The sequence below is a fragment of the Coturnix japonica genome, chromosome 2, assembly GCF_001577835.2.
Source record: "Coturnix japonica isolate 7356 chromosome 2, Coturnix japonica 2.1, whole genome shotgun sequence".
NCBI lineage: Eukaryota > Metazoa > Chordata > Aves > Galliformes > Phasianidae > Coturnix > Coturnix japonica.
In genome coordinates, this window is record NC_029517.1 from 107,285,129 (window position 1) to 107,357,217 (window position 72,089).

Here is a 72,089-nt window from a genome sequence, read left to right on the forward strand (position 1 = left end):
AGTTTCCTACAGTGTCAACAGTTAGTAATCCCTTTATAAGCTAGATAATTGAAACTACTGTTAGTATTGCTATTTTCTTTCTTCAGACTGCCTATTCTAGAAATGGTGAAATGAATTTTCCCTTTTCTATATACTAATATGTTGATCTAATATGTTGATTTTATTCTGTCCCTTTCGTAAAACATAATGTATGTTTCGTAAATCCCTCCACATATCTGCTCTGATTGTAAAGAGTTTTTATTTGCCACAAGTTCAATTCAGAAAAAGCTCTATCCACATACCCTAAGAAATTTCCTTTTCCTTCCTCCAGCTTTTTTTTCTCTTTCATTCTTTCCCTTCAGCTAAGCACCTTTCCTGTCTCCTGTATCTGTATATACTAATTTTTCTGACACGTATTTCTTATCCTGCAGTCCATTTCTCTAAATCCCTCACTCCCTTTCTCAAACGTATGGAAACGATTATATGTTTGTTACAGACCTGTTCCAAGTTCCCCCACCTAAAGCTCCTGAATTTTCCTTACTGTCTTTTTGAATATTCAAACTCTGGTTCTTTGGTCTAAATATGGAAGTTTATGTCATTTTGGCAGTTCTTCTGGATATTCTCATGCCTATGTCCTTGTAACTCCTGGCATTAGTATCACTGGGCTTAGAAGTTCCTCCAAAATGTCAGAGCAGGCAGATGTAATATAAAGCCTATAGGACAAATATAACCCAGGCAGCTACTCATTTGGCTTTCCAGAACTAAAAGACAGGATGAGCAGCTTTTTCCTCATGAATTTGTCTCTTGAAGGCAATGACTGCATAGTCAAAATATTCAGTTTTCTTAAGTAATCATGATCCACTAGAAGACAAATGCAGATCAACTGGAAAGTACTTTGTTCCTCCCCATCACCATTCAGAGCAGCACCAGTAAAAACACTCCAGTCATGTTTTGTACTGAATTTGCAGGTGTCTTCCAAAAGAATCCATATGGCTCTCCATCCCAAAAACTGTTGCATAAAGCGTGGACCAGAATGTCAGAAACTGTCTCAAACAATACTTGTTTGTTTAGGGAAGTTTCCTTCTTGAAAATTTTTTTTTCCACAAAGGAGGATGATGTGCATTTTTATAAACTACCAAAAGATGAATTCTCAAACTACATTTTCAATAAAAATAGTTTACTTTGGACTGATCTGGCATTCATGTTTTTTAGATTATTAACAAAGTTATCTAGCATTTCTGAGTCCATGCACATTCACTCGTTATTTTTTTTCAGTGTGGAAAACATTGTATAAGACCATAAAATAAGCCATCTAAGTGACCCGAAAGTGAGAAAAATTCAGTACCGTGCCCTTATTCCCACTCACAACTCCTGTTTCTTTCTCTTTTTTGGAACAAACCCCTGAACCTATGTACAGGCTGATCCACTAACCCATCTCATAATCCCATACTTACTCCCTGCTGGTCCTCTTCTCTAGTCCCTAGCGAATGTGTAAGTCAGGCAATGGTTGGCTTCCTAATGGCCCCAGAGTGCAGGAAGTGTCACCAGCATATGCACCAGCATATAAGCAGCGTAACATATCTGAGACCTACTGTTGCTGCAGCACACACAGGTTTGAAATATTTTATACTTTCTTTGTGGCAAGTGTATACCATAGCTTGAGATCCTCTGGTGTGAAAGCACAGCTATGTTGTCTACTTTAGACATGGTATTACAAGCTACACTTTGAGGAAATAAGAATGTGAGTGAAACAGATGATGAACATATACAGAAGACAAGGAGACTGGGGCACTTCTCCAAAGAAAGGCTGTGTTCAGTGGTGCTTAGCGACAGATCAAAATGTAATGGGCACAATCTGGAACTCAGGAGGTTTTGTCTAGACATCAGGAGGAACTGATTGTGTGGATGACTGAGCACTAACATAGGTCGTTCAGAGAGGATGTGGGATCTCCTTGGAGATCTTCAGGAACATCTGGACATGGTCCAAATCTGACCTGGCACCTTGCTCTGGATGTTCCGGCTTGAGCAGGGGTTTGGGATGGCCTTCAGAGGTACCTTCCAAACTCAACCACTCTATTATCCCGTGATTCTGCGATGGTTGCTCTTACATTGTAAAGGAAATTATTTTCTTCCAGAGTATTTCCTAAAAAGAAAATTAAGCTCTGTTACAGCAAGCATATTTCTGTAATCTATTTTTATCATTGTAGACACAGGAGAAACAGCAAAACTGTCTAACACTCCCTGCTGTATTGACTCAGCCTGAGCCTTTTGGAAACACTTTACAGACCCATGCAATGGGTGATGCTTGATTTGATGCAATGTTTATTTTGACCAAGAAATCAGGGATCTAAAGTCTGGCCACAGAAAACAACACAAGCTGTTACTTTGTAGATCTCAGATATTGAGCAACAAGAGATGAATGTTGCTTTCTGTGTAACTGAGAGCAGACTAATATGTGAAGGGCACTGTCTGTATATAAACCTATAGTTTAGTTCTTTTTGCTAGCTGAAAAGAGATTTACTTAGTTAATTCTCAGAGGTAGTGTATGACTTATGGAATAAAACATTTCAAAACCGTCACATAAGATTCATGCACATTTACAATATTTTATATAGAGTTGCAATAATTAATTACCAAGTAGAATGTCACATTTCAGATCTGACTTCTCACACAATTTATCAGTTAATACACTGCAAATATTTCAGCAATAAGTAGAAAATGGAACCCAATGCTTTTTACTTGTATCCTAAACTGCATTTTATTAGCTTTTATTAAGCTACTCGAATAAAATATGCCACTATTTTAAAATATCAACAACAAAAAAGATCCTTCCCCCCAAAACACACACGCACGCACACACAAACAAACCAAAAGTAACAAAGAAATAAAACCTATCTTACTTTTTATATAAAAATAATTGTGAAGTATACAAGTATTAAGGGAGTGTTTATTTAGTAGCCTACTGCTCCTGGGCCTGGTAATGCTGAGAAATGTTCTTATCCTTAGATCCTCTCTCTTCCTGTTGCTTTGCTTTGAAACATGACTGGAACAAAATGGCAGTGTGTGCCAATTGTATAGACTTTATTTCATGAAGATAAGAAGTCATATATATGAATTCAAAGAAATAAGAAAGCGTCTCTCTTTCCCAGTGTTGTATGCTTTCATAAGCACAACTTTGTGAGATGTAATAAAATAAACAGATTGTTTTTAAACAGATGTTATTGTGCTGGTCTGCATGGGAACAGCTGATATATGAGGGAATAGTCTTAGAGTACAAAAATAATATTTAAATTGGAACAAGTGCTCTTGTGATTTACACCTAACATTGCTCTCAGTTTGACAGACAGCCAAATGTTACAGAGAAAACATCCAATATGTGTTCCCATTCTGAAGCAGCACAGAAAATTTGTAGAGAGAAAAGTGTGATGAGTGAAAGACACCTTACAAAGTTAGCTTCCGGATGCACTTCAGTGAGTTGTACTGGCTTTGTTTGATACTGTCTGTACAAATAGATAACCCTACTGACTTTTAAAAAACACCTATTTTTAGCAATTAGCTTGCCTTTAAGAATGGAAGTTTAAAAGGTGTCTAAAAAAGGTAAATATTAATTTTCTTCTTAGTTTGACTCCTGTGCTGTCAGTCAAAGAACAAGATCCAACAGGATCTCTGGAAGCTAAAAGCACACAGCACTTTTCTAGGTCAGATTTTGTGTCACCTTATAAATCTCTCCCATACTGTTCTCACAGGTAAGGCTGCACTTCATAGACAGGCCTCCTTTGCTAAAAGCTCTCTTTCTGTGCTCAAACTGAAGAATGAGAATGTACAAGATGGAAGATCAGCATGGGAGACATCCTTTGCAGTGCTGAATCAGAGGTAGGAGATGTACTCTACCTGAGAAAAGTTTCTCTTACAGAGGAAAGAAGTGATGGTGAATGTTGGGTGTGTTTGAGATTTTAAAGGGGAGATAAGGTATCTGTTGCTGTGTCTAAAACTGGAGGAAGAAAATATGTCCCAGCTTGGACTATGCTCAATAGAGGGAGAGACCAGATCCCAGTTCCCAACTTGGTCCAGCCTTACCACTGTGGGACTGCAAACAAGTGTTCAAAAATACAAGTCTGGAAACACGATGCTCAGATCTGGGATAGCCTTTGAATTAAATGTGCTATGTGAGTTGGCAGAATTATTTAGTCTGGTACCCAATGCAGGATACTTGAGAGCCGTTAAATCCTCTCAGACAGAGAGCCTCTGTAAAAGGCAATCTATAAAACCAAATCTTACATTTGCTCATCATTAATATGCTGGAAAATAAAGGAAGGTATAACTATGCTCTGCAAATTTTCTTTCTTTTAGGAAGACCATGCCACATGGCATACATGCTCTGTCTGTGCTGCACATGATGTGAGAAATGGTGGCACGACGGCTTAGAATGGAAGAAGAAAGGCAAAGTCCACATTAATGCAAAACAGAAAATAATTTAGCTTTATTTTATGAACTCATACATTTCTTAGAGGTCTGCATGGAGCTTTCATAGAGATTAATTTAGAGATCAGGCCTGGTGGCAAGTCCCAGGTTAATTCTGTAGCAGCTGCCAAATCCCTCAGTAAGGCATACTGTACAACAATGGCTACTCTAGACTCCAAAGAAATATTTTAGTAGCGCTTCTGGAGTGGCTAGTGTAGTGTATGAAAATGCCCATGTACCTGCCAGTATGGATCCAAATGCAACTCACATAAGCCCAGGTTACCCTAGAACAGATCTTATGACCAAATTTCCAAATAAAATGCAGAATATCACCAATTCTTCTTTCCTTACTTTTTAAAAATGAAATGAAGTTTTTAGAAGAGAGAGGGGAAAATTACAAGTGAAGTGATAATGTTGCATGATCCCTTAGCTAGACATCTGGAAATGTCAGCCCTTGAGACAATCTTGGAAGAGATATGTGATTCCTTTATCTTCTTTATCCACTAGTCTAGTTTGTGTAAATAGAGATGAAAACACAAACTCTGTCTTCGAAGACCCAGAAATATATCCAAACATTTTCAGTTGTCTTTCTTGTTTGGCAAGAGATGATAATATTGCATAAAATTGTCTTTCCAATCTGTGCTATTTGCAATGGAACTGATTTGTTTTTCCTTTTATTTTTAAAGCAGGGATTATTGAGGAACATTTTGATTTAGATGGTAAAATATTGGGACCCATTTTGTTTCCTCCTTTTCACTCCATAGCCTACAATTCCATAAAATTGTCACCAAATGGCCAAACCATCCAAGTAGTCTGTGGATACAACTCTCCAAAATGCTCACGATTGAGATAAAGGGTAGAATTTTCCATTTCAGCTCTGTATAATAGATTTTATCATAACTTAGGTTGTAGTACAGTAGGCTTTTCATACTTCTAAAGCTCAGGGTTTAACTAATGATCCTTACTATGCACAGCGAGGGCAAAAATTTTATTAAAGAACAGTATGCCTTTCATACCAAAATAATCTTTCTATGACATGAACTCAGAGAACAAAAATAAAATGCTACCAAATTATTTTACTAATTCACACTTCTATCCCTAGCTTGATACCCCAAGTGTTGCATGTCGTCTCGGATCAATAATTCTGTGTTATTTAACAGTAGGTGTCAAAGAGATATTAAATAATGGCAGTACTTTAATGCATAATGTGAGATAACACATCACAGTTATGGCTTAGTCCTTTTGGTATAGTTATGAAATCCAAAACAAACAGTGTCCAAAGCTTAATTTTGTTTGTGCATGCAAATATCTTACCTTACCTGGCACTGGCTAAAATAAGGTCTCAAATGTGACTTCAGTAAGATCCATTTTTGATCAAATTTGCCAATGCAGGATTCAGCTCTATTCATATTCCCAGATTGTCTTCATTCAGCATTGTGATATGAAGGAGTAAGAATATATGCCACAGTTCATACCGGGTCCTAGCTCTTGTGTTCACCACTCTAGAGACTTGTGCACTGCGTGCGGCAAGTTAGTTCTAGATCACTTCACTCAGGTTGTTGTGGAAAGAGACACAAAAGCAAGGGAAGGCTGGAGACTCACTGCTACCCCTAACCAGGAGAAGGAGGGAGCATGACTACGGTTAAAAAACTTTCTTTTATTGAAAGAACTTAAGAAATTGGTGAATTTCACAAAGGTTCCCTTCAAAATCAGTGGGGATGTACTCTATTCCTCTTAGGAAACACTGTTTTTTCTCCACTGAGCAGCAAGGGAAGCCAGAGGGAGGCATGTGACCAGATGATCCTACCTTATGTAAATCTTTTAATAAGCTTCTAGTAGAGATATGTAAAGTAAACATTAAAATTAGGTCATAATACTACCCCATGTTGACATATTCTATGATATTCTTTCCCACTTTTCCCTTCTTTAAGGTAAAACAATATTTAGATCACTGTGTTTTCAAGGTCAAATAAATGTATCATTCTCCTGACAGAATTTACCGTGATTTAAAAATAAACAAACAAACAAACAACAACAACAAAAAAACCCAGTGATGATAATATTAGTCTCAGGGGGTGTTATTCTTCATGTTTTTGGACCAGTCCCCAGGAAAACACTGCATCCAGTGCAGATGACAAATAGTGAAAAAGTAATGGAGTTTAAATTAAAAGAATGTCTTTCTTTGAGTTTAAAAATGGCGTCTTAGTCACAGGTCTGGTTCCTGTATTTGCATTTTGAATCATTTCTACTTGGTTTATTGACAAAAATAATATTTTGCTACATTTTATTTTCTCCAAAATTGGAAAAATATGAAAGATAGAGTTGTACATAAATTCTAGCTTTCCTTCTCAAATTTGGGATCTCATGGATTCTATTTTGTGTCATTATAATAAACAATAGCTGTGGAATTTTTTAAAGAAAATATAAGATTTATTCCTTCCCTGATTTTTATTCCCTGCCACATGTACAAGTGAGTAGCAGAACAGCAACAAAATTCACTTGAGATGCAAGCTTTGACAGTGGTAGTAGCATCCAGTAGTTTTCACAAAACTGATGTTACTTCAGTGGGATGCTGCAATTTCTTTAACATTATAGTAAATAAATAACTGAAAAAAAAATAATCCATGAAACACGCATGGAAGTTGATATGAAATGCTTGTTCTATAATAATGGCCTGCTTTTCAGAGGATTATTTAAAATAAAGAACTTTAGTATTATGAGATAAAATTAAATGTCATTTATATCTCAGTAATACTCAGCTTTGGAAATCTCTGTGTTTAACTTTAGCCACTCAGTTTCTCATTGTGAATGGAGTCTTATCATAGGTACTATGTTTCTTCCAGTTGTTCCTTCATAATGATAATGTATACAATTTTCGTTTTAAATTCTACTTATGCTGCTGCAATGTACATCTTAATATGGCCTTGAGTGCCAGCATTAGTATGTGACAACTGTTTTTTTTTCAGATCGCAGTAAATGCATGTGTTAAGCTCATTACGGAGTGCATCTGAACTACCTTCTGAAGTATTGTTTAGCTTTTGAAGCAGTAAAGTTTCAGTTAAGTGTCAAAACAACAGCAGAAGTATGTATTTCTTAGAGATGTTAATCTAGGTCTGTGAGTGACAGCCCTGAACTCCAATAAGGTAAACCTTGGTTAAGGGCTCAAATTTCACCCACTTCAAAGAGAGATGAAAACATGAAAGAACAGAAGAAAGAATTTTGAGAGCAAAATTTGCTATACAATAAAGGACATTTATTCCTTACTCAGCTTGATAATGATTTTTATTTTTTAAAATTACTTATTTAAAAACATTTTAGGATGAAATGACAAGTGATATTTCCAGTTAAAAGGTTGGTACTTCTCCTTAAGCCATTTCATGCGTCATCCTGCTTTCATTTGCCCAGCCGCTAATATAAATGATGATCTGCTGAAGTGCATCTCTCTTGGCAATATCTGAAGCTGGCAAGGATTTCTGGACAGTCACGTACATTTACTTTATGAACAAGTACATTATTCTGTGCACCAGCACTTACTGCATTGCATTAAACAGTATTGCAGTGGAGTGACCTTCGGAGAGATTTAAGTAACAAATCTTTTGTTTCAGGAATTTAAGATTTGCAGTGACTGTTGCTTTTGTTTCATCAGGCCTGATAAGGTTCTTTAAAAGGTTTGAGATGAATTAAACTGATTGGAGAATGAGCAAGGGAATGAACAGTCTTCTGTTTTCTTTGCCCTGCACCATATCCAGGTTTACTAAAAATATCTGGAATTAAACTACACTCTCACTTAACAACAGAAATCCTTTGTCTTCAGTGTATCCAAGACATCACCAACACAAACTTCTCTGTTTTTAGAGCAAAATTTCGCTACTACCAATGGCATCAAGATAGGAACAAATTTCAGAATAATGTCTTGTAAGTATGGTAGGGGGACAAAAACAGTATTTTATCTAGAAAGTCTTTTAGTGGATAATTTACTAATGATCAGCTCTATTGTGCAGGCAGATGGCATAGTCAGATCCTGACTGGATTAAACAAGAAAGACACTTTTTGTATGTAGGTTGGAAAACCATTTTTTCACTCTTAATATTTGTGTCAATTAAGGACTGTTCTGTGAGAATTGAACCTTTCTCATGTCTTGAAGGTTAGCTGCACCTTGAGTACTGTGTTCAGTTTTGGGCCCCTCACTACAAGAAAACAGTGAGGCACTGTTTACAACTTCCTGAAGGGAGGCTGTGATGAGGAGGGGTTTGGCCTCTTCTCCTAGGCCACAAACAGGACCTGAGGAACAAGTTGTGATGGGGAGATTTACATTAGACATAAGGAAAAACATTTTCTCTCAAAGAGTGGTCAGGTAAATTGAATGGCCTGCTCAGAGAGTTGGTGAAGTCATGAGGCATCCGGACGAGATCCTACGAGATATGGTTTATATAACTATTGGTTATAGGTGGATGTTTAGACTAGATGATCTTGTAGGTCCTTTCCAACTTTGTGATTCTATGATTCTATCATGCTATGTTAAGGTATATGCTGGAGCAGTCTGTGTTTGCACATAAACTATAAACAAAGGTAATACAAAGTATTGTTTTGAATTCTTTTTACAGGTTTCCCTAGCTGCAAGTCCATCCTGTTCTGCTCTTACATGGTCACATGTTTATCCCTATAATCTCGCAGAATTCTACTGAAAATTTGGAAATTTATTTTTAAAATATGAACATTGCTTGAAGCATTGTTTTGGAATGGACAAGGCTGCAAGAAAGATGCCCATAAAGTCTCATTTTCTATGTCACTATTCTTCCAACACCACAATTCCCTGATGACACAGTACAGTGATTATAAACACAGCAGTCAGAGCTTAATCATTCCCATCAACAGTGATTTTAACCATCCACAGACACCTTAAATGTACCATCTTTGAGCTTACACAGTGCAACTGAAAAGTGTTATGAGTGTTTTTTGCGAGATAAGGTCTTTGTCTCTAAAACAGGTTGATCAGCAACTTGTACCCTAGAATTTTAATATAGGAACCTGCATAGTCACTTTATAACTTCTGGCGTAATGCTTTTTCACTGCTGGAGAAAGTGCACAGGCATTAAAATAACAGTTAAAAGTAGATTAAGTAGTACATGAGTTGGCAGCTTAGCTAGCTGTATTTATTCACGTAAGCCCACAATGAATTATTGACCTAGCTTCATTTTGGAGGATGATTTTCTTGTAGAATTTGAAACAGAGTACAGTTATTAAAGATCATGCTGAGCTCTGCAGAAGAGTAGGGGTATTTTCATGAATATTTTGGCTGTATGTTAACTTGGATGCTTCTGCCTTCTTATATTTCTGCTGCTGATTGATAGGAAATGTTCTAGCTTTTAATCTTTTTTTTTCTTTTTCTTTTCTTTTTTTTTTCTTTCTTCCTTTTATTTATTTTATTTCTATTGTGTTCTGTTGAAAGTATTTTATGTTGGCATAGACACAGCTGGCTTTGGCACAAAAAGCTGAAAATCAGTTCACAGTAACAGTGGTGGATCGTCAGGTTTGTGTTTGAGGCAAGTGGTCTACAGAAAATAAAGTGCTCATCTTCCTATTTATATCTGGAATTTGGACCTTGAAATAACTACCAACTAATATCTGGCTTTTTGACAGATACTTCTGCTATGATTTCTATGAGAATTGCTCCAAAAGTAATGCCTCCTATGTTTTTGGTCCATGGTGCCAGAGGCAGATGCTGGTGATATGGCAGTAAAGGTTGAAGCCTCCCACCAATATTCTGTTACATTTTGTTGTTGTGCAACAGATGGCAGCAGAGGGGCAGTCTGACAGAATGGTTTCTGACATGGAAGTGCGTATAAAGCAGATGCATTTTACTAAATTCCTTCATGCAGAAAAAAAAATTGCATCCACTGACATTCATCAATGCTTGCTGAATATTTACGGAGACCAAATAGCAAGTGTGAGCACAGTGAGGTGGTGGCTGGTGTGTTTCAGCAGTAGCGATAGAAATGTAAAAGGCAAGTCATCTCCTGGATGGGATTGCAGGAATTTATGAGTATGTTAAGCAAGTTGTTCATTGCTGGCTAAAATGCATAGCTAATGGTTCATCTGTTGAAAAGTAGTGCTTTTACCTGAGAATTTGCTCTAACATATAGTGTTACTGTGCACTTTGTATCAATTGTAATTTCCAAGGAAATAAATAGGGGGCCTTACTTTCAGAGGGACCTGCATACTAGTATCTGACTTATGTGATTTAGTCTCATTGATTTTCAGTGTGAAACAATTGATTTAGACGTTTATTGTCAGATAATTGAAATTGCAAACAAAACTGAAAAAAAAAAAAAAAAAAGAATAAATGTTAAAATATTTGGAACACATATTGAGATTACTCTTTTAAGACTGAAAAAGATATATTACCCCTTTTCCTCTGGAAACTTTCCACCACTCCCGTTGCCCAGAACTGTTTTGCACTTTTATGGTAAGGCAACACAATTCTGTTAGAAATATCTGCTTTATTACTGAAAGTTCCTCTCAGTTGACGTATAGTATGAACTTTGCTTGAATAAAGTTTCTGTCTTTAGAGCTAGTATATTGATGCAGAATGTGATCCATCATTTTTGTACATGTTGAAGAACTGGCAAAGTTGTCGTTCCAAGATGTAAAACATTTTTAAGATCAAATTTTCTGATTGGAGGTTATCTTTCCTGAAGACATCCGTTGAAATAGTTTGTAGTTCTTTACAATCTGGGATAAATCATAGCAACCTGATTTCTGTGCTGCCTAGTCTAAAATATCTCCTTAAGTATAAACACGTGAGAGTACTTCTACATTTGCCAATGACATATGTTTTATAATGGCACAAAATGAGTTATCTATCTATCTAGCCTTGGAGCTATGTTACATTTGGGAAACATGAATGGCTTTATCTTTCTTCACAAGAACAAGATAAGCAAATGGTATCTCAGCAGATTCACAGCATCACTGATTCTTTAAATTCGTCATAAGCAATTATCTTTTCTTTTTTTAGATCCAGGAAATTCTTACTCTATTATTTTTTATCAGAACAGAAAAGATGTTCAGTAAGACATAAGAAATGTGAAGTAGTAGTTTTGACTGTTGTAATCAAGGAAAATCAAACATAGCACCATGTACAAATTGAATCCATTGCTATGTGGGGATTAAACTACTTTGGTTGCTTAGTACGCCAATATACGTCTACACTTTCAGACTTAGGACCCCACGTATTGTTTTGGTTTAACCCAAGCAGGCTACACTGCAGCTCACACTGCACAGCTGCTCAGTCACTCTCTCCAGGTGGAATGAGTGAGAGAACTGGAAAAGTAAAAGCTAGAGAATGCACAGTTTGAGATGAAGACAGTTTACCAAGTAAAGCAAAAGGTATACAAGCAAGCAAAGCAAAACAATATGTTCATCCATTACTTTCCATTGGCTAGCAGATGTTTAGCCAGTTACAGGAAAACAGGATTCGTTGCATCTGTTTTGCAGGAAGATAAATATTGTCACCATGAATGTTTCCCCTTTCCTCCTTCTTTACCCCAGCTTTTATTGCTGAGCATTATGTCACACTGTATGGGATATACTTTTGGTTTTGGTTAGTCTGGCTCATCTGTTCTGGCTGTGTTCCCTCCCAGTTACTTGTGCAGCCTAGGTTCCTCACTGACAGAGCAGTGTCAGAAGCTGGAAAGTCTCACTGTCTAAGCAACAACTAAAACATCACAGTGCTATCAGTGTTATTTTCATAAAAAATTCAAAATGTGGCATTCTACACACCTCTGTAAAGAAAATAAACTCTAGCAGAGCCACAGTCCTGACAGATGTGCCCTTTCATGTTTCTTTACATCACTGTTTTCTTCCGCACATGCTGTTTAGGCTATTGGAAGCTTAGGGCTTCACAACCTGATTTCAGGGGCCAAAAATCCCAACAGGAGATGAAATAAGGCTAGGAGGTTTTCAGTGCAGAAAGAAGCTATTCTCCACTTAGATTAATAATCATCTCAGATTAGGGTCATTAAGCAGTGTAAAACAGGTATTAGAAAATTAATTAGAAGAATTCATACAGTAGCCTTGCAAACACAGATGCCAAATGAAACCCTGATGTAATCAGTAGAACACGACTGCTTTCATATGAGTTGTGCCTTACCTTTATTGCAGTTGAACTTATCCACTTACGTGAGGGCTTAGAGTAATTTTATGAAATCATTCTCATTAACACAATCTCAAATTTTGATAAAACAGTAGCTTTAATTTTACTAAATTAAATAAATTCAACACCTGAATTGGTTATATTTTGTGAACTTTAACTCTGATCAAGAAAGGAATGTCATTTTCTTACCAAAGATCAGCATTGCTGTATACACAACATGAAAAAACCATTGAGAAGGGCATCAAAGAATAATATTGTGCTCTGTCTCTTGTTAATACAGTATGTGGAATTCCAATTTGCATTTGCATCACTTGGCAAACCCACTGTAAAAACAAACTCAATACCACCATTCCCCTATTTTAAAATATTTTGTCTAGTTGTATTACCAGAGATCTTTGTTAGAGATCTTAGCTTGAGGTCAAAGAGGCCATTGTATTGCCTATATTCATAAGACTGCAAATAATCTAACAGGACATAGAAGATTGACATGAGTTGAAGGTATCTCCTTTAGTCTTTGCCAGTTTTTTTCTAAATTGAATGCAGATGTGTTTAGAGGAATACTACTGACGACAGGGAGATCTGAAAATAAAGTACTAAGAATTACCTTTCCAGTGACTATTTTTAATGCAAAGAGTGAGATAAGCAATCAAAATGCATATCTCTTTAAACCTTTTGGCCTCAAGGAACAAATCATGCATCATACAGTATAATTTTCCCAGAGTCTTCCTAGCCAGTGATTTACTGATTTCTCAGAAGTGCCATTGATCCTTCTGTCCTAATGAATGTTCACATCAAGATGTTGTGAACTTTCTAAGAGCTAGTGCGCCTCACATGCCTTGTGTAAAGTGGAACTAGGTTGTTCCTATTTTCCAAGCTGATCATGAGCCTGAGTCTCATTTCTCCTATCACTTTTAATACAAAACATGGAAACAGATGTGAAAGGTCTTAAATATGAAAGAACTCTTAGTTTGAAAGCACTATTACATGTTGCTTGCTTTCCATATGGTACTTTCTACTTTTCTGTTGAAAGTAAGGACTTTTCTCTATTGTTTTAGAAAACACTTTGTGAACCACGTTTGGTCCACTGACTGCATGTTTCAGCTTATATAGAAAATATGAAACAAATGAAAAATGTTGATTTACCCCGGACCAAAAGCAATTGGGGTTTCTGCACCAAAAATATCAATACTTCAGAATGATTTCCTGTGAGGCACAAAAATTCCAGATGTAACCAATATCAAAAGTAGGTGTGATGCTAATGGCCTTCTCCTTCTTTTCATACCACTAAGTTTCAACTTGCTTAAAATGCCTGTAACAGCATATTTTAGCAGCAGACAAGATATAACCATACACGAGAAGAAAAATATGAAACTTTTTGTTTCTTCTGATGTAAAACTTTTGCATTAATTAGTATTATTATTATTTTCTTTTTTAACTTCGGAATGGCTGTTGAACTGTAGGGAAGCAAATGAAAGGAAATTGGAAGAGTACATAGAGCACAAGCTGTAGATGGCTACTTTTCAAACATCCACCTAGTGGGATTTCTCTTCTGAAAGGCTTTTAATTCTTTATTTTATCCTTATGCAAGAATGACTGAAATAGGGACTGTATCTCCTTATAAATGGACAAAAAATTAAAACATTTCTTTACTACTTTACTTTCTTTCCTTGGAAATTGATCAGATTCACTTTCAGAGTGAAGGAAAAACACTCAATTTACTTGACTCTGTTCTTTACTGTTGTATAACGTATTCTGTGAAATGTTAACTTTTCACATTTTTCATTGTATTTGTTGCATGCACACCAGGCTAAATTATAGTCACTGGAATCAGATGAAACCTGCAGAGTTGCTTTTTCTTCTGTGCTGTGAAAGCTGATGGCAAACTCATCAATCATAATTGTAGCCAGCTATTTTCTCACTGCAACTAGCAAATGCTATTCATGTTTTAAATTTAGAATAGTTCAAATAAATGGCTTTTAACATAATTTGTCTACTTACAAAGTAAACTGTACCACAGTATGAAGAAAGAATTTTCACCAGGCTCTACTATAGCACTTGAAACACTTCTGGGAACCTTCAAAAGTCCAAATTTTCTGGGGGCCAAAACATGAAATCATGTTAGAAATCAGAGTAGATTCAAACAAGTACAAAGAGTTGACAAGTTTTTCCTGAAATGGGAAGAAGCATTCTATAGATACATAAATCTTTCCCCAGGGTTCTAGTGTTATATATCACAGGGTTGAGATGAAGTTCAAAGTCAGACAAAGTCAATGTCTCTGACCTTCTTTTATCAAAACAAACACTAATGGTGAGTGTTGGTAACAGCTCAATAACAATGAATGTTTTTCTTAGAGAAGAGCAGAGTTTGGGACCCTGCTCTCCCTTCTCTTCTGAGATTGAGATTGTTTCATTTCTGGAAGAGTGCACTTAAAAGCATCTCTGAAACTCAACTATGCTATTATATTAGGATGGTGATAGTAGCTCTGTGGACAAAAAAGACAAAGAAAAAACGATCTGGATCTCATCAGTCTTGCAGTTACTGAACACAAAAAACAAATTCTTGACTTGTTCTTCTACATCATGATGAATAACTACTAAGAAGCAATCATTTAAGAGTGATTCCCAATCTATATTTTCTTTACCATGTGTTAAAAAAATGTATTCCTTTATTGTGATATTTTTCTTCCAAGTTTGTATAAAATTTTAAAGAAAGAATGTCAAAGAGTTTATCTAGTCCAACCTTATGCTGAAAGCATGGTTAGTTCTAAGCTCAGACCAGGTCGCTCAGAGTATTGCCTACCTGGATCTTGAGAGTTTATAAGGACAAAGATTATCTAAAAACTTCCATGCCGATCTGTCCTGTTGTTGGAATGTCCACTTGGGGGAAATGCTTTTTCATAGGGAAATGCTTTTTCATACATTCAGACTGTGCCTCACAATGCCAACTTTCTGCCTGGGTCATGGATGTCCACATCCTATCTCCAGTGCTCTTGCCTGGATTAAGACCTCTGCTGTGCCAGAGGTAACTGGCCTAAATGGTGCTGGGGACTATGCCCTGTGGCTTTTACCAGTGCCACAAAGTTTTCAGTAAGCAACCTCCTTCTGCTCAGCTGTCTGCAAAAACCACTGTTGTAGGAGATGCACCAGAGGATCTGACAGTTAGAACCAGCACTAACTGAATGGCTGCTTGATGCTGTTGAATCAGGAAACATTTGAAGATGTGGACAACTTTTTGACCAGGTATAGCTGAGAGGTATTTAGAAACTGCTAGAGTTAACAGAAGGAAATCTGGATTTCCTTTTTTTCACCAGTTTTCACCAGAATTGCTACCCATTCCCAGCAACATGAGTCACTCCACTGTTCCCAGGAAACTTCACAGAAGTCCCTAAAAATCTTAGAAAATTTCCAGAAGATCTAAAGAATGAACATAGAAAGTATCTTGCAAACTATCATGTCTGTTAGCCTGTTTGTCATTATTTAGTTTCTTTCTTTTAAGTTAAAGTCACATTCTCCTACTAATGTTATTCTCCATATTGGGTCTCTGATCCTTATTTCAATTCAGTCTTGAATTAGGGATTCTACAAAACCTCAAAATTACATGTTTAACATAATATTTGAAGTTTCATCCCGTCTCTGAATTTTCATAAGAAACTGGTATCTTTTAAAAGACCATTTCACTTTTATTGTCTCCTAAGTACTTCTCATATCTTTGGTTCAACTCTTATCAAAATACAAAAAGAAAAACTAAAGAAACAAAGCAACAAGAACACCAAAACACAACAAAAGCAACCACAAAATTAACTTACCACATAATCCAAACTAATAAAACCATATTTTCTGATTAACTTATTATTATTATTATTTTAATTTGAAAGCTAATTTGTTAATCCATATGAAGAGATGAAATTATGCTCAAATTTTCTGCTGTTTTCTAGGGATTTTTTACTGCATTTCTGGGGAGTTCTTACTGCACTGAAATACTTAGTTTATTAGCTACTAGACACTTAATAACTCACCGCTTCATTTCATTTTTTGAGAAACATGTTCTTCCTTCATTTCCTTAGATGGTGGTCTGTGGGAAGCTCATGTTAGAATGTTTTCCCTGTAATACTGAACAAGTTAGCAACAGAGAAGGGTCATGTAGGTGAGAAGTACCCTGATCTAAGCAGATCGCTGTCAAAACAATCAGTTAAAAATCTCAGTATTCACAAAATGCAACATTATTGAATTAAAATGTTTTCTGTTTAGTAAAAATAAATGAGGGAAAAAAAAAAAAAAAAAAAGAAGGGCATTCAAAGTAACAGATTTAGACTCCTGCTTGAAGCTACAAGAAGTAAATTACATTGCCAGGAGTCACAAAAGAGGTCAGTAACTGATCCAGAAATTGATGTTATATTTTCTTCTTCCAGTACAGTGACCTGGTCATTAGACCATATTTCCTTCAAAGTAAATATTTAGAAACTCTTTCAGGTTTAAATTTAATTTCCTTAAGCAAAGTTCATTTGGGGGTATTCAGGTCAAACATCACTTAGAAGGTTCTTTTACTCACAGAAATCTCACATGGAGATAGATGAATGTTCTAAATGTCAGAAAAAAAGACTGCAGGATGTACACAGCAGTAATGCAAAACTGGTGCCAAGTTACTACACATCTTTTATTTAAAAAGGAAATATGAACAGTTGATAATTACATGGTTCTAAGGTTAGAACTTGGTTTGCAGTTGACAGATGTTGAACACCTATCCAAAATTTTATTTTTCTGGCTTTCCTGTTCTTCAAAGTTCTAAAAAGGATCCTTGAGTCCAGAAGTGGAACATAAGCCTCTGCAGTTGGTGTGTGAATTTTTGCCTTTTTTAGTACTGGTATACACTGGAATTTTCAACTGAATTTTCAATTATAACAATGTTTAACTGACCATATAAAGGACTATATTGTCAAGAAGATGTAAGAGAACACACACAAAGAATGCTTTCATCTAATCACAATGAATCCATAAGGCAAGCATTGCAATCACTGCACTGATGGCTTGAGAGGTTTTGTTTTATAATTTATCTACTGAAACAACTAAATCATTGATACACTCATTTGTTTTCATTATGCTGGCTATGATAAGAAGAACACTATAGCAATGTCCAGAGTAGTGAAATGTGGCACAATAACCAGAAGAATTTCTGGAAAATGTATGCCTAATATGACAAGTACACATAGCCTAGTAAATTCTTAACCCCTTTGCTTCTTGTCTCTATAGACAGAAGTTCCTGCTGATGTGCTAGTGAGAATACTGATTTTATCAGTGCATCACTGTGCTAATTACCTCATTTCCAAGAAATGTTATATTATGCCTGGCACAGCACTTCATCATTCATTCTACTCAGCAGTAATTTCTTGGCAAAGCAAAGTTTGTGATACATGTAATAAACATTTCCTCCTATTACATGCAATTGCTCATCATTTTCTACTAATTATTTTCTAGACTGTTGACATATTTCCCTAATTAGCAGACTAACCTGGGCTGTGTAAATTGTTTCATGATCCTTCCATGTACCATTTCTTTTAGTCTTTTCTGCCATAGACTCCAGAACATATTAAATATATTAATACTTGTGCTTGAAAGAAGATATATTTTAAACTTGTTTGGAAATTCAGGAAAAATGTTTAATACATAGTATCATAGAATCATAGAATCACAAGGCTGGAAAGAACCAACAAAATCATCTGGTCTAACCATCCTCCCATTACCGTTGCTACCACAAGCCACTAAACCATATCTTGTAGCTCCTCATCCAGATGCTGAAGCTGAGGTTTCCAGTCGTTTGTAGTACTGCAGAATTAACTTGTAAAATATATTTGGCCTCTTGAATGCTGCCAGGGACGGCAACTCCACCATCTCCATGGGCAGCCATGGCCTTGCTGAACCTCATCCCATACACCTCAGCCCAGCGATCTAGCTTATCTGGATCCTTCTGAAGGGCATACCCTCAATGACACCACCTCCCAGACTGATGTCATCAGCAAACTTACTGAGGGTTGTCCATAATGTCGTCCATACTGTTGTTATTGTCTGTACAGTTGTCCATACTGTTTTTATTCTATATTCTTCCTCTAAAGCCTCTTTTTCTAGGTTGAATTTGGACCTAATAATTGTTGATATGTTGGATGGAATTCAGTTCAAGATGAAGGCAATAACATTAGTGCTTACAGAATATCTGAGTGTTTAACTTTCCAATGTAGTCAAGAAGGATTTGGTCAATGCAGTCAGTAATGTTGACAGAGTTACTCGAGTAACCTGACAAGTTACTTGTCTGGTACAATATGAATGTCCTCATCTGTATTTCAGGAAGGCACAGCTAACCAGGGTGTCTGAAATGAAACTGGAAGTCTGTGTTTGCGCAACAGAATATCAGCCTTTGTATGCCAAGTAAGTTTCTAGGCTTCACAGACAGGCTATCATCATTTTTCTAGGAGCTTAGATAGTTCTCTGGATGCATATAGCTATTGTTAGAATCTTAAACTGAGAACTACTATATAGGCCTGACTGTCTTCTGATATCACAAGACAACTGATCTCTCTGCCATCCTTTATTTTATTTTATTTTATTTTATTTTATTTTATTTTATTTTATTTTATTTTATTTTATTTTATTTTATTTTATTTTTTCCTTTTTAGTTTGAGAAACAGTATGAAACTTGCCTTCTTTCTCAGGATGATTCAGAGCTCAGATCAAAGTAAAACTGCAGAGCAGCCATTGTTTCAGAGTCATTATTTTGTTGAGGAATAAGGATAAAGACAGCGTGTTTCATAAACTTGAATTTTGTTCCCTTTGACTCATGCTTCTATACAGCCTGTATCCCAGGTGAAATCCAGATCTTATCCTAATATTTTTGTATTATATTTTTATTTTAATACATATGGATCAGAATCAGTGAAAAAGTACATATTTCCTAGTCAGCGCTTAAAATCTAGTCCATTTCCCTGAACTGAAAGAAAATTTTAGAAATTGACTTTTTGTATGTTTTTCACTTTCTTCTAAATTCATTCACATTCTCTATGAGAATGAGAATTCTCTCATTAAGTACAAGAATATTTCCCTGTCTGTTACTCAGACTGCTCATTAACCCTGATGTGGCTGCTTCTGCTGGCACATTCTGTTCTCAATTACGTTTAGAGGTATTTTGATATGTTTCATGGTCTCAGTAATTCTGTCTGGACTATAATAATCCTTTATCACTTGTTTGATTGTTCTCTGTGTTTTTTTTTTTTGTTTTTTTGTTTTTTTGTTTTTTTTTTTTTGGAGAACAATGTATTAAAACAGGTCTTTTCACATATGTTGCAGATGGTTCCATCCACATTTCATTTTTCCTTTTACAAGCTTGCAGACAACTTAAATCCTTCTTCTTCCTTACTTTATCCATTTTTCTTCTTGCTGTGGAACTTCTTGAAGATTTGACTTAGTAAGGCTTCATTATTTTTTGCTAATTTTTGCTACATGATAGTTCATTGATTCATCTCCTTCACAGGAAACCTGAATGCACACACATGTGGTTGTCTTAGTTATCATGTGTGAGAGTCACCATTGCTCTTGCTCTATTTGTCACTGTTTCTTATTTGAGATCTTGTTACTATGACAGGCTTGGGTTAATGCATTCTCACATACTTTCATATTTGCAACAGTTTTGTTTTTTTTTTTTGCTACTGTGCTTGTTAGTACTGCTCATAACATTTCTACATTTAGATAAGTAGTTGTACTGATTATCTGTTAGACATGGAAACAAATAATTAGGCAATAACCACAAGCAATGGAAATAAAAGAAATCTCATAAGCTGGCCTGCTTTTAGGGAAGTACAGCTCAGTTTTACATCTGTGAATGTTAGGGCTGTTTTACAACGTTTGCTGGCACATCCTAATCATTCTGTGGCTAACACTGTACAGCCCTGTGTCATAACAACCTTTAAATTCTGCCATGGGGTGAGTATGAGGAAATAATGATAGCAATCAAAAAAGGGACTAATTAGTAAAATTTACCCTCTGAGCTTTCTGAGGCGCTAACTTGAAGTCTTCCCTTTGATAATTGCAGCTCACTGAAATCAAAGGACCTGTGGCAATTCAAAGAAGATGAGAATTGTTCCCATTGTTCTCAAACAATGGGATGAGAGTTCTTGACACTAGCAAAAGCAAATATGCGCTTCATTTCAGAAGAAAGAAAATTGCATGAAGTTAGTTGTCCAACATCTACTCTTGCAAAGACAGAAAATGTGTTAAAACTTCTTGTATAATCATGTAAATCATGCTACAGAGTAAGCAGCAGTTTTGAACAGCCTAAGTATACTATAGTAATATAACTAATGATGATACTTTGTACTGATTTAACGCCTTTCATCACAAAGTACATTACCAAACACTAGTTACTTGAGGCTTAAAACATGTCTGTAAAAGGCTGTTATACCATTGTACAGATTGCACACAGAGATTAAATGGCTTGGGTTAGGCCACACAGTGAGCAAGCAGCAGAGCCAAAAGGAGAGCGTGAGTGCTGGCTCCCAGCCCTGTGCTCCAACTACTGGACTCCACTTCCTTCATACTGAATTCCCATATTGCTTCTCTGAAAGAGCTACTGAAATTTTCAAGCACATGATAATTTTTTGTGTAATACCGAACCAGTTCTCTTTTTCTCTCCTAGTTCTTGTATGACACTGCATTAACAGTATGATTATATTTTTACCTGTCTAGAAGTTGCCTGGGTCTCCTGGCTCTGGTGGCAGGTGACATCATGGTGCTCCTATTCCCTGTCTCCAGTACAAAAATCACTGCTTCATTCTGCTAGCTTCCGTTGTGGCCTCAGCGTTACACCCTGAGCTCTGCTGTGTGAGTGGCTATACTATTCCGTGCTTAAATAATTCCAGCTATATGCTAGATAATGTGAAACACATGTCTCCCAGGCAATGGAGGAAGCTGTCAGTCCTGCTGCTGCTGCTGGTTTCCCACAGGCAGGCGGTCAGGTAACAAGGCACAACCTCCCGATTGCTTTGTGCTGCCACGAGTGCACATGTGTGCTCAGCGATGGATGGATGCAGCTGCCCTGTTGCACGCTGCCACCGCCGGGCCCGGCTCAATAAGGGACAGGGCAGGACAGGCATTGGTGTGGCATTCGTTCCCTTCCCTGGAAGCGGGACAACAGCACACTCTGCGCTGCAGGCTGCTCCTCATTTGCTTACAGAGCAGTAGAAAACAGAGTCGGCCAAAGCAGCTTTATGTTCATAAAACGAGGAAAAACTGAGAGAATCAAATTATTATTTTTTAAAACAGTCAGAAGTGCCGGAAGAAAACGCAGCCTTGCAAGTTGCCTCTGTACTATAGAAACGGGGGTGTGACTGAATATCTAAACCACCTACACTAGGGAGATGCCACCCAATCACTCTGTGCATGCTCTGCAGAACTCCTCCCCTCTGCCTCTGGCTCAGCGCAGACCTTCAGAGGAGCTGCCTGTTGTGGAGCATGCACTGTAACATATAAAAGCTGTTAGCAGTTCCTGTGGCCAGAAAGCTTCACAACTAGTAGAGTTTTGTTCTTTGGGAGTTTGTAATAAGAGACACTCCTTCACAAAGGTCCATATCATCCCATAGGAGAGTGTTATATATACTGGGAGAACAATAGACTGTATTCATTGTGGTATTATCCAAAGGTAAGCCATTCAGTTCAGTAAGCTTGCTTTGCATGCAGTTTTATTAATGCTCACCACACTTTGCTGTAGTTAAGATATGAATGCTGTTTCAATGCTTTTTGTTTGTTCTTTTGCCTCGTGGTTTATCTGTGTGACACTATGTCAGAACAATCCATCAGTACAGTACAGGCACAACCTGGATGGATGTTTTATTTTCAGTGCATAACATTTGTTAAGTTTTCTTGTAGTCTCCCTATTAAGGATTTATACTGTGGTTTATGGACTGTCATGATTTCAGGAACTGATTAGCTCTGATCATGTAATTCAGGGTATAATAATGTTTAATTTGCTGTTTGTAGCAGGAGGATATTATCATTTAATGATAATATGTTAGTGAAATTTGCTCAGTAGCACATATTCTGACTGGATTGTTTTTATGGCTGAGCTGACAGACAGAATCTTCTGACCACAGCCTGCCAGTTTGCTTTGTCCCACTATCCAGATGTATAGAATCACATCTTTGACATCTTCTCTTCTACAGATCTGTTTTCTGCTGCCCTGACTTAAAGCAGAGTACATCTGTGGCCTATCTTTCCCCTTTGGCCCCAAGATGACAGTAATAGCTGCAATCAGTTGTGCTTTTTTATTTTCCATTCTCTGTGAAACAAGTGCATTAGTGTTACCCAACTCCACTGACCTACTCCTGTCAAACAATAATTTCACTGACATTGAGACGGCTTTGGCAGCTCATCTGGACTCAGCAAAAATTCCCAAAGCCAGACGGAAGCGCTACATTTCACAGAATGACATGATTGCTATTCTTGATTATCATAATCAAGTCAGAGGCAAAGTCTTCCCACCTGCTTCCAACATGGAATATATGGTAAGTGAACTTTGCTAACTTCAGAATAAAACCAACTCTAAGACAGCAATTTCATTTTATTAAATTAATTAGGGAGATTGAATTAGGCAGACTAATGATTTTTAACTCTTACTGCTTACTGAATTGTTCTTTCCTTGCATCTTTTGAAGTTGAACTTACTTCAGCATTTAGGAAAAGCTAAGTACTGAACTCTGAACCTCTCCCTAGCCCTGCTGAATTTTCATTTCCATAAGTAGTTTACTTGAAGCTTCTGAGACTTCAAGCAATGAAGTTGTAAATTAACTGCTTGTTAGCTTCAAGAGTGGTATATGTTCATAACATATACATGGTCCAACATTGTCATGATGTGACATCACATGTGTTAAAAGTGGTAATCATTATCTGCTCCACTGCTTTGGTAGAGCACACTGGAAGTCACTGCCCTGATGTATGTGTAAAGGTACCTAATGAACGCTCCTAGTTTCTATCACAAACAGTACTTTCAGACACAACATGGTGAAACTACTCTTGCAATGCAATTCATCTTATGCAGTGTTTTTATCATGCTCTTGTATTTTACCTACTACATGTTGTTTGCATGAACCCAAGACTGATATTTTTCCATCAGATATAATGCTTATTTTAAATGTGTTTCTTCCACGTAGAATTCAGTGTGTTTGAAATGTTATGTTTGTGACAGGCACCTTTTCCCCTTATTGGCAAATAATACATTATGTGAAATATCTGTTCCTTCAGTTATGCTGGAAGTTACTCATCCACTGTGATTTCATACATGGCAGTAATAAATGAAGCATCATGTTTGCCATTTCATTTTCCAGCATTCAATGTATGCATACTCTGGAGCTCTAATGTTAAACATAGGTTGGCTAAGCAAAAGGTATTTTGCCTTCTAAGGTATTCACGCTGTCTTGAAAGCACAGACAAGCTGTGTCAGCACCATATCTGCCTAAAGCCATAGAGCACCTCAGATGACAACAGATGGTTAACAGGTTTGAGAAAATATAACACTATTGGCATGACATAATGACAGAATAGTAATAATAACAACTTCTTTTTAGCAGCTACTGACTAACAGTTTGAGCATATGTCTATCACAAATGTTACCTAAATCTGAATTTGTTCATATAATCTTTGCACATAATCCAAACAGCACCTTAAAATGCTGAACACACTCAAAACACTGCAGGATGAAGTTCTGCAACCGTATCATACTCTGAGTTTGAAGTTTTTTAAGTAGAAAGATTAGAGACAGAAAAAGTAGAGAGGTCAGAAGTCAAGCTCAGTCATCATTTTTATTGCTGAGCCCTCAGTTGACATTTCCTTTGATTCTGAATAAATAAACTTTGTTGTAATGTCTGAGGGAATGGCAGCCTACCATACCCTTCCTTGGCTTGTGTGTCTTAGAAGTCTGCTCCTTCAGTTTGCTTAAGTGAAGACAGCACCCTGTTATACTCCCAAGAGTTTTATAAGTTCAGTGTTCTTAGCACACACAGTGAAAAAGAAATTTAAGCAGAAAGAAAGCTTCCTTGATTAAATCTATAGTTAATGCACACAAATGCAGAAAACTGCCAAGGTTTCACCCATTTTGGTTGGGTATTCTGTTGCAGCTCTGCTATGGTACTGTGCAAAGTTAGATACAGAATTGAGGCTGAGTTTGTGCCACTTAGGTGTTATTCTTTTCCTTGCCCTTTTTACTATTGCTTTCGCTGGTACCAGATATCCATGGGACGTTCTTGTGTTCCTGACACCATCAGCCCCACTGATGGTCACAAAGGAAAATTCAAAGGCTTTCTTTCATCTTTGGTTTCCCAGTAGTAGTTTGTTACTTCATGGAGCATCCTTCAGAGAACACAATCAATTTACCTAGGTAACGATCTAGAATACAATTCCAATGTGGATCCCCAGGTGGCAGATAATCTTGGCCAGATTCTCTTTCAGAATGTGATCAGTATTTGTCTGCATCTTGTTACTTTACAGATTAAAAAGCCCAGTGACTGATATTATATGTAAGTGTCTCTGCCATCTGGTTTGTAATGACAGCAGCTTTTGGCTGCTGGCTTTGTGGCTGCAAAAAAGTTTTGGTGGGTAGATCTTGGAGATGAAATCACAGAATCACAGAATTGTAGGGGTTGGAAGGGACCTCTAGAGATCATCGAGTCCAACCCCCCTGCCAAAGCAGGCTCCCTACACCATGTCACACAGGTAGGTGTCCAGGCGGGTCTTAAATATCTCCAGAGAAGGAGACTCCACCACCTCCCTGGGCAGCCTGTTCCAGTGCTTCGTCACCCTCACTGTAAAGAAGTTCTTGCACACATTCGTGCGGAATTTCCTATGCTGTACTTTCATCCCATTACCCCTAGTCCTATCCCCACGCACAGCATTATAAGACTACCAAGCCTGGTGTGCCTTCTTAGTAAAGCCCGCTAGAACATGCTAACGTCATTCTCTAGTCTCCTATTTCAGTGTATGGCGCAGTTTCTGTTTTGTCTTATGAGAACATAAGATTTGTTCTGTTCAATTAAAACAGACTGTGTAACTCGGTACTAATTTCTATAATAAGCATATTATCATTACGCAGACAACATGTGCTGTGCTGAATGATCGTCACAGTGTGTGTTCTTGTCCTGAACACTACAGAAAAGTGAAGTGACAGTGATGAAAGTGGCCCTTCCCATTCAACTAACAGTGATGAAAAAGGATGTCATGTTTTAGAGGGCTGAAAGTACCTGTAAATGCAGTAGATTCTGGAAACTTCTTTTAAGTATACTGAAGTTGAGATGGACTATGCAGTCCAGAAACACATACAGAGATGTTTTCTGTACTTTTCTTTGATCAAAGTCATAGCATATTTTGGTTTCTTCAGTTTTCTTAATTGTTAGGAACTCTTCTTTCTGATTGATTCACATTCCCACTTTTATATATCTCTGTTTTCTTTTTCTCTTCAGAGATAAGAGCATAGGATTTAGCAGCATAGTTATAGATAGTTTGAAGTCCTTGGGCATTATTCTGTCTGCCCATATTGTGTTGAATGTTTGTGTGCTATGGGAAATTTGATGAGAGGCCACAAAAAGTGGCTTTAAGTGCACCCATTAGACAAGACAAGTTTGGGTGAACATGGCAGTAACAGAAGTGAGGGAGCGTTTCACCTCTCTGTGGGAGAGATGGATGTGAATGCTGTTCCAGCATGCTCCTGTATGCAGTTACTGACGTAAGTAACCAACTGGAGAGTCAAAAGTAATTATGGGAAACATTCTTCAATTGTTGGTCCCTAGTGAAAGAAGCAGGCGTGTTTTAAGTCTGGATGTTCAAGCAGCCTGGTCTAGTGGTTGGTGGCCCTGCCCCTGACAGGTGGGTTGAAACCAGATGATCTTTGAGGTCCTTTACAACCCAAGATGCCAAGATGTTGTATGATTCTATGGTTTTAGGCACTATGGGTCAATAAAATTTTGGGTAATATTTCTCTTGGGATGTTACCACTCATTGAGTCATATTTTTATGTAAGTCCTCCTTTTATTTCTGATACAGGTAGTGCTGTGTCTTCAGTTTGAAGTTTTTCAGCAAGAGCAAGACTAGGTGTATGGGGAAAATAAAGAAAGCAAAGAAGGAAACATGGACTTCCAAACCAATAATGTTAATTACATCTGATTTTTAGTATTATTCTTTCTATATTCTTCATTTCTCATCATCCTGAGTATGTAATTCCGCAGTCTTTTCTTGGGCTCTTAAGGCTGATGCCACACATGCAGAAAGAAGGCCAACACAATCCTTTTGATCAGGCATATGTCAGAGAACAGTCATCCACTCAGTTTTACATAGTTTTTCTGGAGGAAGAAGAAACATTCCATAAAAACCATGGTTCAGAAAAGCAAGGTATAGAATTGTCTCCAGTTCTTTTGTGTGAATGGTATGTCAATTATGAAATCCAGGGGAAGTCTGTGGACAAGCGATCACTTTCTCTGAATGCCGGCTCTATGGTATAGAGACCTGTGTTGCCTTCCTGGAACATTTCTGGTGCTTAGTAGGCCAGTGAAGATTTACAGTATGTTGTCAGATGAAATTTGAGTTTTATAAAATGTATCATTTAATATGCATTGCTACTATCTGTAGACTCAGTAGACATACAGTAAAGAAATATTTGTGCCTCTGAGAATCAAATAGTATTTGATTCTTTACATTCATTCCCACTTGAGACCAGTATTTTGATGTAACCCAAGTCCCTGTATGCATACAAAACCAGCTGTGAATGGATACTTGTACATATGCATGCTTCTTTCGCATGCACCATGCAGGAACAGTGATTCTGATAAAACTCCCCTTAAGATGGGAAAATCTAGTCTATGAAAGAGTAATTTAAGGTGAGCTGAAAGCCATACTGAAAGACAAGCTGAGAGTAGTTCACTGCTCACTTGGAGAGCCTTCATCTGAGATTCTGCAGGGATGAGTCCCAAGCCCAGTACTGATCAACACAGTCATTAACACACCACCAGTAGCATGCCAGAACTACAATAGATGGGGCCAGATAATACACTCACAAACATGAAGATAGATGTTTGTGGAATGCTGTCTGAAGATTTTTAAGGATTAGAGAAATATTCTAGGTAAACTTGAGCCTGCTTCTGTCTAGAAGATGGTCTGGTAGGGTTTCGGATTGTATTTATTTGTTCAGTGAATGTTTTGGGGAAAAACATGCCCCTTAGTGAATGTGTCATTTCATAGTACTTAAAGTAGTAACAGATTCCCAGACCAGCCAGAAACAAATCAGTTGTTTCATGGCAACATAAGACAGTTTCTCATGAATTGGTGGCAGAGGAGTTGGAAGGGAATGGAGAATCTGAGTTCATTCATGTTCTAGTCCATTTTATCACATTTCATATGGGATTTACAAAGGAAATTAGAAGTTCCAAAAGAAACTCCTACAGTCCTGTGGTCTAAGACAAAGTCACAGGGGAAATCTGATTACTCAGTAATGCTCAGGAGTGATTCTCTTTGTTGAATGATGAATTTGGAGACTTTGCTTCTTGTCCACAAAGATTTGCAAACAGTACTCGAAAGTCACTTCTGAGAAGCAAGGAAATAGTCCACTTAATGGTCATCAATAGAAATAGCTTCATAGCTATTTCACTCTTAAATGTGAAAGTTTTCACAAAATTTTGTTGCTGTCACATTGATCTTAAAAAATGTTCCATCAGTTTTCTGTAGGTAATGGGTAAGACAAACAAAAGAAGTATTTTCTAACTACTTCACATTTTCCGAAGTTTTAATACCTGAACACATTTCATTTGGACTTAGAAAAAGTGAATTAATTTGTTTTCATCTGAAATTCAAATGCATTTCTGATAAATAAAGTTCTCAATTTGTTTGTCTATTTTTTATATTGTCAGTTCCTACAAACCATTCTAAGTCTTGAAGGACATTTTGTTCTTGAGTTGTTTGCCCTGGCTCATCTACATTGTCCCACTGAAACCATTCATGTCTATGAGGACTGCAGGACTAGTTCCTTCAAGATTTATGTCTATTGAGTTGGATAGAATCTCTTAATTCATATAGTTTATCCCCACCCCCTTGCAGGGCTTCCTTCTGCATTAAATACATATGGTTTTCATCTTGTCTACTCCTGAACACATATAGTGATGCTGTCTCAGTCACATCTCTTGGCAAATATTTTACCTTAGGAATAGAAATTATTTCCAAATGTCTAACCTAAGTACTTCCCTCTAAAATTCAGATAATTAATCTTTTACATTATATTTCTTTCCAGTATAATTTCTTTCCTTGCTTCATTTCAAACATTACTCTTTATAAATTTACTGCCAGTTTTCTTGGCATTAAGTTATATATATATATATATGTTTACCTAATTCCATGTGCATATCTTACACTACTTTTGCATATAGGCACAAATTACTGTTGCACTCCAATTATGGCTCTCTTAGTATATCGCTGTCAAAGCAGGTTAGACATGTATTTGAGTACACACATTTAAAGACACAAATGACATATTGCAATGAAGAATTAACCCTTCAAATAATTGTTCACTTATTCCCATTAATGCAGTAAAGGTTGAAACAATGAGTCAAGGTACAAAGATCTTAATTTGCCACCATCACCCCACAAAGTAAATCTAAGTACTAAGTCTGAAGATGCCGTGAATATGATCCTTTACAGAAAATTAAAAGAAAGCAGAAAGCATTGAGGTGATCCACATGATTACAGTAAAGAGTTTTGGTCTGAATGACAACTTTGAAAGGACACAATCATTTTACACAATTCCCTAATTTTTCCCATGGCAGTTAAACATGATAACAGAAAATAGGCTGAAAGAATGCAAGAGTAAATGGAGTTTGAACTGTTATTAATTTTATTAAAATAGAGAAACCTAGCTTATTTTTACCCGTTTCTTACAGCACTGCTGTCAACAATGCAACACTGCTCAGTACCTATCGGTGAGATACAGGATGCATTTTTCTAGCAGACTTCCAACCACAGAAGTTTGGGAGCCACAGTTTAGTCTCAGTAACTAAGCTAGTGTTCTTCTAGGATAAATAAAACCAAAACTGATTCTAGCTTTGACTTACAGAAGTGATAATCAAGTTGTATTCAGTGTGAATAACAGAAGACCTGCTTTAAGAGATGAAGAGAATTGATTTTTCCTGAAAAGCAATACTTGAAATATTTGAAGAACTTCCCAAAAATGATTTGCTGATAAATGCTGTAATAAGAAATGTCTGTATTAAATTTGTTTTTCTTTGAGAGCTCCTTTCCAAAGTTTTATGTGTATTTTAAAGCACCAATCTCCTGTTGGTACTTTAAAACAGAATATTTACATTATTTAAATTTAGTATTAGCAGAAAGCCTTCTAGGAGTTTAAGCAAACAAAAAACAACCTAGTAATGACAGAAAAGCAGCCTGCCCAGTGCCCTCAGAATTAGACATTCCTTTATTATTAAATGTAGCACCTCTTGAACTTTTTGGCTAAAAAGAGAGACAGGGCATTTTTCACAAAAATCTTGATCCAGAATACACAGTGCTTTGTTTCATACATGAATGGAGAAGATAGTTGCCTTAAATCTCTCAACATTTTAATCCTCCTTCTGTGTCTGAAAAGAAGATCTGAAGAAGAGCCTATGCTATTCGGACCTATGGAAATGTGTATCATAAAGTCAGGAAAAGATGGAAACTCTGGGATAACCACTTTTGGGCAGAGAGAAAGGTCTTCACCACAGGTATCTGCATCCACAAATGCATTTACAGGTGCCGTGAGGTCTATATTAACTCAAGTGAGACAGAACTGTATTTCCATCTCTGTCCGTATGGCTTTATCTATTAGTCTGTTTAAGTGAAGATTTTTAAATTGAGTCTTCTTATTAGAATAAAGAACTATTGTTCTTTATCTTGAAGAAAGAAGAAGCTATCTGGTTTCCATTGTGTCACACTGCCATATCTTTCAGTTACAGCTACTGAGACAACGAGTATTAACTTTGAAAACTTATGAAAAAATTAAGGAACATTTTTTTTAATATAAATGAAAAAATCCAATGCTTACTAATACTTTTGTAACAAAAAGTAGAAAATGCAGATATGTTTTGTAGAGAAGAGAATAAACACACTCTATAACACATTTTGTATTTACATTTTGTGGTTTTGAGAAAAGGTGATCTACACTGACCATAAAAGTCAGACACCTTCCTCTTCAGACTTATGAAATATTGTCAGGGTGACATGGAACTGGACACAGCTTGGCTCTTTTTGTTACCAATTCTGAGATAAGCTCTTGCCAACTAAAATGTGCCTTGCAGTAGGTTAGGAAAGCACTAAATATTTTAAGATATGTAGTTATGATATTTAACTTTTCCAAAAGCTAAACAAATAATAGCATATCAGGGAAGCTTAATGTTATTAAATTTGACAACCTACCAATTTTCTTTGTTTCTTATTGTTTAAAGGCCATGTGCCAAACATGAAAAGAAATGTGGGCAACATTTAGGAGAAACAAATTGGCTATTAGAAATGGTTGAGCCTCAAATAATAGGAGCTTGAATTTAGACCAAATAGACACCCAGAAATACAAACTTCTATGTAAAATACAGACTTGGATTTTCATATGAAAAGAATTTCTGGCAGTGAGTTTTCTTGGATCTCTGTCTAGTGATGCCCTCGGCACTGTAAGTCAGACTTTCTAATACTGAGCCCTTCAGAAGTGTGAATCAGATGTTTGGAGGTTTGTTTACATGAGAGCAAATTGACTGTGAAACACTGCATAATTTTACTTTGAGATGCAGTGGAGTATTGGACAAGCAGCTTAATGTATTAACCCTGTATGTGTTTGCAAAAGAAGTAAGTACGGAACTGTAGTTTCCATTGAGATTTTTTTCCTCTAGAGAATAGACTTTGGGAATTTTCTGTGTAAATTTTCTGTGTAAACTTTCTAGTTAGTATCTAATCTGTTTGGGAAAAGATTTGCACGTGTTGTAAGCACCAATTACAGTATGCACAGTAAAATACGTAACAGGTGGCAGCTGACAGCAAGAAGTATTCATATTCTTAGAGAGAGTGCCTAGAGTCCAAATGATCTCAGAGCCCAAATAAATACATAAAGTTTGCCAGATCTGTCTATAAATTCCAGCAAGCTCATGTTTTCATCACCCAGTATGTATTGAAAAAAGCAAAAAGACAAAGCTCTTTCAGCCACTTTGCTGAAAATGCAAGCAGGCAGAGGGGCTAGTGGTTTTTCTATTAAGCTTTATGCCAGACTAAGGGTAGTGAATGTGGTAGTAGGTCCTACAGAAAGTCTCTGGACCTTAAAAAGCATCAGGTTCAGCTATACAACAGAGAAGGGAAAAAGCTGTGCTAGGGAAGCATCCTGCGTGCCCTGTACTCTGTTGTGGGACTTCTGAGAAATGGGTACCGCATGTGTAAGCAGTACAGTCAGTGCAAGGCTGTATGGCTGAATGACCCATGAGGACAAGATCTGTGTATCTGGAGAGATAGCAGCCTACATCTGTTAATCCTCTCTGGGATTTGCACTAGCAGCTGTGAAGTGCAGCTGCACAGATGGACTGGATATGTCAGATTTCATCCTTCAGTTTACCAAAGTTGTTTTCTTTTTTCTTTTTTTCTTTCTCTCTCTCTCTCTCTTTTTTTTTTTTTCTTTTTTTTTTTTTCTTTTTCTTTTTCTTTTTTTTTTTTTTTTCCCATAGGAATAAATAATTTTAATTGAGGTTTTCTTTCCTAACTTTTCCCATTCTGGAAGTAAGTGCTGCTGATCATCAGTGGGAGAAAATAACAAAAGGCATAGGGATAATGAAGAATAAAATCAGAACTCTGAACTAGAAAAGTTATTTTTTTGACTGATTGCTTCTAGAAGAAGGTCCTACTGGCCACCTTTCCAAGGTGCATAGGAACTGCTATGGATTTATTTCTATTATTAGTACCAAATAGCAATCTGAAGAACTAGTATGAGTCCACAGTAAGCACATAATTGTGACAAATAAGATGATAAAAATGACCCCCCCAAAAAACCCCACTTTCTAGTATTGTTATTATTGCTAAACATAAACTACTATCACCATGCAGTTGTATTGAGATTGCATATCCCAACTTTTCATCTGCAATCTTATCATGCAACTGCTGTCAAGTACAAAATAATTTGCATAGGAGAGTGTTTAAAAAATTTGACCTGTTCAGTCTGGATTTGCACTAGATCTTGAATCTGGAGCTTGTCACTAACTGGGCAGCTGGTGGCAGCAGTCTTGACATGCCACAGCTGACTTGTCAGTAGAACCAGCTGCCCTTGCCTGATGGGTATTCTGGGGGATTCTTAGGACTGTGAATTACTGGGTTATACATGCTTTGCATAAAGAACTTTCTTTGCCACTGAGAAATATGTAGACTGTTGTCCTAGTTGATATGTTATATGAAAAAAAGCCAACACAAAATACCAACATGACAAAGTCCACAGTAAACTACTGAGAGCTGCTGGTATTTAACATTAAGAGCAAGTCAGAGGAACTTCTTTGCTACCAGCTATAAATCTAATTCAGGGTATTTTAAAGATTATGATGACAGTAAAGGAATGGAAACACAGTTCTGTTCTGCTTGAATGCATTAAAATGATCATGAACAGAACCCAGGCTCCCAGGTTAAAAACTTATCATCGTGAATTCCTCAGCTAACCCATCTCCTCTAGCTGTGCAGTATGTTTGCTGGCAAATCATAATGTTCCTATTTGTCATGTTTTTTCTATGTTTTATTTGTGACACTGAAGGCTGTAAACTAAATTTCTTCAAAAATAAAGTAATAAATACAGTTTATGCACAGATACCCCAAAGAAATGAGAAAAATAGTACAGCATATCAGTAAATATTCTTCTCAATTGCTTTCTGGATCATAAATTCTTGTGACCTATCGCCGTGAGTAACTATTTCAAAAATTAGCACAGAAGAGTGGATTTTATTAATGTTTATTTTGGTAATGGTGTCTTACATACAACTAGATGTAGAAGTATTACCATAGTAACATATTTCTCCTGATATCAGTGGAAATCTGCACTGTAAACTACAGAGGAGGTATCCTTTTACCCTGGAAAGAAAACATTAGTGCTTAGCTTTGGAATTTAAGAAATCGGGAAAAGTTAAAACTATTTCTGCTTTCTCATGGAAGTAATCTTTTGCTAACTGGTCATCCCCATCCCAATAATATTTGCATAAAGAATAACCAGACTACCAAATGATAGGTTTATTTTTTTCTCACTCTCCGTATTCACCAGGAATAATGAATTCTAAATTTCTCTCTCATTTTTAACTTCAAGAACTTATAAATGAATATGATATGACTGGTGCTTAAGGTGCTTACAGTGAGAGTGGGGCAAGTCTCTTCTCACTGGTGACAAGTGACAGGACAAGGGGAAACAGCCTCAAGTTGCACCAGGGCAAGTTTAGGTTGGATATTAGGAAAAACTTCTTTACAGAAAAGGTTGTTAAGTACTGGAATAGGCTCCCCAGGGAGGTGGTTGAGTTGCCATTCCTGGATGTGTTTAAGAGCCGTTTTGATGTGGTGCTCAGGGATATGATTTAGCCGAGGGTTGTTATAGTTAGGGCACTATGGTTAGGCTGCGGTTGGACTTGATGATCTTCAAGGTCTTTTCCAACCTGGGCAATTCTATGATTCTATGATTACAGAATGATAACAGAAGTTAAATGTAGAAAACAAAACTGATTTTTAACTTTGCAAAGGTAGAAGTTCATTTATTTTAATACAAGTATCCATCAAGGGTCAATGAGATATTTTATCATTTATCATTTCCTTTCTTGACTTAGCTAATTATACTATGGGTGACTTAGATCATCCTGTCATGGTTTAATAATTTTGTAATTTTGCTATCAGTATTCCACATCATAACATCATATAAAGCATGAATAATTTTACTGAATCTGCAACTTATAGAAGAAGACTACATCTCCCCGATAGGTCACGGGACCTGGACTCTATATTAACTTGATCGCAGAACAGACTGATGTTCTTTTGAGTTCTGGCATTCAGGGGAGTGTGTGGGAGCCTTCAGCCGTTCGCCTAGATTTCACAGTAGGCCTCTTGGTTACGGGACTCATTCTTTCTCCTATTTTGCTTGATTCGTTAGCTCAATTTTCAATTATATTGTATTATATAGTGTTATCCTGTATTTCGATATAGTATTTAGTAAATAAGTGTGCCTCCTTAGATCGTTTCTGCTGTTTTCTTTTCCTAATTAACTTTTTCCTTTCGGCCTAGGGCCCCTCCGGGCCCCACGGCCCCCTGTCATGGACGCAGGTGGATTTTTCGTAGAAACCGTGACAGATTTTGGTGGAGAATGCGGGCACGGTTCTGTCACGGTATATATCTATCATATCTCTGACCTATCGTGTTGTACTCTGGGAGATGTAGTCTTCTTCTATAAGTTGCAGATTCAATAAAATTATTCATGCTTTATATGATGCTATGATGTGGAATACTGATAGCAAAATTACAAAATTATTAAACCATGACACATCCTAGAACTCATTAGCATCATTCAAAATACAAGAGAGAACCCTGGCAGAATAAGGAAACCATCATTCTCCTTGAAAGAAAATGTTTAAAAAATTCTCTCTGATACAATGTGAAACCTCGAGACATGATCAAGAAACTAAAGTAACAGTCACGCGTGGAAACTTGTTTGATTGAACTGCTCTACAATATTCAGATAATTATGATCTTTTATTAAATGCACCTACATAATGTATTATGTTTTTGATTTTTCCAGCTATGGAAAAATCTCTCAGGATATCACCTGACATATTTTTTTTTTCCAAGTACTGGCAATCCTGTGGATGGCCAAACTGAGCTCTGGGAGAGGTGGACTAAGTCCTTGAGCTCTATGATATGCAAGCTGACATCTTGCAAAGGAAACTTGGAGCCCAATGTTTTAATATCAATTTCTGTCAGAAATGTTGCATAGCTTATGTTCAGATCATCGTATTAAGCTTACTTAAATAAAATACGCAACCCAGTACTGAGCTGTACAGATATAGAAATCCTGAATCAGGCCTTATACAAGATAAAATTTTAATTTACTAGCTTGCATAGAACTGCACAACACAATATGTGAAGCCACACTGCAAGGACTCAGACCTTCCTTACAGCAGAACAGGTGGTGCTCCAGACAAAAATACAGTCCTTTGGATGATCTGATATTAATCTTTTTGCCCATAGGTAGTCATATCTACAGTGGAGGTAACACCACCATCCCACCTTCTCTTCCCTCATTTAAATAAGCATACAGATCCAAAGTTCCATGATCCCTTAATACCACAAAAATCCTGAGACTTCATTTTGCTGTCTCTGAAAGTGAGCTCAAGACAATGGTAATGCTGCTTTGAGCGCCTGCTCTCTTTTTGCTAGTATTAGTTAACCATGACTTTATATATCCATCCCTTACAAATTTTCTTTGGTTTGCTAATATAAGTTCCTATACTGTCCTTACAACTATGAATCTTTTTTACTTTTCAAATAAAACTATAGTAATCAATCAATCAAGAAGATTGATGTTTATTCTTGAAAAATTACTTCAGAATTAAAGCTTTCAGATCAGCAATATATTTACAGTGATTCGACAGTCCATCAGGAAGTTCGCAATAAGAACAAATGATACTGATTAACAGAGCTTCATTTAACCTGTTTTACACATACATTGTCATTGTGTTCTATTTACAAATAACATAGTGAAGTTCCTGCCTGAAGTACCCTGATGCTTTCCATTTTAGATCCCATTCTGCTGCAAAAATTGCTCCCCTAACACATATATCAAACAGAGTCAAAAGAGAAAGCTTCTTCATTTGAACTGCAGACATTGTTTTAAAGTTCTGTTCAGTTAGGTATTAGTTATGTACACCTTCCCGCAAATAAAAGCATAGCCAGGTATTTGTCTTCAAATGTGGAAAGATCTTTGTAATACTGTAGTTTCCTTTCTTTTTTCTTCACCATAATGTTTCTTCAGTTTCATCATAATTTTATTACCTAAGAGGACAGTGGTGATTGGAACCTTATGGTATTAAAAAATATTCCAAGAAGGAATAGAAGAGCAAATCTATCCCCTTTATTTATATAGTATGTAAGGATCACACAGAATCACAGAATGACCTGGGTTGGAAGGGACCTCAAGGATCATGTAGTTCCAACCCCCCTGCCTGGCAGGGCCACCAGACTTCCACGTTTACTAAATCAGGTTGCCCAGGGCCCCATCCAACCTGGCCTTGAACACCTCCAGGGACGGGGCATCCACAACATCCCTGGGCAGCCTGTTCCAAAACCTCACCACTCTTCTAGTGAAGAACTTCCTCCTAACATCCAACCTAAATCTTCCCGTGGTCTTGCAAGAAATTCTACAAGAATTTATTTTACTATTTGTTTATAGAATGGGCAGGAACCATCTGAGATGAAACTCTGGCAAAATTCCCCCCAGCTTAATTAAAGCTTAGATTTTATTCCTGACACTCAATGAGCATGTGCTGTTTGAGTGCACAGAAACCCCACAGCAACATTACAGAGTCATGGAAAGTGTACTTGGGTATTGAAATGCCCCAAATCCTAGCATTGGCCTCTCACCTATGTTCAGTCTGTCGGAAAAAATTAAAGTAAGCGTAATTCTTAAGAGTTGTTTAGCAGGGAGTTGTGTATGGAACATAGTCAGACAGCTTTCTAGGAAAATAATCTTTGGCTGAAGAAAGAAAAATAATTTGGTCAAAGGATGTTGACTTCAGGTTGCCAGTGGAAGTGTGGTGAGATGCTTTTAACTCCTTAAGCTCAGTTAAACCCACGTCTTTATGTTTGATCACAGGAAGGTAAGTGCTTCCCCAAGTACTAAGGACCTAGCATACAAAAGTTTGCTATCCCCATGGGAGTGAATGAGCAAAGTCTGGCCCTGTGTATCTGCATGATTAGTTTATGAGGATGAGTCACCTCTTCAGATCTTGACTCACTGTGTATGCAGATCTTTTTTTCTTTTGCAATTTTCCTTTCATGTTAGGCACGTTTCTCTGCCATGTTTAATAGAAAGGCTGGATTGACCATCATTACACAGTTCACAGTTTTGTTTATCACAATTTTAAACTTCTTTGTTAATTGCTTTGAATTTTTCAGCTTCTCTTCATATAGAAACTACCCCTCATGTTACTTCATTTTCTACTTTTATGATATTTTTCTAGTTCTGTGCATCTTTTTTTTGTTCTATCTTTTTTTCTTTGTGTGTGTGTACAGCACTGAAGCCTTATGGGTTCATAAAGCCTTAAATCAGTTTGTCATGGTCTCCTGCATAGCTAAAACAGGGAACTGATCTGAGATAAAACAAGTTTTGACTCAGAATCAAACTTCTTTGGAAAGACTGCAGTCACAGTACAGCCTCTTGCAGTTTAGAACATTTAAGGTCATTCTGAGATAATAATTTTTTCTGCGTCAGCCTAGAATTAATTATTTTCCTTCTCTTGTGAAAAGGAACTAGAGCTAATCCTAGATGTATTGAGACCATCACTTCTAGAAAAGAAAAGATCTTGGGGAAGTGCACTTCCCTCCCTCATGAAATACAAACAATTACTTAGCAGGAGGGGACTCTATACAAGGGTATTTCATCAACCTGTTAATGAAGTAGTGGAAGGAATTAAATGATACTGCAGATGTTCGCTTTCCCTATCATTTCTCATGCAGAGGTTATGTGCTCGTTCTTGTTCTCCCTCTTCTCTGCCAAGAATTTAGTATGTCCAGAGAGTGGTCAAGAGTGAGTAAATAATGGCAAGCAGAGTGAACTATATACCCAGTAATGTTTACCTGCCAACACATTTCAACTGAGTTTGAAATAATCCCCTAAAACTTTCCCAATCTAATGATGCTAATGATTCCAGAGAAACACAAAATGAAGCTAAAGAAAGTGGACTAGCAATGTTCTCACTGTCCAAGAAACATGCCCAGTTTATAAAGCGCATTAATGGTGAAAACTCAATCCAGTCTTCACAGTTTTTTGTAACAAGTAATACACTACTTTGTAAGGCAGTTTAGTATGCAAAAAAATATGCTGAGTGAAAATCGGGAGCTCGATGCTATTTGTGCAAATATAGTACACATTCAAATTACTGTGGGACTGCAGCCAGGTCACTTGGGAGCAAGTACGCAAACCTCATGTTCAGCCTCCTGGCAGAGAGCACTCATGCCAGGAGCGTGATTAATCCCAGCAAAGGAGGGTGTTTATGGGGTGTCACAATACTGGCTGAGCTGGCCCTTATGGATGCGCACCAGGAAGCTGTGCTTGGACCCACACACTGGTTCATGTGCTTCTCCATTCCCCCAGGGCAGGTTCCAAGCACTATCTGTGGCCCTGGCCTCTCAGGTGTGATTCCCGCGCCCAGTTTTATGATGGTATCTGCTATTGCCTCCTCTTTCAGCTATCTTTTTGGTACCACTGATAAACTGCAGAGATTATAAAGGGTTATTTATGTACTGGATGCATTCAGATGATTGGCTTAATTACAGAGATAGAAATCAGAACAAATATCTGTACAGTTTTCTTCTTCTTGGACCCTGAAGCATTTTTTTAGGTTTTGACAGTGCTGAAGCAACTCCAGGTCCCTCCTCATGTATGGTAGTGCTCCAGCTTAGCCTTCTTTTCCTGAGTTATAGGCTTATCTCTATCTCCTCCAAGAAACTCCCTTCATTTTTCAGAGATGAAGTCAAAGCACTGTCTGGCTTAAGACTGTTCCTTTTTAGTATGCTTCTTGCTAACTCTCCTCTGTTTTGTCTGTTTTTGCATTGACTTCATTCTGGCACCTTTGATGAACAGGTGTATAGTTATCCTTCTCTGCTTTAAACACCATCCATCTTACTTTCACTGAAGTGATTAAACTTGAATGGAGGATCATTTGCATTAAGTGTTTATATTGATATCTGTTGTACTTCAGCTTTAATCCAGGAAATACCTCAACCACTCTATGGTAGGAAAGGTTTATTACTTTTTGCTTGGAGAAATTTCACAAATTACGAGCAGCTGGGGGCATGAATTACTGTCCTAGTCAATGATCTGTGGTCAGTCCTTTCACTCTGCAGTCTTGGGAACTGAAAACTATGAGTTCATTGTTTTGGAAATCTGTATTAGCTCATAGTACAGAAAATATTTGTATTGTGGGACACCTGATCCTTTGATAAGTTTATTGCTGATTTTGTTTCTTATTTCATACCTTACAGAGCGTAGTCTTTATTTTGTAGCTGCTTAAGATTTAAGAGTTCATTTTTGTGTTTAAAAAGATGCAGTGTGTTTAGAAATGTTGCTACATTTTGTTCCTTTCTTTCTATGTGCAATTCACTAAAACTGTTCAGTAGCAAAACAGTTCATATGGGGTTTTCAAACTTCATGTCTAATTTTAGGATCTAAGGCCTACTTGGACATCACTTAAACAGACAGATACCTTAGGATTTGTGTAACATAACAGTAGGCTATTCTTCATCTGTAGTTCCAGCAGTGCATCAAGTTATAACTAAACATGTGAGTGAGCAAACATCAGTGTATAAGAAGAGAGTGTTTAAGTTCACTCGTCATGTTCTTACCATTGGAGTAGAACTTGAGAAGCTGAATCAGCTCTTAAAAACCTGTGATCTTTTTAACCCAGTCATAGAGCAATGTCAGCTCCTATGTTGAAGATGGTGGTGAAACTGATTCTACACCTGGAAACTATTCATTTCTTTGTTTTTGTGGAATCCCTTTTCTTGACTTTGTGGCCTCAGATACAAAAACCTGCCACACACATACTCTCTGGCTACTCCTGAAATGTTATTTCAAAAATATTGGGGTTCTGCGAGGTATGTAATACCTGTGGTAAATGTTCTTTTGCTTTAGCCTTCCATTTGAGCTTCATCCAGTGTTTTATTCCTCTCCACACATGGATCTCATTAACAAAGTAGGAGAATGCCTGTTCAAGGGCTTTTCCAGGTACATAGAAGGGACATTAATATAGGCCTTCCTTTGATGATGCGGGCAGGGATTCTGCCCAGATTAGGGGCAGATGTTGTTGCCCGTATGTGCTGATTGCTAATCCACAGTTGTCTGTATTTGGGAGGTCTTTGCCTTGGTTATAAACCTTTTGTTTGCGCTCAAATATTTGTGACTTAAGATATTCTCACAGTGTAATGATTGCTCTTCTTCTTTTTTTTTTTTTAATAATTATTTTATTTTTATTTTTTTATTTTTCCTATCCCCTTTGCTGCTGCTAATGGTGCTTTATTTTGTCAGGTTTGGGATGAAACTCTTGCCAAATCTGCAGAGGCTTGGGCTGCTACATGCATTTGGGACCATGGACCTTCCTACTTACTGAGATTCTTAGGCCAGAACCTGTCTGTGAGAACTGGAAGGTAGGCGGATATCCTCCAGAAGAGTTCTTTTGTCAGTGTTTGTATGGCCTTTGAGATTCAAATCTTAGGCTCACACAAGAGACATTTAGTGTTCTAGTAATAATTGATATCCATCTATTGTTTACAAAGATTTTTGTTTGACCTGAGTAGTTTCTTATAATAGAATCATAAATTCATAGAATCATTAAGGTTGGAAAAGAGCTCTAAGATCATCTAATCCTACTTACCACCAATACTGCCCACTAAACCACATTCCTTAGTATCACATCTGCATGTTTCTTGAACACCTCCAGGGACAGTGAATAAGCCACCTCTCTGGGCAGCTCATCCCATCCCAGTGCCTTACCACTCTTTTGGAGAAGTTTTACCCAATATCCAACCTTCATGCTATGACCATAGTGATGTATTGAGAAATGTACTTTTAGGTGACTTGTATCACAGCAATTATCAGCAGAAAATTCAAAAATATCTAAATCTGAAATGATATATTCCTTTTCTGTCTTTGAACAAACATAGGTATCGATCTATTCTCCAGTTGGTAAAGCCATGGTACGATGAAGTGAAGGATTATGCTTTTCCTTATCCTCAGGACTGCAACCCCAGGTGCCCTATGCGATGCTATGGACCCATGTGCACCCATTACACACAGGTTATATACATTGCATTCTTCTTTTCAAAATCTGCTGTACAAAGCTGGGCTTTTCTATGATTTATTTATAGCTCTTTTTCATATAAATGTGTATATATAAATATATTTCTTTTCAATTTGGACTTCACCAATAATGAATATTTATTCAGATGGTTTGGGCCACTTCCAATCGTATAGGCTGCGCAATCCACACATGCCAAAATATGAACGTCTGGGGATCTGTTTGGCGACGAGCTGTTTACTTGGTATGCAACTATGCCCCAAAGTGAGTTACTTTCTTTTAATATTGTTTATTTTTATACTGCTTGCATGTTTGGATCCTCTCTTATGCTTACACCTTTTTCTGCATCTTGACCTTTATTTGTGCTTTTTCTGCATGCTGCTCATTCACGCTAACATCGTATCTGAATATGTTGCACATGCTTGACTTTAGTATACAGAAGAAAAAAGAAGTCCCTTGCTCTGTATGGAGCAAAAGGCAAAATATATTTTCTACTGTTATTTCTTTGTCCTCTTCCTATGTGTTGGCTCTGCTCTAGTTTTTGCTCCTTATTACTTCAATCTATTATGTATACTCATGGTGAACAAGACTTCCTCAGGTAAGTTACTACACTGTAGGTAAGACTGAACCCACAGTATTGCCCACAGATGACTTTTTCTTATCACCACACTGCTTAAGGGCAGCCCTAGCATAGATTTCTTATACAGTGCTTTTACCTAAGCTCAGTGTAGTCCTTTTACCTTAATTCAGTTTCTACAAATTTAATCTTGCCTTCCAAATTTGAGTCCATCAGAGAATGTGTCATAGACACCAATGGATAGCCCTTATATCAGACACCTGTGCAGTGACCTGTGTAAAACTGAAATATAGAAATGATCTTTCACCCAACGTTCCCTAGGCAACAACTTAAACTCATGTCTAGGTGCAAAATAAACCAATCAGTTGTGAATCCGAGAGAGCTTTGACTTGCTCTGCTTCGGACCAGATCTTCAAAAGCATTATATACAGTGTAAATGGCTGGTTTCTCTGATCGTTTAATATTAGGTAGAGCCATAGTTCTGTATAGAAAGCCAAATATAATTAATTGAGTACATTTTCTATAAAACTTAGGTTCAGACACAGGTCTTTTTGTGGTAAAGTTTATGCCTAAGTATATTGCCATTCTAGCTGTTACATGTGTAAAAGATTTATTTTAAGATTTTAAAGATTTCTCAATTTGAATGAAGATTTAGTAAGAAAAATGACAAAAAACAAACAAACAAACAAAAAAACACCTTATCTTTTGGAAATTAATATTTCTTCATACTTTTATACTTAATATCTACTAGTAAGGACTGGTAAGAAATGAATGTGAGGGGTATCAGGCAAAAAAACCCTGACCCTGACATCTAGCTCTATAACCTAGAAATATGAAATCAGAGTTTATAAAAGAAAGCCAAATACTATTTATAACTTCTCAGCCTAAAAATCCCAATATATTTCTCAAAAGGCAAACCAAAGCCAGGAGTTACAAGCTTTTTCTCTGGAGGAAATTTTTAGTGGACTTTTGTTAGTTAGTAGAATCAGGATTTTCATACCTACCTAAAAAAAATTGTCTAATTTAAGGTTATATTCTTAAGAGTTAATAAATATTAGTTTGAGGACAGTGGACTTGATGTCCTTGAGAACACATGCAGAAGTCTCTGTCAGTCAGTAGAGGTTGTGTCTCTCAGAAAGGACAGATCAGAAGCTCCTCTAAAGCAGAAAAGGCTGAATATTACAGTCTCCTTAGTTACTAGAATTGGAATTTGGCAGATTTGGGCTTTAGAACTCCAATAATTTTCTCTAATACTAAGTCATAACGCTGAAAAATATATATGCTTCTGAAATTAGAAAAAAAAAAAAAAAAGGGTTTAGGAGGATAATTACACAATTTACAAAGGCTCTGCACCTAGTTAACTAATATGAACTCAGAAAAATCAGGTGTGCATCGTACAGAAAATGAATTAGAAATCAGTTTTCAGAAAACCCCCTTCTGGATTTCCATATCTGTTATCAAACTAAATATATTTCCTGAGCACTCAGTCTGCTGTACCCATTTGGAACAGAAGTAGGAATAAGCAAATTATATGAGATTCCTGCTTTCTTCCAAGGTACAAACCAGACCAGGGCTTTTGATCCAGTGTTATTGGCTAGGATGTGGAGAATGAGAAAATCTTTTATAAATAATTTCATTCCTCAGCGCTATACCACATCACATGCAAACTAGAGGAAAGATCTCTGTTGAGTGAGATGTAACAGTTAAACAAAAACTTTATTTTAGCTTTCTGCTGACATCACAATCATTGCATGTAACTCTTAGAAGTCTGGAGATTTAAACAAGCACTTAAAAGTCTGGATAGGATTTTCAGACATACCTAGATTTTTCAGTTACCATTTTTACCCTTTCTTCCCTATGGCTCTCTCACAAACTGCACATTTCAGTTCACCAAATGAGAGCCCTTAACATCCCATTAATACCTGAAATCCCTGTAAATGCCGACATAAAGTTATTTCTATTACACTGCAGTAGTTAATACTTTTCATTTTCTTTTTGTCTCCAACTGTGAATTCAACCTCAGATCAATGTGGATCCAGGGCAGTGAAACCTGATACTGATTCACTCAGTTCATCTTTCCGCCTTTGAACAATAAACTTTTAAGATAACTGCCAGACAAAATATTCTCAAAGAAAACATTGCCATCTGTGCTTATGTTGCTTATTTCCCTTGAAGTCTTCTGGTTGAATGGTTGGAATATCCCCATCCTGGGTATTCAAAAGTCACTTGTTTGTCATGAATCCACTGCAGACATATAAAGGATATGGGATAGACTACTGGTCAGGGACAACATGGTCACAATCCTCTTGTCTTTTTTAAATCAGTAGAATGATGTTTGCCAGTAACCTCCAGAAATATATTAATGCATGTTTTCAGTAGTAGTACATTTACGAGATATCACTAAAAACATTCACTTTACCACCCAGAAGGTACCATTAATGAATATTTTTTCCACCATTCTCAAAATGCTAATTATTCTGTTTTTGTTTTTATTTACTTTCAGGGGGAATTGGATTGGAGAGGCACCATATAAAGTAGGAGTCCCATGTTCTGCTTGCCCTCCAAGCTACGGAGGTTCTTGTACTGACAATCTTTGTTTTCCAGGAGTAACATCAAACTACTTATATTGGTTTAAATAAGTTAATGTTTACATTATTTTTAAAAAACTTGGATGAGTAACAAGAAGCTTGTATATTGAATTTTGCACATATTTTATATAGAGAGATATTGTAATAATACTCTGATGTTTTCTTTTTGTATGCTTTTGTATAATTAGCAATCAAAGTATAGTGTAATTAGTTGTTAACTCTTTGGGATTTATGACTCACATTAGCCCTTTAAGATTAACACTTTGTAAAGGAGAGCAAACTCATTTCCATTTTAGCAAGTGTAGGTTCCTGAAAATAAGATTCTATTAAAAGCACATTAAAAGGTACTGTCAATTTATACCTAAAATATGCTGAGCTTTTAAAAATAATAGGTTTTGAAAGAGAAGGATCATTATTTAGTACTGTGCTTTAAAAATTGACTGTCAAGCAATAATTCTTCCTCACACTGCCAGTGGTTCCTCCCATTTATACCTGTGCTTTCATCTGCAGTGTCAGTGGGACTGTGCAGAGGAAAACATATCTGCAAGAGAAACTGCAGGATATTACCTACCTCATGCACAATGTTAATTCATGTATGGTGTTTCAAGAATTCAGCACACGGCTGCTGCTATCATCAATGATGCCTGTGTGCAGACAGAAAAATTAGACAGAATAAGAAACCATATGGGCCAAGATGCAGTGGCTGTCAATCATGTGCCTAAAACCTTATGATGACAGAAAGCTACATCACTTTGGATGTATCGGTGTAATCAGCACAGACAAACTTTGCATTACTGTGTTTCTGAACACAGTCATAGAAGTATGAATGTGATGTGTCACACTAGATTTTTCCTGTTCTGGAAGTGAAAAAATATATTGCTACAAAGCAGTGCATATCAGTACATGATCTACATACTACATCTTTCAATCTATTATCTTCCCACTATACATGCTGTTCCGCTGACTGAATCTCATCCACTTGACATTTTCAAGAACAGCCTGAACCTAAAAATAGGTAAAAGGATTTCCAAGTAAAATATTAAAAATTCATCAGGCAACTTTAACACTTTATTTCTTCATTCAGATTAGAGGTGAAGATTCCAAATTTCTAAAGCAATTGACAATGTCCTTTAAAATATATTTCACAGCTTTGTAAAAGTATATGTGAATTTTTAAAAGACAAATTATTTTTACCTTTTCTATCAAAATCTGAATGGAATGCATAGTATGTACTCACAGAGAGAGAGTACATTTCAAGCTAGAATTTTGCACAATTAGTTTTCTTCAAAAACAGATTATAAAAAGAAAGAAATTCAGTGTCTATCACAACTATTGCACTACTGAAATAGATTGGACTTTTGTCTTTATATGACAGTCCTTTTGAGGGTGTCTGTTTGAGATAGTCCATCATCCAATGACATACAATGGTGATACTATATAAAAAGTTGGAATTGTTCACATTAGCTTTTCTTTTTCTGCATCTAGACACGTGTGGAGGGACTGAACTGTACAGCTTGCTAAATAAAACAGCTCCTCTACATTACTCTGATTTTTCAGAGAATATCAGCAACTGATCTGTGACTATTCAGATATTTCTGGTCAATGACGCTTCTCGGTGTGACCAGAAAATAATTAGAGAAGTACATTGTCTTAAAAGGTGTCCATGTTCTAGAGGAACAACTCTAATAATATTCTACCTGTATTCACATGATTAGAATACATATGGTTTTCCTTCTGGTTTCAAGGGATCCTGGGTTCAGAAGTTCTGAGATCAGTTAAATTCTTTGAGCAAACTTCTGTTTTGGGAGTGAAGTATAACCATGTACACATGTACTTATTTATACTTATGTACACACAGAAAGGACTTTATAACTACTAGATGGGCCACCAGCCCTCAACTAGCACAGTATTTGACAAAGATGCATGGAACAGATACATTTTTTTTTTTTTTTTTCCACATAAGATATCAAGGAGTAAAGATAGCACAGCTAAAACAGTGCGCTTTGACATTTTCATGTGAAAAATACAAGAAAGGAAGCAAAGCATAAGCAAAAGTTCAAGTTACACCATGGAACCTATAGCAAAAGGTCTATTGACAAATGACTATGCACTTTGGAACTTGCAACTTGTATGTTATATGGTACACTTTCCAAACAGGACTACACATTGTAAATTAATTTATAATTCTGTAATTCAGCTGAAATTATTACAACGGGTATATATGTTATTGTATCTGTTACTTTTTAAGTTGCTACAAATACCTTAATTTTGTGAAATATTTTGTTTTCTGTGGATATAGAAAACTTTGCTTTTAACAAACAGGTATTCCTGTTAGGTTTTCCACAACATCCCATAATGGTGCTAGGAATTAACTACTCACACTGTAATTGATAGCAGCAAAAAATGACCTGGATATAAGCTATTTCATACGAGCAGCTCCTGATAAAACCAGCCATAGGCACTCAAGCATTAGCTGAATATTTTCATTGAATGTAGATGATGGCAGTGAATCAGGCATTTGATTATGATGCAAAATTTGTTCTTCCACTTTATTTCATAAGTAGTTTATGGAAAGCCTTTCTGTATTGCCTAGCTGAACCTCCCCTATTTCTATCATATCTTTGTCTTGGGTTGGATAATGACAGCGTCAGAAAATATTTACTTTGTTTGCGAGTATCGAGGTTGCCTGATTGATTACCTGGCACAAAGTTGTGCTGGAAAAAACAACAACACTGAAATGTGCTAAGACTTCAGATGTCTTCAGCAGTGCATCTGCTACAATATGAACTGAGGAAAGCTCTTGATGAGTTCAAGGTTCTACTGAGGCAAACTAATCCCATTTGCTATTATCACAGCCTTAAATATTTGTGCTTCTTTCAAGCAGAGTAATGTGCTTTTAAAAACAGTTTGGCTGTTGGAGAAATTAGCTCAGACTTTTGTTCTGTTCTAAATACAAAATCATGAAAGCATACACAAACTAGAATAAGGTTAAAATATTTGTTCTCAAAATAATGTGAAAGTTAGAAGATTAAAAATGGTGTAGTTGATATCATGAACTACTGAGTGTGGCCTTTTACATGATATTGTGATATTTTTTGCCTCATTTAAAGATCTGAGATGATAGGGAGCAATTGATACCTTTTGGTGCTAACCTGCATATTCTGGTGCTGAAGTAATACATTATTTTTGTGGAAGAATAGATTTTCTTCTAATATTACCATATACACTCCAGTGTTTTTGAGATCTTTTCCCATTAAGCATATAATTAACCACTGGGAAGGATTTGCTTTCCAAGTTCCTTTCTATGGTTCTTTCAGGTTCTAGTGAGCATTTTATAAGCATCAGAGAGGGAAATATATTCCTGTTCAAAACCAAAACAAACAGCATCCTCTTCTGATCACAATGAGGTGCCTGAGGGAAAAAATATGGAGAGAGCAAGACCTCTAACATCCGTGATTTCAGAATGACACTGAGCAGATTTGAGTGATCCCAACTCCTCTCTCTGGGGTAATTAATGACCAGAAAATTCAAGCTTGACCTTGCACACTTAGTCTTGAGAAGTTGTGTGTTCCTCTTCTCTGAGATCAGATTGTTCCCCTCTGAATTTGAGATGAGCTGGATCAAGACTCAGTGAAGACCACGGGAGGCTTGATATGACTTCTGTAAGAGTGAGAAAATCTAATTTCATCTGCAAATAGCAAAATGAGACTTCAAGAGCTATCCCTTACCAACACAGGGAAAAACCACAGCAATCTGAAAGAGGAAACTTCTCCAGAGAAAAAGTGCCCTATACCACAATTAGGATCTAACAGAAATCATAAATATGTCTATATCCATGTATGTAGTTAGAGGGATAGATAGGTAAATATATGTATTTATATATTACCTTCAAGCATCCAGTTACAAGCATGAATGCCCTCTTGTGGTTTAGAATGCTAATATATATTTTTTGTTTGATTTTGTCTAACTCCAAAAAGGTTTAGGTTTTTTTAAAAAACAAACATATACATTTTGTTTGATTGTTGGTTTCTTTTTTAAGTTTATGCCCTTGATTTTAAAGATGCATGACTTTGTCCATTTGTTTTGAAAAAAGAGGTCCATCACATAAATCCTCCAGTTCTTAGCTTTATGTCATTTGTAAATACATTAGTGAATCCAAATTGCATTGGCTGTTGCTTACCTACCATACAATGTTCTAAGAGTATGAGGTAAGATAGACCTATTCAGATGTCCGATTAATTTTTAGCTGCAGTACTACAAACAGTTCAGAAAATGTAGAGGGTGGGAAGCAGTCTTACTCAGATACTAAATTCTAGTGATTCTAGTAATAAAAGCTCCAAAGTACAGTTGAAATTTGTCCTTTGTTGTTACATTTGCGAGAAAAAAACACACACACACACAATTTTTTCTTCAAGAGTGAAATGATCTCACAGAATTTGAGCACACTAATGTGCTTTTTAGAATGGTGCAAAAATTCTTGTGCTCTTTTTGTTAGACCGCAATTGGTCTGACACAAATTTTTTCATTTGGATTGATAAGGGGAACATTAAATCTCTGTCAGTAGTGATCTGAAATAACCACAGACGTCTCAAACTGCTTTGTTTCACTAGAAAATAAAGCAAGAAAACATAAGAATAGCCCATATAGTTAATTCAAGACAGAGGAATCATTACTAATGATAATTTCAAGATTTTTTTGCTGAGTGACATTCAGTTACTGAGTTTGTCTCAGATATACTTATTTTCTGTTAGAGAAGGAGCTTCTGTTCATATTACAAGGGAATGTATTTTAAAATTAGGCATAAAATTTCATAGTTACCCCATTCTACTGAGCTCACCTGACTGTGAAGTGTGAGAATACCAGGCTGAAATTGTTGCGTTTCAGTATTTTCTTCTGCCAAGAGAGAAAATTCAGATTGAAAGAGATTTTACTATATTTTTAGCATTTGTAATCTTACCATTTGACTATCAGGCAGAAAATTCTTTTTAAAATCCCTTGTACTGAAAATCCATGTAAATTATTCTTGGGGTATTTTGGCCGGCAGGAGAAGAGAGGGAATATCCCTCATGTTATATGTGTAGCTCAAAGCAGGAATCCTTCAAAACACTCAGCTGCAAACTCATTATAGCTTCAGGACGTCATCATGTAAGCCAGTAAAAAACCTGTTCCTTAAGAGTGAATGGTAATATTGGAATCTAATAACTCTGAGGAGTTAAACATCTTGTTTCATGTAGGGTGCTCTTGAGTAATCAAAATGGTGCTTAAAGGCAGGGTTCATTTAACAAACAAACCATTTACAGTTGCTTTTCTACTTCTATCTGCAATAAGGACTGAAGATTTTTCTGAGGACTGGAAATGCTGAGGATTGGAAAATGATGACATTTCTATGCTTTCTATGTGAACCCAAGCCAAAAACATGTTAAGTATTTATACAGTAAAATGTCCTTTTCTCCCTCTAATTATAGATTGTCATCATTTCTTGTTTAGATTTTATTATTATTATTATTGAGTGGGTGGGATTGCATCTGGTTTTTCAGAGAAGAAAGCTTGCTTTATTACACATCTTACAGTGACCGTATCAATATAATATTTTTTTTTCATATTGTCATAAGATGCTATATACATGTTATATCTGAGATATAAATTTGTATCCCTGTTTCAATTTTTGATGCTCTGAAACAATACAGAAATGTACATCATTTTGTTCTATTTTGTAACATCTATTCATTTAAATAAATGAGTAAAATGATCAGTATTTACACTTGATGTTCTTTGGAGACATCTTTTGTTGTTTCTTTTGTTGATTTCCTCCCCAGAGAAGATAAGTTTTCAGGGAGCTGGTAAAAGGCATATCTGAACTGTATTTAAATTCAGTTAAAGTACACCTATATGTGTGTATGCACACATACACTTGAACTCTGACACATACTTTAAATCTATCTTTTAGTCTCCAAAATGTTGACATTTTATAGGCAGCACTGAAAGTCTGAACTACCCAGTAGAGTTTGTGGTCAGGGGATGATTTCTTATGTGCTTCTGGCTAGGATGACAAATCAGAATCCAGTTCAAAGGCACTGTCCAACTTTTGGTTTGGATACAGTAAATTTTCTTCATAGTAGCTGGTATGGCAAAGTATTTTGGATTTATGATGAGAATAGCCAAGATAGCACACTGATGATTTAGTTGTTACAGTATAGTGCTTGCACAGACTCAAGGACTTTTCTATTTCTGGTAATTACCCTGCCAGAAAAGAGCTGGAGGTGCACAAGGAGCTGAGAGAGGACAGAACCAGAGCAGCTGACCCAAACTGGTCAAAGGGATATTCCATACCATGTGGTGTCATGCTCAGCAATAAAAGCTGGAATAAAGAGGGAGAAGGGAGAGGATGTTCAGAGTGATGACATTTGTCTTCCCAAGAAACTGCTAGGTGTGATAAGCTCCAGTTACCTGAGAGTGGCTGAACATCTGCCTGCCCATGGGATGTAATAAATCCTGATTTTGCTTTACTCATACAGACAGCTTTTGCTTTAACTCTCTAGGCAATTGTAATGGGATTATGTCAAATGTATGTAGATGGCCAATAGCATTCATTGTTGTTTCTCATCTTCCTCATCTGAGCCCAGTACAATTTCAATTACTACTACTACTAGTACTACTACTAAAAACAAACAAGCAAACAAACAAAAAACAGATTCTTTTGCAGAACTGCTTACATTTAGATAGACTTGATTTGATTTCTTGTTCTCTCCTCCTTTCTTGCTTCTCTTTCATCTTTCTCTTGAACTATGAATTGTTCTGCAGTTTTTGGAAAGAACGTTATAAGGCAAATCAATCCATTTCAATTTTTTCATTTTCTCTAGTTGGCCTTTTTCCTGTGTCCGAGACTGAAACAGAACTGACCACTGGGTATCCTACAGGTCCCACGTCTGGGAATCATAGTTTTCTAATCAAGGTTTCCATCAATTTCACACCTCCATTTTCACACCCACAGGAACCAGGATGTGGAGGAGCAGATTTGTATTTGACTCCCCCATATTATGGAAGCTGGTTGTAGCTGGGATGTGTGATCTCAGATTTGGGGAATTAAAAATCAGTTGCAGAGTCTACAGTTCAGATACATGACCAGGTGCTCTAAACTTTTACTTGACAGGAGGAATGGGCATCACAGAAGGTAACAGTTCTACATGTTGTAATTGCCCTGAGTTTGGGTTGTCTTTGTATCATTCGTTGTGCAGTAGTTATTGTCAGTCTAAGATCCACTCATGTAAATTAATGGATTTAGTTTTGTTTATTTTTTTTTCTGGAGAAAATATCTGTCATGTCAAGACAATATGTATTTACAGAGTGGGAACTCCATATACCCACAGATAATTCATGTGGCATCTCAGCCACATTAATTGACCCAAGTTTTGAAGAGGCAGCTTCTTTATGAAAGCATGCAGGTATTTGTTTTATATATATATATATATATATATTGTTGATGTTAAGCTTATTTTCTTTCAAGTTGGCAACACAAACAACTGATTACTTATTTATTTATTTATTGTATGTCCAAAACTCTGCCTTCTTGCTTATTTTGCAGTCCATACACTTTTGGTCCTAGAGTGCTGTTTTATAGTTTTCTGTAGACTTTGTCAACAGTGAGTGACAGTAATTTCAACAAACATGAATCTTATGCAGGGATAGGAGGTTTTTCCAATGTAGATTACATTCAGAGTCTCCTATGTAGCTGAGTGCACTGAAAGTTATCTTTATTAGACACCATGGTGGATGAATTTACAGATCTTATTTTATCATTTTACAAACATGTTGAACAGAGTACAGAGAGGGGTGGGTTAATATCCAAGTAGGAGTAAATGTATTTATGTTGTTTAAATACTGTTTTTTCTACTCTAAACTTTGAATATCCTTGTGGTCATGCAGGTACTGTAGAACTCCTGGCCTGATGCTTTGTTTAAGTTTGGCATGTTTTTTTTTTTGTTTTTTTTTTTGTTTTGTTTTTTCTGCAGCATTCTCCAAGGAGTCTCTGAATCTTTGGTTTTTTGGATCAGTTATGTTGATAAATTCTTCATACTTAACGGAATCTAACTGATGATCTTGCCATATAAAATTATCTTATGTTTGCTGCTTTTATCACAAGGAACTGGGTTTTTTTTGTTTGTTTGTTTGTTTATTTTCACCTTTTCTCAAAATCTCCAGCTTTTTCCATAGCTGCATACAGTTCTAGCTACCTTCTCCAATCCTTCCCAATAGAAAGTGTGAATTCTGATTCTTACACTATACACAAATTTTCCATTTCCAGTGAAAAAAATCTTATGTGCCAAACATAACTGAGATGGAAGTCTACAAAGAAATGGCCTCCTTAAGGGTGTGTTGATTGTGCACAGACATGTCGTCTATTTTCCTATGGGTGATGCCAGAATCTTGCTGATATATCAGACATGGAAAAATATTTGGCATTATCAAACTCCTGAAGGATTTTTCCTCTGTCAGGTAGTGGAAAATATTCCTCGTTCATATATCCATTTGATTATTTTAGGAATGATCAAAGCAAAAGTAAGCACATTGTTTTCTACAATGACCAGTGTTTGTCTATTTTATCTATCCTTTTAACATCCCTGCAGTCAATGAGAACTGTTTACCATAATGTAGGTACAGCATATAGCTCAGTAAGCTGTAAGAATGGGATGCTCCAAGAGTGGCTTAAAAACAAATATCTTTGGAAACTCCAGGGTACCATTATTTCCTTGCTGGACAAAACCAAATGGGCCTTGCAGCTAGATCTTGTAATGATGTAGAAACCTCTGCTTCTTTGGTTTCTGTTTCACCTGCTTCCACAACTATATCATGAAACTTTCACAGCAATATGGCCTTGACAGTGGTATGACAAAGCTTACAGAGAAATTCCTGAATGTAACACCTTTCAAACTGCATTACAACAGAAGAGCCTCAGGAAGGACAAATCTTTCCCACTGCTGTAATCCTAAGAGATACCTTTGGAAACTCAGCTCAAGGTGAAGGCACTTGCCATGGGTATCTAAATGTGACGTAACCTGTCTGGATGATGCACAACAGTGAACGGTCCTCTGCACCTCGAAAACAGGGTCAAATTCCATACCTGTTTTGATTCTCTTTTTCCAAACACAAACTTTCTTCTTAAGACCAATGGACTGACATGCTTTTAATACGAATATAGATGTTCTTTACTGATATTCTATTAGTTTCTATCATTTTCATTATTCACCTCTGCATGTAATTTGTGTACTCTTTCATAGAGATAATGAATGAGAACTGGAAATAAACCCAAACATTTTAAAGTAACATGTATGTTCTCTTGGGTGTTTTGAAATTTAAAATGAAGAAATATCTCATCAGAGAAGCATGGACCTTATTCTAGATAGGTGGGGGAAGAAGTGAAGTGAGCTCCCTATTGAAGGCCAGATTTTGTCACTTTTATTTCAGTTGTGTAGTTGAAAGGGTTACTGGCTGAATTTAATGGAATTAAGGGCAGAGTAAGATAATACAGTGGTAAAGAAAGTCATGGTGGCAAATCACAGACGGCGCTATTTATCTGTGCGTGTAAAAGTATATGCAGATCAGCACATATTCCTAAGCTTTCACATTCCTTATCCATGAAAAGTCTGGCAAATCTTAACATTACTACAGAGAGTATATTTCAATCCATAGAATTTACATCGTAACTTTTTTCCCCTGTGCCTTAGCCAAGCCTCACCATGTGTGTGTGTTAGAAACCCTTGACAAAAGCCAGCTGAGGGCTGAAATGTTGGGAATTTGCCCTCTTCACCCTTATGAATAAATCTTTCTTTAAAAGCAAGGAAAAAATCCTCTTGGCTTGGAATATCTCAGCATGCTGACTGTGCACAAACCAGGGTTGGAATAATTATGCATTACTGTGATTTGTTTTTGTATTGACTCCTTGTCATGTTTTTAAAAAAGAATGCAAGAAGTAAAATTTCTTATTGCTGTGCACCCCATGCTTGCCACACAGTTAAGGAGGGAAAGCTGCTAGCTTTCAGGAGATGCCAGGCAGGTTTTTTTTTACCAATGCATTCAAAAACTTGTAACATTCCTGCAGGTCGCCCAGATTGGCTGTGGTGTCTCTTTCCATGGAGATATTCAAGACTTGTCTGGATGCCCACCTGTGCAATCTATTGTAGGGCACCTGCTTTAGCAGGGGGGTTGGACTTGATATCTTCTGAGGTCCCTTCCATCCCCTGAGATTCTGTGTGGTTCTGTGATTTGCTTGACTTGAGAAGGAGCACTAGGAAAGCACTCAGTGCAATTTTAGCTGCCTGTCTCTTCATGAATCACAAGTGAACACTCTGCAAGCTACATTTGAAGAACTGTTTCTGTAAGTGATGTCACATGGATGCAAGGTCTGGAAAAACTTTCTTTTTTTTTCATTCTGAACCTACCTAAGTATAACCTATGCAGTGAAAGAACTAATACTTGTTCCTCTGCAACTGCTGTCACCTATGGAGCCAGGATAGCTTCAGGCCTATGAAGAGAGCTCAGAGGGGAGAAAAAAAACTTCCATAATATCTAAGTTAAAATGTTATCGCTGTTGTTGCTCAAGCCATTAGTACAAGACAACCTTAGTTTTCCTGCAGTTTAAAGATGAATTCTCATTCCTTGTGACTAATATAAGCTTTCTCTTGTTCATGCAGTTATTATTATAACCAGAGATGTTATTTCATGTTCCGTCCTATCCCTTAAATTAAAGAGCTTTCAGTGAGGCACAGCTCCATTGATCTGATTTGGCACCTGCCCAGACAGCAAAGTCTGCCAGTGACTGTGATGGGAGACTGTGATGGGAGGTGGTTCAGTTCTGCCTAGCTATGTACATTCTGGAAGCAGCACTGCACATTGCTCTCTTTCTTGCCATACTACACCACAGCTAGGGTCTGTGAGAGCTGATCAGAGGGGTGAACACAGATGGATAAGACCACAACTTTAAAGAAGCACTCTAAAATATGAGGAAATCCAGAGCATGCTTCTACTGTGTATGTATTTGGTAGGTTTTCCACAATATCCCTCTAACACTTTGAGTCTACTATATAAATCTTGTTGAAAATGTGGTAGGTGTGCCTCACAAAGCAGCATTGCAAGACTTGTGCTTCTTATGTCTTTTTAAAATTGTACTGTCCCTGCAACAAGAGAAGCTACAGCTACAAGAAATCAGAGACTAAACCCTGAGGAACCAGTTTTGTTAAGGTAGGTATAGAAGAAAGAAACAGTTGTTCACTGTACCATGGAGCCTGAGATGTGCTGGAAGAAATGGGCTCCAAACTCATCTGTCATGTGTTCCTTCTCTCTGTTAATTCTAGACATAGCCATGAGATGGTAAATTTGTTCCACTTAAAAGTCAAGTCTGTATCCGTCATTTCACTTTCACCTAGGAGGCAAGTATAATAAAAAGTTTAATGGCAATATTAGCAGCTCAAACACTTAGACAAGCTGCATGTCCATAAAGAAAAGAATTGCTTAAATACAGCTGGATAAATAGCATACATAGATGAAAAGAGATGACACATCTTAGCATCTGGCCAGTCTCATTCTTGTCAAGGTCCACTGAAAATAAATATACAAATCTATACCAAATAGCCTACGGGCTCACATTTTCCTGAATAGTTTCATTCTCCTTCAGCTTGATAGAAATATCTTTTTTGAGGCATTTTTGAGAAGAGAAATTAGCTCAGTTATTAGAAGGAATATATTTTCTTGAATTTGTTCTCAGAGTGCACATGCTCAGGTGATTAAAAATACATCTACCACTTCCTTCAAGAAGTAGCTTCTTCTTATATTTTGAAAGCTAAAACATGCATACATCCAAACTGTGCACCTCGAACCTTTACATCCTAAAAAGTTGAAAGTGTGATCCTACTGTATGTATTTATATATTTATTTATTTCCTGAGTTTTCTATCACTTGCTGCCCAAATCAGAAGATGCTGTTAAACACAAAGGAAATGCATAAATGTGACTGGAACTAGAGATCAGAATTTGTGGAAGAACTCAACATTAAGGTTTGGGAATTGTTTGCATGTAGGTACACTTGATGAAAGATTTTGCATAAAAAATGAATCTGGTAGATCAGTAAGAATAAGGAAGAACAAGAAGTAAAGATAGAGCTGAAGGATTTCCTCAACAAAGCAGGATGATTTCAAAGCAGGCATAGAGATTAGAAGCCAAGAGAAGGCAGAAATCGGAGAAAGTGAGAGAAAAAGGAATTGCATAAAAGGTAGAAGGCAGAATAAAGATGATAGAGACATGCCTATTAGGTTTAACTGAAGTTAAAAGAATTCTCTAGTTCAGATTGTCTACTGGCAATGATAATCTATTTTTGGTAAAATCATTTTTAATCCCTGAAACTTATAATTCTACAGTCTCTTTTTTACATACCAAAATAACCTTTCTCCCACATTCAGTATCACTATATCATTAGCACTGTTATTTCAACTTTTCATTTTGAAAAGCATTCAGCCCTCTAATAGCCAGTCAGGGCCAGAAGATTTATTTTATCCCTGTTTTAAAAGAAAATGGTATTAGAAGCCAAAGTTTATAGAAGAAGAGTGCAAAGGAGTAGTTCCAAAACACATCATTTTTTTCTAAATGCAGCAAGGGTACAAGAGAAGTCAGCCATATGAAGCACAAGACAGCGCTGAACAAAAGAAAGAAGTGATACATTGGTGAGACCATTCCTGCTTTGGTAGGGAGACAGTTTAATGATGTAATGGATATCTTCTGACAGTAATTCTGACTGAGCAAGTTAAGAAAAAATAAGGATACAAATGAAGCCAGTGCTACACTGAAATATCCACCTCCTTAAAAGGGTCAAAGGATAAGGCATGGTTTCTTCTTCCTTCAGTGTCCATGACGGATCACAGGCACTGCTGCCTAATTTCATATTTAAGACATCTCACCGCTTTCCTGAGGAGTTGGCTTTCTTCCTTCCCCTAAAGCTAGTTCCTGTTAAAATGCATTTTGGGGAATTTTAGAGTTCTCTTTTAAGGTTTTTGTTTTAGTTAGAGACATGCTTGGTTGGCTGCTTTCCATTCTCACATCAGTTTTATACCGCTGAGTTCCGCTTCTTTCCTTTTTCCTGGGGTTCTGGTTTCCATACGTGTAGGGGAGGAAAAAAAAAATATAAATAAATAAATAAATAAAGAGGTCTAGATATTTTGCCCACCTCTCTGCTTCCTCATCTTCTCATTGCCCTACTGCAGAATGTGGAGTCACGACCTGTTTCTGGTACTTAAGGATACTCATTAACTCAGTGAAGGAAGCCTCAGGGGCTGGCAATCAGCCTGGAAGGGGCTTTGTACCACTGGTTTCAGTGGGAAAAAGCCCTGTTATGTTCAGTCTTCAGAAAATGTGAATGGCAGACACAAACAGTTTCCAGATTGTATTCATTATTGGTTACGAATCACAGCATTTGTTGCTTGTGGAGATTGACTGAAAGATTAATTAACTCACTCAGGTGATAATTTGATCAATCAATTCCTATTTTGGAAAGCAAAATATGGGCCACACTTAAGTTTTTGCATTTTTATTCTATCCAGGGACATTTAAAGCACAGGTAAGAATTTGACTGTGTTGCCATTGGTGCTAGAGTAACACCCAACTACAGTCTGCCATTGTACAAACTTCCATCCACTGTCTATATTCCTGTGAAAACACAATGAAAATGAAATGGTGAATTTCATATAGACAGAAGGAATTGTTTTTAGAAAAGGAAGAGATTGTTGAGAACTGTAATCTGAATTGTCAGTTAATACGAACACAAGATTCAAATATTTTGGGGAACTGTAGTGATAAGAAAGAAGGAGACATCACATTTCAAATGAACACATTTGAAACAAGTGTAATTAAAGTCTGTGTATCTCAAAATAACATCTTATATTCTACATACGTTGCTTCCAAGCAAATGACTTCTTTATTAATGCTCTCATGCTAACATCAGTCCAACTGTGGAGCTTTTAGCAGGGGGAGCATGTCATATTCATATGAGTTGAAAGTTTTGAAATGGGAAGAAAAAAAATCTACAAAGGGTAAAGGGTCTGAACCATGGTTTCACTATAATAAAACTCCTTGTTGTCTGTCTTCTTAGTGAGGTGCAAGTAAGAAAATATCTTGAAGATCACGTGAAAACCAACATGACTCACCTAAGATAATTTCACCACCCACTATTCTTCCTTTAAACAATGTGTGTCAAGAGAACTGTGTGTAAATTCATGAGACACAGTACTGCAGCTGTCATCACAGCAAGTAGACAATATACGAATCTTTTCTTCAGAAGCTGTATTAGCCAAAATATATATGTTTTTATTGCTGTTTAATTGTGTAATATTTGTGTTGGACTAACAGCATAAAGTGCCGGGGCTGTGCAATGTAGCTCATTTTATGCTGCTCCTGGAGCGATAATGATTGTATTTCTTCCAGTTTTGTCATTCTTGTTGTGTAACCTACAATTTTCACCAGTGTATATTTCCTCTCATTATTTATTAATGTATCTTATAATCAGATATTACAAAATCCTATAAAAGAACAGTTTGTACAAAATCTGTAAGTGGAATGTCTGTAGGTAGAATGCCTCCCAAATAAAACCTAGGAATTGTTTTAATATGGCAGAATACTAAAGAGCTGTGATAGGAACCTTAAGACTCCAGCTGGCTCTTTCCTGTCAGTGTTTTATTAAGAATTTGCCTGATGGTCCTCTGTAGGATCTCAGGTGATTCTTCTGGCAGATGCTGTGAGAATAAGGAGTTCAAAAGCTAGAGCCCAAAAAGTCAAACAATTTGCATTCTTATTCACAAATTTGTTATTGATGTGAATAAATTATATTGTAATATCTTTTTGTTTGTTTGTATGTTTGTTTCCTTCCTTTAGGAAAGCACAAATATTTTGGGGAATTTAAGCATAAGGTTTTTCATATGGTGTTATTGTATAATAAATTTACATGTAGACATAAAAAATATACAGCCAGAAGCAGAAAAAAGAAAACATTTTGATTCATTCAATGGTAATTAATTTTTGAAAACAGCTAAAACAGTGATAGTTACTACGTTAGCTAACACCTGCCGAGTGCCATCTGTTAGGGAAGAAAAAAATCATGGTCCTCTCAGTGAGTATGATACTGCCTTCTTGAAGAAGCTCAGCCATGCATCCATCTTGCTTCTGCAGCATAGAAGGAAATAATTGAGGCTGGGGAGAATAACATTTAATGTTCACAGATTTTTCAAATTTCTGCTGAAGGTTCTTAGGCACTTGCTGAGAGACCCTTACAATCAGCTGAACAAAAGGACATATGTATATATATATGTATATATATATTTATATATATATATAAAGTTCAGCGCTTGTAAGAGGCCATGATTTTGCACTACTGCCTCAAAGTTTGCTGAGGATGATCAAGTCCAAGCAAGTCCTGGGCAAGGTTTGAGAAATCCCTTGTCTGAGAAACACAGATGGACAAGGCCAGGGGCAATGAGAGAGAGAGAAGCTACAGATGAATGGCCAGGAAGCAGTCTTTTGTGTGAGCTTATCTCAAGGAAGATAGCCATCTCAGGGGGTGCTGCACATGGCTCTTACCCAGGCACCCGAATGTCACATAGGCAGGAAAAAGGAGGATAAAAGCAACCACAAAGTCAGGTTTTCTGACATCAGATTCCTCACGACCTGACACCTGCATGCTGAAGAAGATGCCTGCACGCTGAAGAACAAGAAAGTATCTGGCTTCAGATCCCTCGTTGCTGCTCTACTGCTGCCAAGGACTCTCCTGGGCCTGCTCCGTGAGACCCTGATGATTCTTCTACCACCTGCTCTGCGCTGCACTGGCTTTCTGCTTGTGGCCAGACACACTGCTGCTGCTCATTTCTGCTGCTGCTCCCTTCTGCTGCTGCTCTCCTCTGCACTTTTGCCTTGGACCAGTGGAATGCCATGTGATGGGATGCTGCTGCATCCAGGTGCTGACTATCTCCGCTTTAAGCAATTCTTGCTTTCTTCCCTTCCTGTCGCTCAGTTTCCCCTCCCCATAACCCTAATTCTCAGTAGTCACCGCTCTCCCTTCCCCATCTTCTCGGTTAATTATTATTTGTAATAAATTGTTCAGACCAACTTTTGAGCCATTGTTTCTCAATCTCACACCAGGTATAATATATCAGAGAACCTTGCCTCTCTCCTATAAACTGGAGCCAGACAGCACTCTAGTGTTTTTAACATTCTGCATAGATGAACTTGTGGACTTTGTTTCAGTCTGTTGAGGGAGATCTTCACAAAATCACAGAATGTCCCAGGCTGGAAAGGGCCTCAAGGATCATGAATCTCAAACCCCCAAGCCACAGGCAGGGCCACCAACCTCCACATTTAATACTAGACCAGGCTGCCCAGGGCCCCATCCAATATGGCCTTTAACACCTCCAGGGATGGGGCTGCCTGTTCCAGCACGTCACCACTCTCAATGTAAAGAACTTCCACCAGACATCCAACCTAAATCTTCCCTGCTTCAACTTAAAACCTTTTCCCCTTGTCCTGCTGCTATTTACCCTTTGTAAAGAGTTGAATTCCTCCCTGTTTATAGATTCCCTTTAGGTAATGAAAAGCTGCAATGAGGTTACCCTGCAGCCTTCTTTTCTCCAGGCTGAACAAGCTCAGCTCCCTCAGCCAATTGCACTGCAACACGATTTATTCATGGGTTCGTTGAAACAAAATGAAAATAAGGATATTTCTATTTGGGGCATTAGTATTCTGTGCTAAGCTTTATCAAGGAGATGTGATCCTATAGTTGCTCATTAATTGGGTGGCTTAATTAAGTCACAAGTGGCAGAAGTAGGAAATAATAGTAAGAACACAATAGAGACACTTAACATTAGATTAGCTCTATTAGAAGGTTGCTACATCTAAGTATGTCCAGATTTATATAGAAAATATACTGCACTATACATCTACAGGGCTACAGTGGGTGTTCAAATCTCCATGCTTTCAGTATTGTTTCTAAAGAGACACCATATATATATATATATTTTTTTTTTCCTGTGCACTATCTGCAAGGAAACAAGGAAACAAGCTTGGACCTGAGCTGCTGTGAAGGAATATCTTGAAATCCATGAGCAAGTTCAAAGCAAGTCCCCTACAGAGAAATGCAAAAAGATGTTTATTTTCAAAGGAAAATAACAGTTGGTTTCAAAACAATCTTGTATTTCCAACAGAGTTATTCATAGGAAAAAAAAAGTATGAAAATATTGGAATGAAGTGCAATCACAAGAATGTAGGGTGAAGTTAACATTTTTACAGCAGCAAAGTTGTCATCATGAAAAATTCTGAGATTCAGTCCACCTTGCCAAAACATACACATATATAGTACTGTTAATTAGACATATACCTCTAACACCAAGCAATATAATTACATGCAAGCATTATGATAAAAGCTAAGTGGGTGTTAATTGAACATTTCCTTCTTTTATTTTTTTATTATGGTTTTTTTTTCTGGCCCCTCCCCTTGTCTCCAAGATCATTAACTTCTTGGCAATTGCCAAGACCCCTCACCACAAGTCTGGAGGGAACTGAAGACAGTCAAGAGATGGAAATGACCCAGCAATTCCACTGTGATTCCATCTGTAGTATTGACTAGAAGGCAGCCTCTTTTAATAATATTCCAGTACCTCTGTTCAAGATCCTGCTATTAATATGTAACTGTTACATTCCCTTGGAGCTGGCAAGAGGTCATCATATACACACTGCTCACTGATGGCAAAAACCCCCAAACACCCCTCCAATCAAATGAAAAAAACTCTATCCTTCACACAGAGACAGGAAAGCATCAGTGGATTCGAACGTGCCATGGCATTGAGCTAGCTGCACATTATTATAGAGGCCTTAGTGACGAACTATAGCCATGTTACTACAATTTAACAGGTAGGAAAGCAGCATTTAATTCAATCAGTTGCCTCTCAGGAAGAGACAATGACCATTCTTGATTGTCAAACAATTTTTATCTGAGATTTATATTACTATCTTCTTGTGCAGAATACTGATTGTGTTTGATAGGAAATTCCTGGAGCCTCTCAGGTATCATCCAAAACTTCCAAAGGAATGTATTTTTTCTGTTATTTTCCCTACTAAACAAGAAACAAAGAATGACCCAAACTATTTCACTACAAAAACTTTCATGTTGCTTCGCAAAAATAATCCTGCTTTTGCTCCTGAGACCAGTATTTTAGGGGACTATTTTATTACAGTATAAACACGCATATATATTACCCTATGTTTACAAAATATTACTACTTTTCAATTGATGATTTAGAGACTTATTCAGAATAAAATCCAAAAGAGATGAACATATTAACTATTTTTATAAAGGTATAAATCAGTAAAACTAGGCTTTTTTTAACTTCATAAGCCAGAAAAAATAAATATTATTACTGGAATAAATAACTTGACTGCTAAATATAAAGTGGAGGCAAAATTATAAACTCTCAAGACCTTTCTGGTTGATATTCAATCTGAATGAATAATCAGAGAAAATCACTGCTAAAATGCTGTCCCCACTCTGGATTATTAAGGAGAGCAGAGGAGCTGAAGCACACATTTTAATACTGAAACATCAGGACTAAAGGCATTGTCAAGGTCCTAACCAACACTAGGATTATGATGAGTAAGACAGTGTACAGATAGATATTTCAAAGCTGCCTGAGGAACTTACCATTCAGGTTTATTAAAAATATGAGGACAATGACAAACAAGCAGAGGTGAGAGATCCAAGTGACTGGTTTTTGCATAATGAACTGCACTCAACAGGTTTCACATAAATTTATATTTTTAGTTATCTGTTTATCTGTAAGTGAAAGAAAATGAGCAATCAGAAGTCCCAGCTATGTTAATGAAACAACATTGCTGCTCTTAAGTGTAAGGAAACTGACTTTAACAAGTATATATATTGTGCTTAGGAAACTAGACATAGCTGTTGTGATCAGGCTGCAAGCTTCTAACATCTGATTCTCAGAAGGAATTTCCCAAGATCCTCAAAGGTGGACAGGATACACTAGGGAGAACTCTAGCAGAACACTACCTTTGTCCTTTGGGACTCCATAGCAGATCATTGAGATGTGTTTTGGTTTCCTCCAAAATAGAAAAAAAGAGCTAAGGATCCAAGAATGAAGTTTTCTGCTTGTCAGGAAGAAGTGTTCAAAAGAGAAGCATTAGATTCCTCAGTATTTTCTTTCTTTCTTTTTTTTTTTTTCCAAACCTGTAATGGCGATCAGTCCTTTCCAAAACACGAGATCAAGATACAGACATAGAAATAGGTATCTACGTGTGTCATGTGTTACCTAGATGTACTTATGCCCGTGACAGGGGGGAGCCACCCTGTAGGGCCCCCCCGGGCCCGGAAAGGAAAGGAAAAATGGGTAATGGGATAAAAACAGCAGCAATCTAAGGAGGAAAACTTATTTTACTAAATATGATATCGGAATACAAGATAACACAATATAATATAATATAATTGAGTCTAATAAATTGAACGAAACAGAGAGAGAGAGTCCCTGAAAACCGAGAGGCCTACTGTGAACTCTAGGTGACATGGCTGGAATGCTTCCCACTCCCCGAGAATTTCGCGAGAGAGAGAACTCCAGCCTGCGAACGAGATTATATAGTGTCCTCATCCTGTGACTTATCCCTGACCATGATGTTCTCTGGGATATGTAGTCTTCCTCTGTGAACTGCACATTCGGCAAAATCATCCATGCTTTATCCAATCCAACTGCTCCACTTTACAGAAAGTTTGCATATCACTGTCTACCCTTTCAAGGAGTCTCTTAATTCATGGACAATCTTTTACACTTCCTCACTTGTTTTCTGCTTCAACATAAAATTAGATATTCACTGTGAACTCCAAATGAAGTGACACAGACACTGTCCTGAAATATGGCACAGCCTGGCTGTTTATATTGTCTTCTCGTAGTGGGAAAAAACTGGTGAAAGATGGATTGAAAATATTAAAAGCACACACAGCTTTAATCACTGGCTTATTCAGTAAAATAGGAATTTTACTTTAACCTAGCTCAGGAATTTGTGTGTGGGAAGTGGGCAGTGCATGGAGGTGTTGATAGGCATGATTATCTACCAAATCAAACCATGTTTTGAGAAGAGTGGAGGAATGCATGTTTCATGAGCCCTAGAGGAGTTGAGTGATGGGAAAGGAACTCTGCAGTTCACTGCTGTCAGATTACAGACAGATATGTACATAGCTACTAAGAAAACTTTGGTGCCATAGCAATATTAATAAATGAAATATAGGCTCTGGAAGACTCAGTTTTGATAGTGTTTTTGTGACTTCTAGCATTGTATATAAACAAAGTTTCACTGGATTTTAGAAACCTGAGTAATCCTTATAGGTATAATAATCAAATAAAAACTGAAAAAGTGGTCAAAAGACAGGGACAGGAGGAGGAAACAAACATTAGAGCTGTTCTTATCAATTTTCATGTATTTCCATCTGATCCAGAATGACAGAATCAACAGAACTGTAATATTTCATACCCAGTAGACATCTGACTTTTATTTGCCAATTTTATAATTATACATATAATCATTCTATATTTAAGTATTACTAATTTTATACATATATGTATATGTATGTGTGTTTTCTTTTTAATCCAGTAATTTCCAGCTATTCCATTTCTGCAACATGATCATAAAACTTGACTTTAAAAAATGTGTCAACTGCGGATAAAAATGATTATAACAGAATCCTAACTCCTATATAGATTTCATTAGATTAAGTTTTTAAGCAATTTAAGGCCAGTTTGCAAAAATCCATTTAGCCAGTGTGAATCTCATAATTCTTCAGTTTTCACTGAAGATAATTGTTTTGCATCTTCCTCCCGATTTCATTTTTAACCAGTATCTTGAAGACTTGTAAATATTTTATCATAATAATGTTACAAGTGAATAGAGAAATGTGACAAAGTCTCTCCTGAAGAAGACTGACCAGATGAAGCATTTTATTATCTTCAATTTTAATATGTTTTTTAAAACATATTTTCTTTAGAATGGATGATGTTGAGTGGTATTTCTGGATTTATGTAAATTGTACCTTCCTTCCTTTTTCTTTTATTTTTTTTTCTCAGATGAAAGTTATAATTTTAGCAACTTTTCTTTGCTTTTTGTATCTTTAATTTTTTTCCAGTGAGCTAATTATTTTCTTATTTATTTGGCTCTATCACAGTATTCCACCTCTAGTTATGAAGGCAGAAAATACTGAATCACTGTGAATTAGGCAGGATTGAGAAGAGGCTCCAAAGGGAAAACTAGCCAAGGAGAAGGCTGGTCTATTTAAAAAGGAACCGTTCGTGTTCCAAAGCTGCTGTCAAATATAGATTTCCCTCTGTACAGCCTCTGTCTGTTTTTATTTTGCTTAACCTTCTGGTACCTGCTAATGATGTGATCAGTGAAGTACACGTGTGCTGCCATAAAAACATGATGCACCTCCTCCTGTGTTTGTTCATCACTTCTATTAGCTGATCTTGTAGAGTTGCTGTTTTAGGTCAGTGGGTGGAGGTTTGTGGTTTTGGAAGCCACATTTAAATCCCAGTGCTGTGTTTGTGGTTGGCTGATGATGCTGGGGTCAGTATGTCTGTGGTCACAGATCATTACTCCCTGCAGACAGCAACTCTCATAGCACGTCACCAAAAATTATACCCTGTGAACAGAGTCTTGTCTTCTGGACATTCTGAATATTTTCAATTACTAATCTTTTGAAGATTATGCACAACAATTGGCTTGGAAAAGACTCTTTTAAATAAATGTTATCTTTTTATATGTTTTAAGATTTTATTATTATTATTTTGGTATTTTGTTTCTACATACATTAATTGTCTCAAATTTGGTGATGAACAGTACATAAAGTTATTTTTTCATTACACATAAAAAATAAAATAATGTAAGCGCATCTATGGAAAAAGAGCACAATGCTTCCACTGACTCCAGAAGGTGTTGGATCAGTCTGTGAGTACAAGTCTATGTCTAATTCAGACCAGGCACAAAAATAGCAGACCGTTTCTTGCTGGTTTTTTTTTTTTTTCATATTGAATATTAGAAAAATTAAGTATATTCTTAACTATGTAATGTCAAAAATGTCTCCATAAACATTTCTTATATCTCTACCTAAAAGAAATACAGAATCGAGACACAGAGCTTCTACTGTAGCAGCAAAGCAAAAGAACCATGAAGCAGACTCCTGTAGCTGGTAAACATGGGCTGGATGTGTGTTACCGGCTTAGAGACTGAAGTGTAACCTGAAGTTACAGCATTTGTGACTCACAGCTCACAGATCTGAGTAAATATTTGTTTGTTGGTGTTCAGTTCTGCTTTACCAGAAGAGGCTTTCTTACGAGTTTCTTCTGGATGTCCTTCAACTTTCTGTAATTACTGGCTCTATATGTACAAATGTTGGTTAAAATGACCTGTAACTGTCTTTTTATGGATAAGGAAATAAGACAAAATAGGGATTCCATATTCCACTATTTATTTATTTATTTTTAAAACAGGTGCTACTAAAATATAGATTTTATTTTATTTTATTTTTAGTGTTTTTAATAACCAGGTACAAATAAAAGAATTGGAGCTCAAAACAATCAGAATTTGATTTTGTTAAACTTCTGCTTATGTGAATTCCTGAAACAGTAAAAGAAATGAGATAAAAAGCTATGAACAAGTTGATTCATTTTGAGATATATCAGGATTCTCTAGAGTGCCATTTTCTACTTTCTGGAAGAGAAACCAGTAACAATACTCAAAACTAATTTTATTAGTCAGTGAAACTCACTCCAGCTATGATCTTGAAAGAGTCATATGCTCATATGGTATGGATCTATTAATAAAGTAACCACAGGAAAAGAGCCAACCAACCAAGCAGGCAACCAACCAAAAAATCCAGGTACTTCAATGGTAACATATTTTGGACTGTGTAATACTCTAGTGTTTGCAGACTATTATACACTGTAAAAACATGTCTCAATTGCCAAAAGCAAAACCTGAACAATTTTAATTATTTCATTATTAAGTGCCTTATTGACACACATATATCATTATTTATTTTATAAACCTAACTAACTGCTTTCTAATAAACAATGCAAATGCATGAAGTCTCTAGACTTCTCTGGAATAGAGGAAACCTCGTTTGAAAGTTAACATATTTACTTCAATGTTAAGTATTCATGTTAAAAGCTGTGTCTGTAACTTCTCTGTTTGTTGGACTTCTGGACAGGAACTATCAGCTGTAGCAGCATTGAACTTCATGCTCTGAAGAGCCCTAGGATTTGCATCTTTCTATTTTTGAACACGGGTTTTAGCAAAGACCTCTCTTTGCTGCTTGGTGTGAAGATCATTTCCTACTTAATATATGTGTTTCCTTAGCAAGTCTCAGAGGCAAATAGATCATTTTTTCAGTATTTGAATGCATGATAAATCCTCACTTGTTGCTTTTTATAGACACTGCTGCTGCTGAATATATATAGTTGTTATTCCCTATTGTCTACTGTCTTGATCGTTCTTGTTCAGATGCGTGCCTATCTCAAGCTCTCCTCAATGTTTCCTTCATCATGCAGCCTTGACCAGGTCTGACAACAGTAGCAGACAATTTTGAGCATATAACCCATATCTAGAAAACAGTACAGCATTTTAAGGCTTTTTTGGCTGAAATTTCCTAATGGCCATAGTGATATTTTGGCTGTGACCATGATTAAACAAAGCAATGACTATATCCGCAAAGTTACTGAGTTTTGGGTTGCTGTGTGGTTCGGGCCCATGTCTTTCATGCACAGCTCTTTAGAGGTTGCAAAGAGGACACTTGTTAAATTAAGAGCATCCCATATTGAATAGGGTGTTTATATCAAACATGGTAATCAAAATTTTTCACCATTTGATGGTAAGCAATCTTGCAGTAATAGAGTCAGTCCACTTCTTCATAATTTAGACAGCGGAAGCTCCATAAATCTTACCTTTTTGAAGCACTTACTCTGTAGTATAAGAGTGCTTTCATACTTTCAGTTCTCAAAATATTACTGAACATGAACCAGGGTAACTCAGAGCTGGTAGAGGAACACCACAATCAAGGCCAGGTTGGATGGGACTCTGAGCAAACTGATCTAGAAGGAGGTGAGCCTGCCTATAGCAAGGGGTTGGAACTAGCTGCCTTAAAGGTCCCTTCCAACCCAAACCATTCTAGGATTTTATGATTCTTAGATTCCAGGATTCTAGAAGTCTATGATCCTGGAGCCTGTTCTTTGTCCACTGAACAGTCCACCCATAAAATCCTTATATTTCTAATTTGGAGAGTAGAATGATGTTGGGTACTATGTCAAGGGCCTTACTAAAGTCCAGATAGGTGATATCAGTGGCTCTTCCCTTATGCACTGATGCAGTGACACCATCATAAAAGCCCATTAGATTAGTCAAACAGAATTTTCCTTTGGTAAATCCATGCTGGTTCTCCCATATCACCTTTCTGCCTTCCATGTGCTTTAGCATAGCTTCCAGGAGGATCTGCTCCATGATCTTTCCCAGCACAAAGGTGAGGACAATAGGCCAGTAGTTCCTGTGGTCATCCTTCTTACCCTTCTTAAAACTGGGTGGGATGTTGCCTGTTTTTCTAGTCATCAGGGACTTCATTGCAACGACTTCTTAAATACAATTGAGAATGGCTTGATGACTACATGGGCTATTTCTTTCAGGAATTTATTTATTTATTTCTATGGAAAGTGTGACAGTGACAAGGGACACAATATAACTATTGGATAGAGCAAATTCTCAGCTGCAAAGTACTGTTTTTCAACATAGTTGCCACCATTAGCCATACATTTTCACCAGCAATGAACAAGAGTCTTCATGCTGCACTTGTAAAAATTTGCACCAGCGGAGGTGATCCACTGTCATTGTTGCCACTGCTGAAATGCACCACTCACCACCTCACTGTGCTCACATCCATTGTTTGGTTTCCATAAATGTTCAGCAAGTGTCAACAAATGTCAGTGAATGCATATTTTTCCACATGGAGGAATTAAATTCCATACATCAGTTGCCAATTTGTTAAACTGCCCCTCTGCTGCAATCTGTCATGTGGCAACAAAATGTAATGGAATATTGGCAGGAAGGTTCAGCCTCTACTGCCATATCACCAGCATCCACCTCTAGCATTGTGTGCCAACATAACATAATATAGTAGGATACATTACTTGCAGAGCAGCCCTCATACACTTGCTAGGTTCTCACATAGCAACTTCAACCATCACATGTATAGAGTTCCACATTCATTTTGCAACCTCAAAATCAATCACAAATTCATAACTATTCGCTTATCATTCGAAAAGCTATTTTTAAGATGAAACACTGGAAAATATTTCACTCTTGCAAAGGAATCTTCCATGACAGCAGAGGATAGAAATGACAAAACTGGAAGGAAGCAAATAAGAATTTTCACAGAAAATGAACATTTCCACTGATTGCTGTCATGGCTAGACGTCCTACATTTGTATAACTGACCTGGCACACTATTCACTGATAGCAGTTTATGTCCAGGAAAATATTTCTATTGATAAAGTTGGTTCAGATATGCTGTATTTCGTATTCCTATTCCTTTTCCTTCTCCATTTGCCTTCTTAGAATAACATCAAAAGTCCATGGAACAGCAAAGGCAAATGCACTGCTTAAAGAAAAGATACAACATAATTGCCCTAGTTTTATCCAAAAAAAAAAAAAAAAAAAAAAAAAAGTGGTTATTTCAGAGAGTCAAGTGTCAAGTTTTATACTTAAATGAACAGATCTACTATGGAGGCATTCATAAAATATTGAAGGGTAAAACCAGAAGAAAACAGTCAGGTGTATTCAAAAGTTATGGAACATGAGCATCTTTGGATTAAAAAAAAAGGAAGCAAGTTTATACTTTGGTCTCATGTCATTGAATAGATTTCTGTTTACTGTTAATCTTTTGCTGGAATAGAGTAGAATTTTCTTGCATAACAGTGAACTCAGATTTGTCCATAGCAAAGAATCTCATTGCTTTAATATTCTAATTAATGTCCTCATGGAAGGTGCTTATTATTATTGGCTCTACCTTGTCTGTGATTCTGACAAACTAACAGATTGAGGGAGACTGTGTTGATGTTGCCTATAGCTGTTTGTGGCTTTCCCATTTGAAAGAGTATATTAAAGTTGGTTCCAGATTACAAATGTTTAATCTGGCAAAGACATTTGGTGGCCTCTAAAACAAACATTGTGTCATTAATATAGCAGTATCCATAAATGGGACTGGCGACATATAATGCTGTGTCTGTAGATATTTTCATACTCTGTTTAGGATCCTTAACTAACCCCATTCTGTGTAGGTATTGCAGTTTCACCTCTTCAATACCTAAACACAACAAAATTAGTTAAGGCTGTATTTTTAGCCTTAACTCTAAATTCTCAGGAGTTTGTGGTTTTTAAATGAGAGCTTTAGCATTATCTGGACCTAAACTTCTTTTGTGGTTCAATAGAAAATATACAGTATTCAGTTTTTCACTTTTGGTACATTCTTACAGTGGCATTAGAAATAGTGAAACCTTTCAAGTTTATTCAAGTTGACATGATGAACCATAATTACATTGTTTAACACAGTTTATTGTATAAATACAAGTTTAGTCTTTTTTCAAGTGAATTTTGATCCAATGCCAGAACAGTTCTTTGAACTATTTATGCTGATCTTTGTTTGACATGATACTCAAAGATGTATTATCTCCATCCAAACCACTAAGCTATTATAATGTTGTTACAGGAAAATGGCAAGGGCCAAAAAGATATGAGTACTGAAGTTAGGAAAAAATGACTGTGTAGTAACTGATGTTCAAACAAAAGCATGGTCAATTTTATTAATTTTTTTTACTACCAAAGCAAAAAAGCTGATTCTGTAATCTTTAAAGACTTTGTGGGATAGCTACTGCGTGGAGGGGACCACAAAATAGCAGGCCTGTATTCTAGTCCATTGCTGCTAGAAAGGCAGCAGTTGTATATGCCACTAGTAGCATGTCCCTTACATCTTTGTCTTCAAATGCCTTTAAAGTACTCTGTATTTCAAGACACATATTAAACTGAATCCTTACGTAGACAGCTGAGATCAACCAGTGAAAGCAATAAGTGAAAATCTTATCTTGAAGAAAGTTTCAGCATGTGACATCTATAGCCACTATTT

General features: G+C 36.8%; 1 protein-coding gene across 1 annotated transcript; it reads left to right on the top strand.

The window, feature by feature from the left end:
- Window positions 1–22,033: 22,033 nt before the first annotated feature.
- On the top strand, window positions 22,034–50,613 carry PI15 (peptidase inhibitor 15). Its single transcript, XM_015855800.2, has 6 exons — window positions 22,034–22,271; window positions 22,792–23,133; window positions 40,916–41,034; window positions 41,551–41,683; window positions 41,833–41,948; window positions 44,765–50,613. The coding sequence occupies exons 2-6, from the start codon at window positions 22,861–22,863 to the stop codon at window positions 44,898–44,900; spliced, it is 777 nt and encodes a 258-aa protein (XP_015711286.1). The 5' UTR covers window positions 22,034–22,271; window positions 22,792–22,860; the 3' UTR covers window positions 44,901–50,613.
- Window positions 50,614–72,089: the final 21,476 nt, after the last annotated feature.

Coding starts and splice junctions, on each gene's coding strand:
- PI15 (XM_015855800.2), top strand. CDS start 22,861: ATGACAGTAATAGCTGCAATCAGTTGTGCTTTTTTATTTTCCATTCTC. Junction 41,035..41,550: donor CTGTCTGTGAGAACTGGAAG/GTAGGCGGATAT, acceptor GAACAAACATAG/GTATCGATCTATTCTCCAGT. Junction 41,949..44,764: donor GTATGCAACTATGCCCCAAA/GTGAGTTACTTT, acceptor ATTTACTTTCAG/GGGGAATTGGATTGGAGAGG.